The 72,089-nt window shown below is 34.8% G+C and overlaps 4 protein-coding genes across 12 annotated transcripts in view; 1 reads left to right on the top strand and 3 right to left on the bottom strand.

The window, feature by feature from the left end:
• The window catches only part of LOC144452347 (protein phosphatase 3 catalytic subunit alpha-like), a 49,886-nt gene extending 41,648 nt beyond the window's left edge, over positions 1-8,238 (bottom strand). For all 5 annotated transcript variants that reach the window (XM_078143431.1, XM_078143432.1, XM_078143434.1 and 2 more), the window contains exon 1: positions 8,066-8,238. In XM_078143431.1, coding sequence (XP_077999557.1) covers positions 8,066-8,114 — 49 coding nt within the window. In that variant the 5' untranslated portion in view covers positions 8,115-8,238. The remainder of the gene's footprint in view (positions 1-8,065) is intronic.
• A 14,299-nt stretch (positions 8,239-22,537) lies between these two features.
• Positions 22,538-24,063, bottom strand: LOC144452299 (ankyrin repeat and SOCS box protein 10-like). Its single transcript, XM_078143369.1, has one exon. The coding sequence runs from the start codon at positions 24,057-24,059 to the stop codon at positions 22,950-22,952; it is 1,110 nt and encodes a 369-aa protein (XP_077999495.1). The 5' UTR covers positions 24,060-24,063; the 3' UTR covers positions 22,538-22,949.
• Positions 24,064-29,073: 5,010 nt separating this feature from the next.
• Positions 29,074-61,728, bottom strand: LOC144452112 (polycystin-2-like protein 1). 5 transcript variants are annotated; one of them, XM_078143129.1, is made up of 19 exons: positions 61,211-61,728; positions 56,838-56,951; positions 52,031-52,161; positions 45,183-45,436; positions 44,448-44,672; positions 43,556-43,784; positions 42,741-42,911; positions 42,297-42,478; positions 41,825-41,945; positions 41,265-41,363; positions 40,485-40,618; positions 38,886-39,003; positions 37,993-38,040; positions 36,473-36,648; positions 35,867-36,014; positions 35,279-35,356; positions 33,082-33,282; positions 32,836-32,865; positions 29,074-30,355 (listed from the first exon to the last, which is right to left on the bottom strand). In XM_078143129.1, the coding sequence occupies exons 1-19, from the start codon at positions 61,566-61,568 to the stop codon at positions 30,323-30,325; spliced, it is 2,850 nt and encodes a 949-aa protein (XP_077999255.1). In that variant the 5' UTR covers positions 61,569-61,728; the 3' UTR covers positions 29,074-30,322. The 5 variants fall into 5 exon arrangements, with proteins under 5 accessions (XP_077999255.1, XP_077999256.1, XP_077999258.1 ...); XM_078143130.1 differs by lacking the exon at positions 32,836-32,865; XM_078143132.1 differs by lacking the exon at positions 35,279-35,356.
• Positions 61,729-71,828: 10,100 nt separating this feature from the next.
• LOC144452035 (kelch-like protein 3) overlaps positions 71,829-72,089 on the top strand; it is a 7,955-nt gene continuing 7,694 nt past the window's right edge. Inside the window, exon 1 of the mRNA XM_078143033.1 lies at positions 71,829-71,896. Within this exon, the coding sequence (XP_077999159.1) occupies positions 71,829-71,896 (68 nt within the window). The remainder of the gene's footprint in view (positions 71,897-72,089) is intronic.

Below are 72,089 nucleotides of genomic sequence, written 5' to 3'. Positions count from 1 at the left end.
CACTTTGATTAGTATTTAATTACCTATGTGTATGTATAGTTGTGTAGCAAGACACATACATTGTAGTTTGGTGAATATCAAAACAAATTGATTTTTGGGTCCACACCCAAAAATCAATCCCCAATCAGGACTACCAATTTCAGAAAGTATCATAGTCACCAAGAGATAGTAAATAGTAAATGTAGTCTTATAATCCTGAACTGAAAACAGAGTTCGCCTATTGGAAATATGTGTGTTATTAAAATACTTCCATGTCTGTAAATCTTTCATCCTTTAAATCATCACATAATCAGTGGTAGCCTGAGTGGGCTACTAGCTGGAAATTATGGTAGTCCCATGACAAGAATTGGTAGTATGTGGACACAGGACTACTGTTAATATCAAGCACTGGCAATGAATTACAATTTCAACTTATTTGTATACTATACGTATGGATAAAATCAACCTCCAATTAACATGTATAATGTCTAATTATTGGTATTTTACATGTAAGTAAATAAATTATTGGTTGTCTGTGGGCAAAAATAATACCCCAGTTACACAGCTAATGCAGGTTTAAAACAATGTATGTATGTTCAGTAATTTTGTACTTTTAGCTGTTATCATAGGAATTGGTTTATCATTATCAGGCAAAAAAAAAATAAAAAAAAATATTGTATGTTTCCAATAACATGGCATCAGAAAACAGGGTAAGTAGGGACTGGATTGTATTTTATCTTTTAATTGCTTTTATTTTTGAAAAATATTGCTTTGACCCAAAAAGAAACAAAATGTCTGTCAGAATACGCATGTACATACATCACTAGGGAAAGAAAATAGATGTGCATGAAGGTCAAGAAGACAAAAAATGTCTTATCTTTTTTATTAAACACAATATTTAGGGTTTGCGGCCGGCTTAAACTAGGGTCAGCTCGGGTTATTGGAAACACACTATTTTTTTTTGTTTGGCCTCACTATTGCTATGTAAACGCTGTCTTCAAATTTATGACATACTGATTGTGAATAACATGGTGATATCATTCCTTGCATAATTTTTTATCCAGCCAGATAATGGAGATTATACAAAGGCCTTGTCTGATGTCATGACATTCCTATGATCCACAAGACAAACCCATATCATACATTCCCATGGGTCAATGCAGAAACACTACTGGGTAAAGTACATAACTGTAATTTTTGTAAACGTTTTCATGTTGACATAAGATTTTAAAACCGACAATGGACACACCTGATATCTCAAACTTGTGTAGGTTAGTATTGAACAATATTTTGATGTAATCCCTCCAGTATAAAAAATATGTTTTTTCAGTCTGAAGGAACACATACCACGTAACACAACAACAGCTGCTCAGGGTACAACTCCTCTTAATCTTACACACTGACAAAACAACGACAGCAATATTTGTTATACAACAACGACCTTACTTTATAAAAACCACTGCCCTTATTTTGTAAACATCTTAATTTATAGGTAAGGTTTATGTAGTACCTGGCCACAGCTGGCAACACAATGGACAGCCACAGATGGATTGATAGCTCTAAGAAACTGTTGATTGAGGGGTTTTGTCTGTTTGCATTTTACTAAGGGTATTACTGATAGTCATAAATCAGGGATAGAGATAAAAAGACTGGTACATTTTAGGTAGCAAATACAGGCCACAAATCATCCTACACTGACAGCTCTTAACCTATTATTTCCAGATATATGCAATAAAACTGCATTATTTATTCCTATCTCCTTTCAAAAAAAAAAAATCTCACTTCATACTGAAATGATATCTTTTGGAAAATGACATAGAAGACAAACTTAAAACATGAACATTCAGAGAACCTATGGGCGTCATAATTTAATCTCATTTTTTTATTCAAAACATACTCATGCATTAAAGTAATTGGGAAATGTTATCCAATATTGTTGGCTAGCTCCTTCATTGCTTATTTGTTAGGGTGGGAAAGTCTATGATGCCAAGTGGATATGAAATGAGCTGCCATGAAAGTGAACGTTTGCTGCTAGGGGCTGTAGGTGGGTAAAATTACCCACAGGGGTACGTATTATTGCTTAGATTGCTGTTTTCTTAAGAAAAATATCATACAAATCCTGCTGCTACAAATGTATCAATTTCTATACAAGTAGATATAACACAGGTAGGAAATTGCAGTCAACATGTAAATATATTTAGCATGAACATGAATCTAAGAAACACTACACACCCTGTGAAATTACCTATGGTCAATGTTGACTTCATTTGTGTTCTCAGCCAAAATTATTGTCAAAGACATTGTATATCATAAAATCATCTGATTTAATGCTATCTGATTTAAATCTATCTGATGCTATCTTATTTAAATCTGATAACACCAGATTTCCTTCATTTACCTGTACTTCCTTTGTATATTGTCATTCGTTTTTTTATTTCTCATTCCGAGAGTGATCGCCTCATCCTACATGATGATGGAGGGGGTGCAGGAGAAGTGGACGGTGAAGATTTGCATTCAGAGCCCCTACCATTACATGTAACCCTAAGCCTACCCTTGGGGAACTTACAAGAAAAGTATCTTACAACATTATACACTTGATCAAATAACTGTTCAAGCTACTATTTTTTGAAATGACATTTATACAGTTTTAGCATCAACAAAGACTTATTATTATGGAATGATAAAATATTAAATTCCTTTAAAAAGAAAGGAAGAAAATCAACATAGAGTGTGAAATAGTGACCTAAATACCACACTTCCTTTTACTTTTCAAACTGCTTTATCATACATAGTAGAGTTCATTTATTTATTTGCAAATTGACACAGCTGTAATTGGCAAAGTACAACCAATCGTATCTATGTTATTAACTTTAACCTTCTCTTTCTTCTGACATAAATTGCATACAAAATGTTCAGATTTTATGTTCTATACTTTTGCTTCATTTTACAGCATTGTTATTGGTGGTGAGTAGATATCAAAATCTATCTTGAGTTCGCCAGGTATTTTACCAGGCGATATATTAAACTATGAGAATGAATGAACTTAGTAATGTACTACAACCCTGATGAGACGTCCACAAAAATGTGAGATTCACTCCAAGAATTGTTTGGACTCTATGAGTAGAAATTTTCATTACTTACTTAAAAATATTATATTATGTTTTGGAAACTATTGTCAGTTTTTACGGACTTCCTCCTGTTACCAAGGTACCCAACCTTAGCAAAAACACACAAGATGAATATTAATCTATAAATATCTGTATCACTTAATACCTCAAGGCTTACCCATCTTGTTTCGCTTCTTGTTTAAAGAATAAATACTGGTGACAAAGTAAGGACACAAACTTTTTGTCATGTTTAGTTTTGAAACCTGGCTGCCAGTATGCTATATGCCATCTCAAAGGATATTATGGAAAACAATCGGCCATAAAATCGAAATGCAACCAGGTTGCAACTAAAGAGCATGCAATGAGCGTGACCGGAAGAGGATTCCAGTAAGCTGTACTAGTGACAGTTTTGCACTTTTGTGAAAATGACCTACTGACAGATTACTGTTTATCGCTATCTACAACTGCTGACATCGAAGCATTGACGAACGAAACCTGTTACAAACAGGGAAAGTAAACAACTGAATTGGATTAATAACACTTGGTACAGCATATTGGAAGTACAGAGACTTGTATTACATTCCATGGTTTGATGAGAACAGTCTTTATCTTTGAAATATACACCACCATTTGGTTGTTGCTATGGGTGGGGTCTTGTTGCTAGGCATATTTACATATAATCGTTAATCTTTATTCACTTGACTACCCATCCCAGTTGTTATCTTTCTAATATACATCCTGATTAACTTTCAGTCCAATCTGCTCAGTAGTATTTGAATTATAGATTTTTAATGAAATGAAAACAAGGACGTATATGTATTTTGAGTACACAATTACTACTTGGTTAACTTACGTCAGATATTGAAATTGTGACATACTCTTCCTTGAGCAGCTATTCAGACCACAAAATTAATACAGAAGATATAATCAGATAAGCCGTTACCTTTCATTTTTATTGACAATAGATATATTTTCTACCTTGTCAAATACAACTCATACAGGTAATGCTACAACAGGTGATCCAGAATTTCAAAATCAGTCTTATGATGTTAGGGCATAGCAGGTGTCATATTCACACACATACACCTAAGCAGCGCCCTGTATGTTTCATAAACACCATTTGGAAGATTTCTTGAGGAGAAAATAATGTGTGATGTTCAAAAATAATATTGATACTGAGCAGGTCATACACTTACATAAAAAAGACAAAAAGAATTTGATAATTGTAGAATCATGATCATAATAGATATGAAATAATTTAAAGGTATCCATGGCATTTCAACTACAAAGAGGTTTAAAAAAAAAAAATATTTCTTGAAAACAACAACACTTACTTTCTCCTAGAAAGAGAAAGTGGCGACACCCATAGCATAATATCACAATGCTATGGCCAGAAATATATTACAAATGATTATTCAAAAACTATCAATTGTCACTCAAATTACGGAAATAAACAACAAAACATTTGTTTTCTTCTTTTCAGTCACGTCATTGTACTTATTGCAGGAAATAACAAAGGGCTTCACTGTATAGCAAGTGCAACACCTGCACCTGAATCAGACATAGTCTTCAATTGTGCCAAAGGTGTGAAATCTATACAATAAGCCATTTCATTTTACAAGTAGAACTACCCCTCAAAACAAAGCACATATTGTCAATAAGGGGTAACCCATATTCATGTTTATGATTCTCATAATACCCTAGAATATTGACAAGAGTGTGTGTAGATGTTAGTGGTGCTTTTAAGGCCTAACAATTACGCAATGAATATGCTAAATTTTAGAATAGGTGGGGTAAATGGATTTTTTATTTTATTTTTTTATGTATTTTTTTCATATGTGAGTGTCTAGTTCAGGTAGTTACATGTATGTTTTCCATATGATCTCTGTGTTATTGGTTTCTTCTCATCAGATGTACATCCACTACAGATTGGAAGAACAGTTTTAGATTGTCTTTTTAAGTTGTTGCCACTTTCCCCATCTCTTGCAAGACTTAACAATTTTCTAGATTTTTTTTTCTTCATTTTTTCTTGAATACATAAAAAAAGTTTAGGGTCAAAAAAAAGAAAAACTAGGTGGGGTAGGGTAACTGGAACCAAACAATTTTTTTATTAGGCCTAATTGAAAATTAAACTTAGAGATGACAAAGTCAAAAGGAATCTGTGAACCCTTGGCTTTTAAAATGATCCAACATTTTAATTCAGAATGAAACTATAAACAATTTGTTTCATAAATGTTTTCCATTTCAGCGAAAAAATGATAATTTTTATCCAGATACAAAACTGCAGTGCTGCCACCTTCCAATCAATGACTATAATTTTCTTTGTATCTGGTCAAAGAGTGTGACAATTATTTTTTATAATTTTGTTGAACCAGAAATACAGTGGCAATCAAGTCATGAGAAACGTGAAAATTAAAAAAGGGCAATCCTAATGGTCTTTCCTGTCAACTTGACAGTCTCATGAATCAGCGGAAACAATAAAAGACGAAAATCAATGCATACAGGCAAAGCCAAGAGAAATTCACTGAAGGCGCACCATGTTTACCTTTGACCTTTTGAATGATATCATGCCTACATATGTACTTTTTTTACCACCACCTGTCTGTCTTTCGTCCCAGGTGTAATCCAACACTAATCCTGACTCGGCACTGCTATCTGTCATCTCTAAGTTAGCACCTCATAATAATAATTACAATCATAATCACAGAATTAGAATTTGACAGCCACATCTATGGCACTCTTACCTACACACTATCACAATCACAGACTGCTTTCTCTCTGGTGGAGGAATGACTTATTTATTTGCTCCATTAACTACTTTACTTGTTGATACAAAGGGATTTCACCCAGGATATTTTGCAAATGAGCATAAAAAAAACACCCTTAGTCATTTTAATATGAAATAGCCCCACTACATATATTTACCTTAGAGATAATTGCATTGAAGATAAGACCTGTAACAATCACATATCTAGAGAGGCCATCCTAAAGGGAATCTCTACGATTTAATTACAATTCACAGGTACTCTTTTGATAATAATGACCTTCTCTTTCATCACCGTTTTTTTAATTACCACAATTGCAGTCCACATAACACTTTACTACCAGACTTTAAAACTCTGTGGTTGCGTCACATTTCTTTAGATTAAATACAATCTTTCCCAATGGTTTGATTTTTTCTCAGAAACTGATACGGCAGCCTCATTGATTCAGTATAACCAACGAAATCTGAATGTGTGGAGATCATCTCAAAGACTAAAATTACTTTACTGATGATTGCGATATTGCGCATCCTTACAATGAACCGAAATCTCACTTCTACACTGTAGCCTCTTCTAAACCATGTATTTTTAATATAACTCTGTAGCTTCTAGACCTTGTATTTTGTAATGTTATTTATCTAGCATGAATAGTATTGGGGCTGTCTAAATATCATCAATTAACAAATTGGAACCGCTTCTCCCGGGAGAATTCTATGGACCTGATGTTAAATGGTTTCCTTGTGATTGATGTTATGTGAAAGCAGACAGCAAACCCTATCACAAATTTCCAACACTTATTTTTTGGCTGCTAATATGTATCCCCAAGGTTACAATTGACTTTCTAATGTTTGGACACTGCTATTGCAAAATTTGTGGATTGACAAAAATGTTTGCAGTGCTGTGTGTGCAAATTTCAGCTTTTAATTATAATGAAGTGAATCACAAATGTGTCAGTGTTTGTTTAACCATAACTCACAAAACTAATCTTTATTAATAAATTCACACAGTAGTGGCTTGCCAGAATTTAAGAAGCTGTGTACAATTCTGCAAATAGCTGGAGATGGCAGGAATGTAGGGCCAGTGGTGGCCACACACTGATCTGTTACAAAGCTGTAATGTACATGTAAACAGTAGTTTTGTGTTGACTCCAAATTTAAAAGCCTCACTGAAGTTCATCATATGCAACTTGAAGACACAGATGAAAATCATTTTTACTCCCATAAATGCCAAGATCATTTTTCTTCTGAAATACCAAAGTTCAAATTGATTTATTCAGAAGCACAATAATATAAGCTACTGACAATTCCATGCATGTTACACTTGCAACCATGTCAGGACAAAGTTGAACTCTCGGTCTAACAGCAATAAAATGGCTGCAAATCAATCTGCAGAAAATGAGTCCTGACACATTCGAACGGGTCAAGAGCTAAAGAACACACTTGAAAATGGGTCAATTGCATATAGCTAAGTTTTCCCATAACTCACTCTGTTTCTATAAAGAAACAGCTGTTTTTTCTTCTGACAGGTGGATAATAAGATTTAGACACTGCAGAACACTTCCCAATATTGACAATAATGTCTTCATCAGGAATCATTTTGTATAATCATAATGTTAAAAAAGAAACCATTACATCAACAGGCTCCGACATGCCCAAACATTTCCTTTGTCACGCCTTCATTTTATAAGCATTTACATGCAGTACCTGTGTTTTGTTTTTTACCCAACGCTAGTTACAACTCGATCGTATTCTGTTTGTAATGAACAGTGACATTTCAAATTTGTCTCTCGCAAATGTTAGTCGACTGATATAATAATATCACGAAATATATCTAAGGACTGTGATCATGATTAAGACTTTAACGACAAGGACAATTTTTCGTGACAGTTATTGTATAGGCGTTTATTCAAAATAAAACATAACCGTTGTCAGTGTCGAATGATGGAAAATGCAAGCGTTGTCAAATGTCATCTTCTGGGATGACACCGAGACTGATCACACAGAACCAACCTTAAATTCATAATTTTTTTCGAATAACACTTTACAAGAAATTTACTAAATTACCAGGAAAAACGGCAGTGACATGAAATTTTGCGAGAAAATTTAATGACAACGTATTATAACAATACAATTATTGACAGGAATTACTAAGGATGCATTCAAGATGGCGGACTGTTTGAATCTGTAATGAGAAAGGATAGCTTACTCAGATACTCACTTTTCACTACCCGTTCCGGTGAAACTGTTTTGCCATCGGTCTGCGCCATGGCTGATGGCTTGAAGAATTAAATAAGAAGAAAGTAATAGTCCGATGACACTGCACTGGTTGTGATCTGACTGGATTCTTTCGTCTACACTAGGATGCTATGGACTGCATAACCTGTCAGGAATCCGTTCTCAAGATGGCGTCAACAACATCTCATTTGCATACTTATTGAACGCGCATGATCAGTTGTACGTTTTAGGTCAGTGGTGAAAGTAAGTTTTTATGGTCGCCAAGGGAAAAGGCTCTGATTTTAGAAAACGTTTCTAAAGAAACAGGTGATCTATTTACTTCAAGAAAGATTGTGTCTGGTAAGAGGGAAACAACCAAAAAACACTTTATTACACAATATTACTATGTTTGTATTTTTTTCATTTTCAAGTACATGTACCAAGAAAAGTGTTTGTTAAAAATTCTTTTTACATTCTTTGTAATGAAAGAATAGCAATGATTGTCATGACAACATGCAAATATAAACAAGAAAATTTATTTCAACGAATACATTGACTGAATAAACATTTGATTGGTAATTGAAGAATGTCACTTCTTTGATCTATTATAGTGATGCACTCAATTCATAAAATGAAATTAAATAAATAAATTGACGAACGGATAAATTAACAGGAATTTTTTTTATATAAACTTACACAATATAACACAACATACTATTTTTTTATATTAGAGTATACCTTTCTCATAAATTTATCATATTACAATGTTTTAACAATGTTTTAAAACCCTGATAGAGGGCAAAATCTGATAAATCATACACATTTCGTCATACTTTTGGGTCAAACTATAGATACTATTTTTTCAAATCAACAAATGCCTAAATATTTTTTTCCATCATTTTTTACTTCTTTATGTTGATGTTCTTCCTGAAACATGATTGCTTAATGGTCAATTTTAATTTTGTTACTGAACCAAACTTAATGTTTACATATGGACACAATGCCAGTGTATCATTAATGACAAGTACATTGCCATCTACCTAGTGTCTGTGTAATTCTCGGTACCGGAAATAGAATTCTACCTAAATTTGACAAAAATATAATGACCATTCAATTTCTTGGTTGATACTATAACTTCCGCTTCACACGCTGTACACATGTACTACTATATTTGCGTGCGTGAGAATAAGTCAACCTTCTTGTTCTATTTTGACCCTTTAGCATTAGATAAAAATGCTATTGCAGGTACTGAGAATAGGTCGACCTTCTTGTTCTATTTTTACCCTTTAGCATTAGATAAAAAATGCTATTGCAGGTACTAAGAATAAGTCAACCTTCTTGTTCTATTTTGACCCTGTTACGCTTTAGCACGAGGTAAAATGCTATTGCAGGTACTGAGAATTCAGATCCTAGATAGAATTTTACTATGGTGATATATCTACTCACTTTGCAGAGATAAGGCATGTATATTACAACCCCCTCTTCATTATCACCATTTCATGTAATTGAATTATTTTCTGTAAAGATTTCATGGAAATCAAGGGCAAAAACTAAAAAAATGTGCAAAAAAGTTGCAGGTCCTGCAACCCATTTCATCTTTAGAATACCAGCCACTATTCATATTGTTCAATATCACAATTTTCCGGTTTTACGGTATTTTGACAATCAATATTTATCAATTAAGACTTAAACCTACAATGTGACAAGATTTATAATTATCGTCTCCAGTTCAAAATTTGAAATCCTGTGACAAAAATAACATCTCCAGTTCAAAATTTGAAATGTGACAAAATTTGTAACTTTATCCACTCGCCCAAAATTAAAAATGTGACAAAATTTCTATTTTCCTTACCAGTTCAATATTCCATTCAATTCAACTAAATTCAATATAACTTTATTATCTGCATCAGAAATTTCTCTTCAGCTTCAAAATTTGATGTGTTGAAAGCAGCTAGATGTCTTTATTTACCTCCATTTACATTGTGTTGTGACATTTGTTTTGTTCTGGGTGATCACCGCCTTCCCACATCTGACCCTGTGTAATAGAAATCTTGAAAGGTTTCTTCAACCAATCAGTATGCTTCTTTCAAAATTGTTCGGACAGATGACACCATCTCCGATGGGTCATGTCGTCAACGCAATCCTCTGTGTATATGTTTGTTTGTTGTTTCAAATTCTCCAGTGTGTGCAGCTGCCAACGTAATGTTCTTCCTGATTGGCTACTCAAAAGCATAGAGCAAACCTATACACGCGATCAGATGTGGGAAGGTGACGATCACTTGGAACAAAACAAAGCACACAAAACAATGGAAATAGAGGTAAATAAAGACATCTAGCCGCTTTCAACACATCAGATTTTAATCAGATTGGCTTCACCCCAAAGAGATCAAAAAACAAACAATACATGCAAAAGAGATTCAAACACTAATATTTATACCCAAAGAAACAAAAAATAAATATAAATGACATCAAAATTCAGCACAATGAGATGTCAATACATTAAATCTGAAATACTAAATGCTGGTTACTAACCATCAGAATTCATTTTATTTAAAATATTCCTGACCAAAGGGTTTTGTCACTATACTCATCTCATTACTCATAGTGACAGGGCCCCTCAGGTCGATCATATTTACCTTGGCTGATTGAAGAAAAATATTGGGGAATAATATCTAATTGTCTAGGTGGTCAGATAATATATGCTGGACAATATAATCCTCCATTGTCTCCTAAGATAAAATGATAGTGGCAATAATCCATTAATCATTTCAAAAGTGTATGTTGACCTAAACATATCCTGTAGATGGAGACCTGGATATTGATCAACTAAAGTGAGAATGTGGTTATATGATATTACAAAGAGATTGTGTGTTTTTTTGGCAGTGTTCCAGAAAGTTGGATTGTTATATATAAAGACACATTTCTTAATCTTTTTCCCCAGGGTACTAGCTTGTGGGCAAAGCCTCGGGGAAAAAAAATTCTAATAATTCTGTCAGCTTGCATTTTTTGCAAAATAACCAATATTGATATTCAAGGGTGAAATAGTCAAGAAACTATTTATATGTGTGACATTTAGATGATTACATATCTATTTCATGTGGATTAATAAATACTAAATCAAAGTGTCCCACTTTCACGTTTATTAATTCTGTCGTGTATATCACTGATGTCATTGTGAACACTGTGTTTAAGTCATAATGTTGTGAAGACTTTCTGTTCAAAATTGCCATAATTTCCAAATCAGATAAAACATAATAGTAAAACTTATCTTTGTATCAATAATTTCTAAATGTGAGACTTAATATGTACGTACATATATTTACATAGATGCATGCATATCACACAGACACACATACATATACATACACACGCACAGACAGACAGACAGACACACACACACGCACACACACACACACACACACACACACACACACACACACATACATATGTAACATATACAGACATAGATGGACATATTATATTGCGGCAAAAATGATTTCTGGTATTAGCTTTTTATGCAGTAGCCATTGAAAATCTTAATGATAGTGGAATTATTATAATTCTACTAAATACGAAAGTACCTTATTGTATTCCTGCAGCTGAGCTCAATTTTTCAAAAGATAAACTCTGGCATGAATGCAAATACATGTCAAAAATATACCAAGTGAAGAAAAGCAACATTTGAGTAATTTGGAAGTCCTAAAACAAAGTAAAACTATGGAAAATCATGACACAGGTCAAAAGGAAATCAAGTAAAGTAGCAGGTAAAATATTGAAACGTGAAGAAAGTGAGATTCTTTTTGCCTTCTGGCTCTTATATAGAAGTTTGAGTTATTTTTGTGAGAGCCTTTTATCCTAATTATAGTTGTTTCTGTCTGTTAAGCAAACATAATCAGTACTAATGCTATAACTCATTAATCTTACTGTATGTTTTATCAAATATTAAAGTTTTCACAATTTTGTAAAAATTGTTGACTCCGAACTGTTATGACATAAATTTCAAGATATGTACATGAATGTTTGGATTTCTCCATACACAGTGTATACACACAAACAGCAAAGCACTGGGAAAACAAAACACATTTAATTATGAACACACACACACACACACACACACACACAGACAGGCACACACAGACAGGCACACACACACCTACATACATACCTACATACATACATATGTACGTACGTACGTACGCACGCATGCACACGTACACATGCGCACACACACACACACACACACGCAACACACACACGTACACACACGCATGCATGCACACACACATACATACATGCATACATACATACATACATACATACACACACAGACACACACACACATACACACACACACACACATACATACATACATACATACATACATACATACATACATACATACATACATACATACATACATACATACATACATACATAATAAATCAAATATTCTTTGCAAGCTTTTTTTTAAAAAATACCGCCAATGGCGTTGTAGCACAACTGTAGTTTTTAAAAATGTTTATCCATATGCTAGTCAATGCTAACAATAGGTGTTTATTTGCTGAATAACTATCCAGTTGCCTATCCAACCACGTTGCTATCTTTACGATAAATGCTATCATTTGGCTGTTGCTATGGGCATGGTCATGTTGTTAGATATATTTGCATACATTTGTGTATGTTTTTGTTCACTTGTGTATGAATTCCTGATATTGTCTTTGCAATATACGTGATCATTTGGCTGTTGCTTTGGGCGTGGTCTTGTTGCTAGGAAAATTTACATACATTTTTTGAATGTTTATTCAACTGTCTATTAAACCCTGTTGTTATCTTTGTGAAATACACTACCGTTTGGCTGTTGCTATGGGCGTGGTCATGGTTACTAGGGTATTTGCATACATTTTTTGAATGTTTATTCATCTGTCTTTCTATTCCTGTTGTTATCTTTGCAATATACATGATTATTTGGCTGTTGTTATGGGCGTGGTCTTGTTGCTATGCAAATTTACATACGGTTTTTGGATGTTTATTCAATTATCTATTAAACCCTGTTGTTATCTTTGTGAAATACACCACCGTTTGGCTGTTGCTATGGGCGTGGTCATGGTTGCTAGGGTATTTGCATACATTTTTTGAATGTTTACTCACTTGCTTACCAGATGATGTTGTTATTTGACCAAAATATACTGCCATTTGGTTGTTGCTAAACATGGTCATGGTCGCTAGGGCCAATTTTGTCAAAATGTTTTTAAGAAAATCTGCAGAATAACAGTTTCAGAAACATCTCGCCAAGTTTCAGACTAATTGACCAAGTACTTTTTGAGATATAAGTTTTTGACCAAAAATGAACATTTTTACACCTAATTTGCATATCACTCATGGAATCATGGTATGCTTAATATTTCTTCGTCCATACATCCCTAGATACATTCCCATTAAATTTCAGCCCAATCTGCTCAGTAGTTTTAGAATTATAGATTTTTAACCAAAAAGACACATTTTTAGCCCTAATTTGCATATCACTGATGGAATCATCCCGTCATGAACAAATCTTACTTTACACCCCCTTAATAATGTTCCCACCAAATTTCGCACCAATCTGCCCAGTAGTTTCTGAGTTTAAGTTTTTTGACCAAAAATCACATTTTTTTACCCAAATCACACACCTGTGATGCGATCATTTTGATTTGAACAATTTCCCAACTAGACACCCAAAGTAATGGACCCACCAAATATCGTGGCAATCGGTTCAGCGGTTTTTGACTTTAAGTTGTTTACACACACACACACACACACACATCCACACACACAGACAGACAGACGCCGGGCGATCCCTATAGCACTACTGAACAAGTTCAGTTGTGCTAAAAAATTGGGGCAATATCTTCTTTTTAAACATCAAGTGATTAATGTGAATACTAAAGTATCAATAACAACATATTCATATATGTTTTATCTGTGCCTATATCAGTAAGAAAAAAATATTGATATTTGCACTGCATTATATATATCATGTTCTGATATGATAATTTATGTCACGTCACATTGAATTTTGATAATCCCTTGCCATTCTATGATATTAATAGAAATTGATTAATTGGAAATACTTTGAATACATATCATAATTAGTTATGAATTTATGAATAGATAATGAGTTAATGGTCATCAAATATCAAAACAATACATTACAATACATCACTGGAATAATCACCCATCTTGTGTGTAGTAGTAGAATGTCGATTTTACTCAGTTTTTTATCTCAAAAACAAAATATTTCCAAATATTTTCCATTTTTTTAGTGATATATTTTAAATACATACATACAGGTTATATTATATCAGCTCAGGTTATTTCTTTAAAAAAAATGTTTTTGTTGACTTGACATTTGATTTATTATCTAGAAACAAGTGAAATATGTTCGATTTACATGAAATAACCTTCTGTGATAAATTGTTTGGTTTTTGTGTCACACAGATGAATGTTTATACTTAGTCCAAGAAATTAGGTTATACGCTTTCAGCAATCTTCAGGCAATTAATTCAGTTTGTCAAGGTGTGTGTCTGTGTCTGTGTATGTGTGTGTGTGTGTGTGGGGGGGGGGGGGTGTATGCGTATGTGTGTGTTTGTGTGTGTGTGTGAGTGTGTGTGTGTGTGTGTTTGTGTGTGTGTGTGTACAGATTATAATCAGTTGGTCATCATACAGTGAATCATAGCATATGATTGTAAAAGAGCTGTGTTAGAATATTAAAATAAAAAACCAAGTAGCTCTAAAAAAATTCTTTTTTTTCATAAATTTTGTTCTTGCCTCTTTCAGATTATTTGTTGTTGAAACCTGTATAATAATCAAGTCCTATTGGTATGTACTAGGTTAGAATTTGTTGACAATTCCAATTCCATATTGTTTACTTGTATTGTTTACATACAGCCATCAGGCCAGACATTGCTGTAAAACCACATCAGGCCCCTGTATGGCACCTTCCTAAATACACAGCTCAGCCTGAGGCTTCATATTTTGTTGCACTAGCAGAAATATGCTGTAACTTGTGAGTATGGAAGCCAGAGTGTAGTTAACATCAATGACTAGAAGATAATTAAAATGTAAGTCATCTCAAACAGTGTTTCCATGAAGATTTTGGTATATTTTCAAAATTAAGGAAATGATAGCATAAAAATGGGGTTTTAAAATCAAATAGTAACTTTAATCAAGGTATTATACGCCAGACGGAAAATAACATCGAAAAACGAGTATGTGTTTTCGCTGTTCAAAAGTGTGAACAGGACAATGGTGACTGATTGCAGTAGCTATAAGTGATAATGGACCCAAAAATACCATGTTTGGTTAGTTAGTTTGATTGTGTCTTGTCCTGTGTCAGTCAAACAAAATTAACTCTAAAATTACGAAAGCTAAATTGTATCTAATTATCTAAAATTTATCCGTCAATGCTCGTACACAAATTTATGTGTTTGTTGGAAATTTCCTCCAATTTGCATATTTGGATTTTAATTTCACACGAAAGTGTTCAAAATTATTTCATGAATTAAATGTTTTCTTCAAAAAATGATTTCATTCCAATACCAAGTTTCATATCATTTGCCTGAACATGCATAAATTAAAGAATATCACACTGATTAATCAATATGCAAATAAGGATGATTATGCATATATTAAAAGTTTATCAGATGGACTTGTGAGTCATGTCTCTACATATAGTGGTCTGTATACAGACACATGACAGAGATCTAGACACAGACACACACACACACATACACATACACAGACACACACACATACATACACACACACACACACACACACACACACACATAAATTACACATTAAATTCTTCTTCCTAGAAAAATGACTAGAACATAAAAATGATAATTGGAACTTGGTCAAAAAACAGACTACACAGTAATCCCTTTTCTACAATTCTGTACAACTTGCCTCATCAATACAATTCTGTTTACCAACATTCTAAATTCTTCAATGGAATTGAACTTTAATTATGACAAATAAACTTTATGATTTTTTGTTGAACATAAAAATAACAATAAAATATGGGTATACCTATGAATTTTTAGCTAAATCTTTAATAAATAACCTAAGTAACCATAGCAGGAAACTAAGTGCTACTGTATAGATATGGACCAGTAGTTTCTGTCATGTCAAACATGAATCTTTTAGAGTATATACAGTTAACACCACATTTCAGCCCACTTTTGCAGTACTTTAAAAGACTTGACAGGAGTCCTTAAAGTACTGAGGGATGCATTAGCAGTTACAGGTCAAGGATTCACACTTTTTGTCAAGTGGTCTACACAGTATACTATTTTACATTTATCTGCAGCCACTTCAGTAGTGCAGTACATATATTACTATTTTCCCGCTAAAATGTTTTGAACATAATTTTAGTTTCTCTGTAACTTTTTGAAATTCTTAAATTTATTTTAGCATTAATCAATTCTGTTACTAGTATGTTCCTACCAAAATCAGCCCTACACGTAGTTAGTTCCTCTGTAACTTTCTGAAATTCGTGTATTTATTTTAGAGTTTAATTCTGTCACTTAAACATTCCTGCTAAAATCAGTCCTACAAATACAAATACTTAGTTCCTCTGTAAATTTTTGAAATTCTCACATTTATTTTAGAATTCAGTACAATACCTACTAGTACATACTTTCCCACTAAAGTTCTAGTTTCTTGGTAATTTTTTGACATTCTCACATTTATTTTACAGTTCAGTACTACCAGGGTATCACTACAAATTAATTAACACTTTCCACTAAAAGTATTTTCAAAAAATTATATTTTCTCAGTAACTTTTTGCTATTCTCATTTATATCTAAGAATTCACTACTACTGTGGTATCATTAGAACATACTCTCCCACAAAACTCATTTCCCCTAATTCTAGTTTCTTTTTCAACTTTTTGAAATTCTCCTACATATTTTTGAGTTCAATACTATCACTACTTCTTTCCTGCCCAAAGTATTGTCATAAATTTCAAGTTCTCTGTAACCTTTTGATGTTCTCACATTTGTTTTCTTTATTTTAGTCACCGATTGGTTGGAGAGGAGCTATTACACTCAATTCTTGTCAAATATTGGCTGGTTAAGCTACCACATCCAATGTAATAATGGTTTCAGATTGGCTGGTAATGAGCCATTACATCCAATCCTAGTCACTGATTGGCTTGTGATCCAATGCTAGTCACTGATTGGCTGAAAATAAGCTAATTATGTTTATTTCTAGTCACTGATTGGCTGGTGATCCAATTCCAGTCACTTGATGATGAATCATTACATCCAATTCTAGTCACTGATTGGTAGATCATCCAATTCTAGTCACTGGCTAGTGATCCAATTCTAGTCACTGATTGGTTGGTGATCCAATTCTAGTCACTGATTGGTTGGTTATCCAATTCTAGTCACTGATTGGCAGGTGAGGAGCCATTTACATCCAATTCGTGTCACTGATTGGCTGGTAATTGATGATATCAAATCAATGAATTATTAGTGCACCATAATTCTGTTGCAAAAACAAGTTATTACTAGGGAAGTGACAATTCTAAAAATAAAGTAAATGGGTAAAATTAGCAGTGCTAATTCTTATCTGCAGCAACTAATCTAGCCTGTTCAGCACAATCAATCTTGATTGCTAAAATCCAAAACAAATACCAATCCTCATCTGTATGGCTACTTTAATGAGCACAGATAAAATTTTACAACTTTTAGTTGATATACTGCTTAGAAAATTCATGAAATTCTGTACAGGGGTGGTTGAATTATCATGTGGGGAGAAACAAAAGGTGTCAATGAAATAAGATAACGCATCAATATCACTTTTTACTTCCTCCCTACGGTGATATATTATGTCTAAAATGTCACCTGTAATATTTCAAATTGATAAACAATTATTTTTATTGGATTTCAAAGCAGTATCAGTTATATCCACACTGTATGGTCTGAAACAGTCCAGTCAACTCTCTCGGGACATTACAGGAAATTGCTAGGACACTACCATATACTTTAGACAGACCAGAGACTTGTAATTACATTGTACAGCTGTAACTTAAAAATACTGTGAAATATACTTGTGTGAAATATGTTTCATTTTCAGCTAAAAACTAAACCCTGAAGACTGTTTTCCTGTAGAGTTGCCTGCTGTAACAGGTAAAAACTGAGTCAAATAAGAAATAGAGCTGGGCAGTTTAGTTATCAAATTCTTTGTAGTATTGACACACCAAAGTATATGAATGTTTGGGACACACACTGAATACAGGAAACACTATTTTAAAGAAAAAAGTCATGACTTTGTAGACCTAATTTGCATATTGACAATCTAATTACTAGTATTCTAATCTCAACATACTAAAAGTAACATGTAACATATCCAGCCCACCTAATATCTTTGAAATCAATCCATTCAAATACACACAAATACTTGTTAACATCTATAACACTACTGGGGGAGGGGGGGGGGGTGAGATGGGGTATCACTCATATTTCCAGATGGGGTGTGCTCCAAGTATGTATAAACAAAAAAACAGACCATTGCCAGGAATTTTCAGTCACAATCATGCTATCGGTAATACCTTTATTCTGATGCTGTGATGGAATTTCTAAAGTGTGAAGACATTTCCCATGTTATCTACCCCGTGATTAGGGAATTTTTAGATTTGAGCCACGTTAATGGGGTTTTTTGTGTGACAATACCTTTCTATAGAAGTACGATGCTCCCCCTCCCATCCCCACAAACACATCAAGTCACTGTCTACTCCTCCCCACCTTCTATACCCACAAACGCATCACGTCACTGTCTACCCCTCCCCACCTCCTATCCCCACAAACACATCAAGTCACTGTCTCCTCCCCCATCTTCTATCCTCACAAACACATCAAGTCACCATCTATTCCCCACTCCATTCCCACAGTCACTTCGTGTCACTGTCTATTTCTCCTTCATGCATCCCTACAAACACTTCCACGTCACTGTCTATACTCCCCCTTCCATCCCTACAAACACTTAGTGTCAGTCTACTACCCCCCTTCCATCCCCACAAACAAATTATGTAGTCCTGTCTACTACCCCCTTCCATCCCTACAAACACTTAGTGTAAATCTACTACCCCCTCTCATCCCCACAAACAAATTATGTAGTCCTGTCTACTACCCCCTTCCATCCCTACAAACACTTAGTGTAAATCTACTACCCCCTCTCATCCCCACAAACAAATTATGTAGTCCTGTCTACTACCCCCTTCCATCCCTACAAACACTTAGTGTAAATCTACTACCCCCTCTCATCCCCACAAACAAATTATGTAGTCCTGTCTACTACCCCCTTCCATCCCTACAAACAAATTATGTAGTCCTGTCTACTACCCCCTTCCATCCCCACAAACAAATTATGTAGTCCTGTCTACTACCCCCTTCCATCCCTACAAACAAATTATGTAGTCCTGTCTACTACCCCCTTCCATCCCTACAAACACTTAGTGTAAATCTACTACCCCCTCTCATCCCCACAAACAAATTATGTAGTCCTGTCTACTGTGTCAGATGCCATTTTGATTAATTGACTTATAAAAGTCCTCTCCCAAAAGACTTGATTTCAGTATTTGCATGTTCACCATTTATGTGCACTCATGTGGATCTTCTTATCAGGATTTCTAGAACATAGCAGAATTGCCAGACATGTCTTCAGTTGACAGGGCAGACACCTCTTCATTCATTTATTTATCAGCATTGTGCAGTAACAGCTATGGAGACCCAGTCTGCAAGCAAGTATATACCAAACTCAGCTGTGAGGTACACATGTGTATACTAAGCAGAAAGAACTGAATATAAATCAGTACAGACTCCACATATATAGCATTCAGCAGTGAGGTATGGGGAAAGTGTTCATCCAAAATAGTTATTTAGTTAAACTTAGACTACATACAAGTCCATTAACAGTCTACAGGTAATATACTCAGCAGAGAAGTACAGGGTAATAGTAATAATATAAACGTACACATTTATAAAACACCTTCTATAATGAATGTCGTAATGACATTGGCTTTACCATTATTACCATGACACAGACCTATACAGGCACAACAGCCCAATATAACTTCAACTCCCTCAGATGTATACAATCCATTGCATCCACTGCCAGCATGCAGGATTAAATCATACACACAGCAAACCTTATCCTACCTACCAGGTGCCCATTTACACAGCTTGGATAACTAGAGTATGATTGCGGTTCAAATATTGCCCTAGGATTTGTGCCATTCAGAAACAAAATGGCAGGGACAAGGCTCAAATCAGCAACTTGCAGATTCTAAGCCGACCACTCTAACCATTCAATCATCATAACTCCAGTACAATATTGCCTCAATCTGATTAAAATCAGATGTAGGAATATGACTCAATTCTATATTCACCTCTACTTCCTTTGTATACTGTATTGTCATTTGATTTAATTTCCAAAGTGTAATCTTTCTAAATCTAAGACAATATCACTCTCAGAATAGTACAATAACAAACATTAGGGACAATACCAGTATACCAAGGAATACAGATAAATACTGGTATCAAGCTGTATTCCTACATCACATTTTAATCAGATTGTATTTGGCTCAGAATTTCTTCAAAGGAGGGGTTCAAAATTACACAGTCACTGAATATTGTCCCTTCTAGTCCTGCTTGCAAAACAAAGAAGAGAAGGGACAACCTCTGAATTAAGTCCTGACTTAGTCTGTCTGCATGCAGGATCCAGGCAGGATTAGGTCCTTTCCTGGTTTAGGTTATGAAAAAAGACTAAGAACTAAATTTCAAAAGAAAGAACTAAAATGAGCTAAAATAGTTTCTGGCAACTATGTCAATATCATTTTGACAGTAACTGAAGAGGAGATTTTGGAATAACAAGAAGTGTCATCAGCCCTGTTACTTTATGTTCAGGGACAACTACAACTTAGTCATGACACTTGAACTTTTATCCATCACTGTATACTAGTAACTCTACCACTAGAGGGTGCACTTTAACCTGTCACTTTTAAAACATGTATCAAACCAACATTTCCTGAATAGTCCCAAAAACACACATATTTTCAAAATTACAGTGACAAATTTCTTTTCTGTACATTCATAACACTATAGTCCAACATTAGGTGATAAAAACTCTGTAATACTCTCTAAAATGACAGTTTCATAGGCACTCTATGAGCTCTGTGTTACATAGCCAGTCATCTAGGCATGAGCTTCATATCAATGCAACCCCTATTTATATGCAGAGTTGGCCTTTAATACATTTTTTTCAAACTCCTTCTTCTGTACCTTTCATTGCAATAAGATTATTGGCAATCAGTCAAAAATACATGACGAGCTGTCATGGAATTTACAAGTAGAATACACAAACACATTGCTTTTCTTTTCTTTTGATAAATGCTCTTGGTATAAGTACTTGTGAGATACCCATTATCTGCCATTAGTCACACAGATCACAAAACAAATGATATTGCTTGCTAGCATCTTTTCCAAACAGATGTAATTTCATTTTTATCTCGTGGTCCCTAAATACATCAAACCAAACTAGAGATCTGTATCTAAGAAACAATGAAAGTACCAGTTGTAATAACATAATTGCAATGATGAGGAAGATTGATGATGTTGTCTTGACAACAAAGATGGAATTTTATGACTTGTCATTTGTAAGATGGTAGATGAGTGGACTGACTGCATAATGGATACACATTATTTTCAAGCTAAGGGGTTAGCTTAGAGATATGAATGGTAGATGACTCCCTAGCATAAATCTGATTTGTAACAAACAGACACTCTTCTGCAAGTCATTTTCATAAAATACACGATGACATTAATTATTAAAATGACTTAATTCAATCTTGAGTATGACATACATGTACATCAACATTTTTTTTAATGTTTCTTCTTTTTCAAAGTTTCTAAAATCCATTCTTCCTTCAGACCAGACATGGTCTGATACAAAAAACATGCAACTACACTGAAAATTATCATCACGTCATATACATAAAACTGAAAACTTTTATCTAACAAAATTTTGATTATTAAAAAGCAGAAAGAAAAATGTGAACATATGATGTAGCTGATGATGTAGCTGTTAACATGTCTTTTGTTGTACCTACACTACACATAAATAACCAAAAATATTCATCAGCTTGGTAGATCAAATGATTTACAAAGGTTATAACTCACAACCAATTCAAAGTTTGTTAGCATTGAGCTTTCGATATGTCTTAGTCGACGATCTTCATTAGAATGACAAATTGTACGCTATATTCAAAGCATCAGACTCACTGACAGACAAGACTTTGTTTCCACAAACAGCTAGTTCTAGATGAAATTTACAGAAATTTCTCATTGAGAAATACAAAGGTTTACTAGTACTGTAGTAAAACTAGAGATGAACATGCAGTTTTATCTAAAATAACATTCCATCAAAACCTAATAAGTACAAGTAATATGTATCAGGGTCCAGTTTATTTATAAGTAAAAGTTCCTATATGTATCAGGGTCCAGTTAATCTACAAGTAAAATTTCTAATATTTATCTGGGTCCAGTTCACTTAACTTAACTTACAAGTAAAATTTCTTATATTTACCTGGGTCCAGTTAATTTACAAGTAAAATTTCTGATATTTATCTGGGTCCAGTTCACTTAACTTAACTTACAAGTAAAATTTCTTACATTTACCTGGGTCCAGTTACAAGTAAAATTTCCAATATTTATCTGGGTCCAGTTCATTTACAAGTAAAATTTCTGATATTTATCAGGGTCCAGTTAATTTACAAGTAAACCTTCTTGTATTTATCTGGGGCCAGTTAATTTACAAGTACAGGTATATGTATCTGGTCCACACTTAAGTTACAAGTAAAAGTTCCTACATATATAAGGGTCCAGTAGAATATATAACTGAAGTCTATCTGGCAGTGGTAACTGTGTGGCTAATGTCTGACAACTTTTACCAAGCACACGTCTGATAACACAGCGACTAAGGTGTTGCAAAGACCTTGGATTCTTGGATAAATATGAACAGTTTTTGTAGAATTGTAAATAACGACACTGGATTTCCTTGGGTATTGTCTGTATCAACGGTTTGAGAAGAGCATCAATGTGATCATATCCACTGAGAAGTATACTCAAGTTGCTAAAATTATCCGGACACTGTCTCATTACAACTTGAAATATATTCTGACCAAGACAGATTTGTCTTATGTTGGCACCATAGTTAAGTAGAGCTTGTACACATAATGATGGATGATTGGCATAGATTTTGGTGGGTTCAATGTGAACTTTAGCAGCACAAAATAACGGAGTTTGGTGATAAATATCCAATGTGTTAGGATCAGCACCATGTTGAAGTAGAAGTTTGACAGCATGCAAATGCACTTGTTTAGTTGCAAGCTGCAGTGGTGTATTCCGGTATTTATCTCCAAGCTTTGGATTAGCTCCATGCTTCAACAACAGTTGAATCATTGGAAAATCCAGTGGGTAGGAGGCTGCTAGAAGTAATGGTGATTCATTTTCAAAGGCTGTTCTGTTTACTTCAGCCCCTGATTCCAACAGGAGCTGTGCAACTTCAAGTTTACCATGTGATACTGAAGTATGCAAGGGTGTGTAACCATCAGAGTTTGGAATATTTACAATGGCACCACAAGATAGCAATATCTCTGCACATATTCCACTGTTGAATGGACTCCGACTTGCCAATTGCAATGCAGTGTGATGGCTCTGACAAGGCAGCAAGTTCACAGCAGCACCATTCTCGATGAGTACTTTCAGACACTCAACATATCCGCAACATACTGCTAATAACAGAGGAGTAGTCTTGCCACAAGCGCAATGATAGTCTAATTGTATGGGTAGCTGGGGTTGTTCTAATGTTATATTGGCAGACTGTCCATACTTCAATGCTTGATCTAGGCCCTGGCTATCTCCATTCAGAAGGCAATCATAAAATTCTTCAAAGAACATCGTGTTGTTTTCTTTTTGTCAATGACTGCAAAAGAAAAAAGAAAAGAAACTAGAGGCAAAAATCACATACCCGTTATGTTAACACTTGCCATGGGTCCAACATTTAGTCAAGCCCCACACCATACTGATGTAGGTACGGGTCAAGAGCCACTGCACCGTGACAGCATCCATGGCCTCTGTAGTAACTAGTAATACTATGTACTAGTATGTACATATACTCAACTTATATAGAAACCCTCATCAAAACTCACTTAATTCACTACATGCTTGATAGAATTAGAAAACAATCAACATACTCTTGAACCGTTCTTGTTTCACGGTTTTAAAAAAGAAACACTCACCATTCAATGTTTAAATATTACCTAATTCATAACCCCATTGCTAGAATAGCGAAATGTATGTATCAGTGTGTCTTCGAATTTAAAGACAATTATTTTTGTTGTCGGTCAAAATGATTTTAAAAATTGAGTTTTCTTTTGAGTCATAGTATGGGATGGGGGAACACCACATTTGGAAATTGCTGTGTGTCAGTGTAGTGGCTATACTAGGGTACAGTCACACTGGTATGTACATGAAGTCATAAACATAGGCTACTTATGGAAATGAAAGTTCACTTCTCAAAGTGTGCATCTGAATACCTTGAGATGTAAGTTTTTTAGGCACTATAAAAATAATAGACTTTCATGACACAAAACTTTCTAGTGGTTACAAAATTTAATGAAAATTAGCCAACAACAAGATTTTGTCATTGTGGTGGCCATTTATTGTCATCAACAGCAATAACTTGAGCACCAACAACGGTGAATTGTTCATTCTTGTGCAAACTATGCTGTATTTTACTTTTGTGTGGGTTCATGTATTTGTTTCACAACACATCAATTTAGTAAATGATTATTGTCCTTCCGACTGTACAAATGTGTATTTTGAAATGGCCGAGTCTTTTGACAGATCCCTGTCATGAGCACAGTATGGTGCTGAGAGGCACCTGACAGCAACTTCCAATGCTGCTAACTGGTAAAACTCTTACAGTCACAATTGTGTATTTTGGTAAGTAAAGTAGAAGGCTCTCACCGCTTGCAACATCTAAATGCAACTACCCATCTGAAAACTACAAATCATATCACCATGAAGGACAAATGTAACTAGTGTTGGCTTGTGTCTCAGTGGAGTGTTGTACTGCATTCTTGTATGAGTGTTTCATAATAGCAAGTATGATGATAGCAAATATTGACCACTGACTAAATCAGTGTGTGTGTGTGTGTGTGTGTGTGTGTGTGTGTGTGTGTGTGTGTGTGTGTGTGTGTGTGTGTGTGTGTGTGTGTGTGTGTGTGTGTGTGGCCCTCCTCCATCGGAGTCCATGGGTAACATTACAGGGAGGTTCCTCACAAACATTGAAACCCAATGTGTGTCATACCAATTTTATACAAAAAGTATACCCTTTCTGATACCAAGTTGCATTTTATTCAGTCTAGCCAGGGCTCCCAGGGGAAGCTAGCCCTAGATCTAGTGTGGCATGAACAACGAGGGTACGATAGTTTTAAAGGTAGATACACTAGGTTGAAACACTTCTAGTGTTGAATGCATAGTCTCTGTTAATTAACACCAGTTTTGATTAACCCGACCCTTTCATACCACCACCTCATGAAAAGTATACCCTTTCTGATACCAACCAACATAAAAAAAAAAAAACCTTTCGCACGGATCTTCCCCGTATTGCCATCTATGGGAGTTGCCCCCTCCCCCCATCCCTGGGCCATTTACATCACCACAACAACACTCTTTCATGTGGTAGTGTATGGAAAAAGTCCTGTAAAGCCCCTAACTTTGAAAACAGTCACACATCATATCATGCACAAACGGAAAACCATAGATCCTTGTGTTTCCAAAGTCAGGGTGACCTGAGTCTACATGTATGGTGAAACAAACTGAAAGAAAATTTTTTTCTATAGCCATGGATCATAGGTTGTGAGATTTGGTTGTTAAAGGCCAAGGTTTCAATCACAGGTTCTCATATTAGTGTTATCTTATCAGTGGAGTCATCAGGATTACATAGGATTATTATTTTTAGTTCCAGAACAACTTTTTCTTATCTTCAAGAAGACTTTTTCAAATTTCACAAATAAATTTAATCTAATCTGAAATGGGAATTTGGGTTATTCTCAATATGTTTTGTTGTTGGTTTTTTGTGCAATTAGTACAAGCAATGTGTGAGGGAGCCTTTCTGGGGAGAAAGTTCTCTCAAAACACAACAACCAATAGTTTTGGTTACAAAAATATATCCCAGGTTCCTCCATTATTTCCTCAATATCTATGCAAATATGAACAAAACAGTATTGATGTACACCTCGTTGTAGTCCTGCTTGCAGACGGTGCACAGGTCTTATATTACTGACACAAATGGAGGGACAATTGTCAGAATCGAGTCCCGGATTACTCTGTATGCAAGCAGGACTAACCTCGTCAGTGTCTGTCTTTGAATGTAACGTTAATATACGAGAATATATCTTGAGTATGTAAAAGAGTACATAGTATTAGTACTCAATATGCTCTTCAGAGTGTATGCTTGCACCATGTTGCAGATACAGTGTACGGGTTTTGCTCAGGAACTTGAGGAAGTGACGACTTACTCTCCGTCTGCAACAGTGCAAGCAGGACTATATAATATGCTCTTACGTTAGACGGTTACATTCAAAGATAGACACTGCAGCAATAGAGGTGTACATTATACTGCTTTATCCATGTGTTCATAGATATCGGTTGAAGTGCCAGCCATAACAATAACATCTATCACAACCATGATTTTGACAATGATATGACCGACTGTCGACTGGAGTCGACTTGTCGTGCAGCAGTCTGTCACAATTTCTCCGATCAGTACGAACACTATGATACTTTAACTAGATCAGATATTGCAATACATGCTGATTAGAAATCTTTAGGCGGAATTTTTTTGTCGAATCACTAACTTTGTTCGTTCCTACCTTTTGTCAGAGCCTGCCGGAAGTTAAATAAGGCGCCCTCGCGCGAGTCCGCTCGAGCACAAAATCCAAACCCAGTTACGCCCCGTGGGGGCGCACGTCATTCGGATTCAAGGATTTCGCAGAATTTTGAGCATCTCATGCATCTGAGTGATCGATGTAGATCAGCATTTGTGGAACTCGGGGCACTACTGTTGAATTGTGTTTGGTGACCTTGGTCTCCTCAAAATACGTTGCCTTGACCTTGAGAAAGTTAATGTATTACTAATCCATCTTAACAATTTGTCTCTGAAAAGACTGTAATCTCCAACTTTCACGCCTGTACGCTTTTTGTCTGAGTTAGTTGACGTGTTAGTTGCTTTTCATATCCATGTCCATATTCATTAAATATACATTTAGAATTTCTTTGGGTTTTATGACCTAAATAGTTCAGATACGTATATTTTTTTTAGCCAAACCAAACAATCCGTGTAAAGACATTTCGATATATGTATCACTGGAAAAAACGAAAAAATATTTTACAGCTGTTGGGGGCGCTATACGCCCGCGTTGTGTGACAGGCTTTTCCTGAATTTCCTATTAAAATTTCTCATTGTAGTTGGAAACTCATTGTTTTGTCTGTATACTAAGGGGAGGGGTCGCAGGCATTTGAGCAAAACTTCTCTTAATCCTGGGAGAAGAGACCCCAGTGTAAATGAATCAAGTTGATTTCTGAAATATTTTGAAAAAGCAAAATAAATTGGTTTACATAGACTGGTAATAATATTGACAGTTTTGGTTTTCTTGCTGATTAAATGGGGAAAGTGAAGGCTGATCATACATGCCCTCCCACTGGGTCTACATGCTGACCACTACCAAAAAATTGCTCTGTCTGTTTCTCTTTCCCCCATATTGTAATACTCCCACTACCCTCTCCTCATATCATTCTGCATTGAACCGCTGCATGCATACCAGGTACCTTTACTTTCTCCCTTGCCCACAGTGTCTGCTGAAATGTGTTTGTTCATTGAAATATTGGCCGTTTTCCATTCCCACTGACCAAAACAATAAAATCTCCTTCTGAAAAATCAAGTACAAACAATTTTTGCATGAACAGCTTGATTGGCAGCACCAGCTGAATGTGAGGGATATGTACATTTTGGGGATTAGCCGTCATCGTAGGAGTTAATAACTTAAAATTGACCACCAAATTCATGTAACAGTATTAGTTTTTTGCATATAAATTAGTGTTTGTGTCTTGTTGGAAATTAACAATCAAGGAACTATTCATTTTCACACACTGAAATTTTGAAGCAAAATGACAATAAATTTGAGTCCATCTTGTTTTTTATTGAACTATATACGATAGGTGACACCAATCTCTTTTCATGCTTTTAGAATCTTCAAATGTTTTTGTCCAATCAAGTTATAAATAGCCGACATTTGGGATTAACTCTTCTACGAGTTAAAACCTGACACTACTGAAAGTGTAGGAAATCTACAACGTTAAACCAATTATACAGCTAAACTGACTGACTACAGCACAATCATGTTTCAAACCTTGTCCTCCAACTTTAGTTATCCACAAACTGCAGCGGCAAGGTACAACCTGCAACCTACAACCTACAGGTTCCACTCTTACCATTCAACCATCATGACTTCACATTTTCTTATCCCAAAATAAAGACAAGACCCATTTTTTTTTTTTATCTACAATATCGTTTTATTGTATACTGGAGAACATACAAAAAAATATCACAAAACATGAATAGTAACTTTATCTTCTCTGTAATGCCCATCTGACCAATATATCCAGAATATACAATAAAACAAACCAAAAACGCTACTTTATAATACTTAGGTTTATTTTACACACTGTAATATCAGAGAATGTAAATAGATAGACTCCTTTTTTTTTTTTACTCAACAACCAAGAGAAATGTCCAAATTATCCACAATGCTGGAATGTTTGTGTGTGATTTTTCTCATTCAACAATTACAGATATTTACATTGGCTTTATTAGTTTTAACTCCAAAAAATAAACGATTTCATTGCATTTGTTTTGTTTTGTATCCATTGCTCTTGCTTGTCAAGTATGAATAAAACTGTACATATAATCTTCACACTGTGAAACATATAATACATATAATTAAGATATACATGAAATGTGAAAAAATAGTGGCTTTACAAGATTTCACAAAAATACTTTTCCCAAACATGTTTGTAACACACTTAAAGTTTTCGTCTGAGGCAATCTTTCACTAAAGCCATGTAAAATGTTATCAAGACTTTTCTCAAACATGTTTGTGTTCCATTGTACGTTTTCGTCTGACGAAATCATTTGTTAAAGCGGTTTACAATAGAATCAAGACTTTTCCTACACAAGTTTGTCATACAATGTAACTGTTGTCTGATCAAGACTTTACCCAAACATGTTTATCAAACAATTTTGCCTTGTCAAGACTTTTCTCAAATACCTGTAAGTGATTCATTGTACATTTTGCCTAACGCAATCTTCCATTAAAGCTTGGTACCCTAAGACTGATTAACTTCCCTGCCACTTTATTAATGATGCGTTAGATGACTATATATAGATGTGAACTTGTGCACTTCTCCATTTTGAAGATTGTTAGGGGGGGGGGGGGGGAGGAAATGAAGAAAAAGAAAGATATATATATACACACAACCATCTGACAAAATCCCTTGGTTAGTATCATATTACCAGATTTGTCGATTAATTTTGGTTCAGTTACGACAACACATGAAACAGAACATGAAATTAAATTATTCATATTGCAACGTTTTAATTTTTTTTTGTTTTTTTTATATACTTATGTGATTACTGGCAGTTTGCGTTAATATTAAAACAATTGTCACTCAAAAACAATCATTAAAAGCAAGACTCTGAATTCTGTTTGTCTGGGGGGAAAAAACGACATTTCCAAGACTAATATGTCATGGCAACACAATAACATGTATTTCAGCACATTTTTTTGCAAACATACATACAGAAAAGATGTTATAATTCATACATACTCATTATTACTAGTATTCTATTACGGCAATCAACCAATCAAAAGTTTTTTTTAAAACATGATAAAACTTTGTAACTATGAGCAAACGTGATGCACATGACAACAATGTCTTCTTTTCTACTGTTATTGCTGAAATATTTTCCTACAGATTATTATTATAATATTTATTATTAATATTATTTTTAAGTAACATCAGTGAAACTGGATGGATTCAAAGATAAGGAAATTTGTCTTCTTTGCCAACAACTTCAACTGTAAGGCTTTTTATCTTCACACATTGCTTGATGTCATTCCGCTACCATCCTGTAAATTGGGGAAATGGAACTCATGTCAGCTGAGTAAAACATAACAACAACAACAACAACAACAACAATAATCAATCAATCAACCCATCAATCAATCAGAAAGAATTGTTATCATGCCAGACTCCAGTAGCATAATTCTGTTCAATTACTTAATCCAAACCAATCATTTATTTAACAGATAGGTCTTCAGTTTGTACTTCAACTGATTACATATTAAACTAGTGTCAATGAACTTTCAGCCCTCTGTCCTAATTTTGCTTCCTTGATGATCTGTGTGATGTTAATGCTGTCAAGGCCAAGGTCATTAAGTGTCAAGATTGTAAATTGGCAAAGAACATATTTATACCAGAACCAGTAATATCAAAGAAAAATTGGGGAAAGTGACTCATAGTTCAAACACAGCAGAATCAGTGACGTAGACATGCATTGTAGAATGATCAGGGTATATATTCCATATTTTTTGTTCAAATTAGCTCTTGCATGGTATAATCCTGGTTATGTTGTCGGTTTATAATTTGGGATAGGTTAACCTTAGAAACAACCATCAAGTTTAAGTGCATATACCAATGGAGCTACGGCAGAATTCACTATGTCTGTGATCAAAATTATTAAAATATCTCAAAACTTTGCAATTTGAAAGTCTTTTCCTGGGCCTTTGGAAATAAATAAAAGAAATTTGGGTGGTTTATCATCTTATTTTCAAAGCAATCAACAATTTTGAACAAAGTATTGGCAATAGGTTGAGACTTTTATCTCTTAGGTGCATACTACTAAGTTAAGAATGTAGTATTTGGATTGTGTACCAAAACTGATATACACCACTGCAAGTCTGCTAGTATATATACATACTTACAATGACTCTAGGAGTGATTTGCTCATACAGAAACAGTGTACGGAGTCTTACAACCAAACAGTCACTAAATATCAGACATGTTCATAGTATAGTATAGCTTACCAGTAGACTTGAGAACGACTATCGCTACACTACTCTGCTATCCTAACTGACATGATGTTGATAACAGAACAGCATAAGTAGCGATAGTTCTTGAAGTCTACAGGTAGGCTAAATATAGTAATGAGGCACACATGAAACTTGGCATAAACAGTAGAATATGCACTATGACATTTGTAGCCAGCAATGACCAGTGCACATTGAAGGCAAATTAAATCACACATGCATTACATAAAACTCAAACCTTTTAAGCTATTTGTTTATACTAAATAGCAGTCTGTGAGACACAGAGCAGCTAGATAATGCATTGCTAGCAGTTCCAACTTACTTCAAGTTCCATGCCCTGGAAGCTGGCAGCTGAGGAAGCCCTTGATTCCTATGTAATAGCATGCAGTTATAGCAACATGGTTAACATGCATAGGTAAGCAAACTGTAAGCATTACATGCAAAATATCACCAAGCAAAACACACAGGCAAGGCAACACACAAAAAAATGTTAGCTAGACACAGGACATTACATATTATGGGACATAGTTTCCCTACCCCTAACCCTTCACATTTCTCCCATCCCCTACCCGATCCTACCTATAGTCTGCCTGCATAGTTGATTTGATACACCACTGACACACAGTAATTTGGAGTTCCCCCATCCCTTATAATATGGTGAATTGAAAGAAAATCCTGTTTTTTTTTCATTTTAGCCAATTTTGTTTTTTGTTTTTAGAGGGTACGCTGCCAACAATGCTTACAAATATCACAACAGCAGGGTCTGCTGAATGTGAATGAGTTCTTATCCTCTTTCTACCTAAATAGTAAACACACAACAAGAGGAGGACCCCCCCCCCCCACCCCATATTTATAAAGTGCAGCAGTTGTGAGAATGAAAGCTACATGTATTGTCATTTCAGGGGGGAGCTGATATACTCTCAAAAAGAGCGGAAGTTTTCATCAAAGGCCTGGAAAACTGCAATATTGTGATCATGACTTTTATTTTCATCAAATACATTCATTGAGATTCTTCTAAAATGAGTACCAATTTAATGTCTGAAGACATGAATGCAGATTTTAGTGTCGTCATAGAAACCAAATCTTTACCCCAGATTTGAAGATCGCTGTCACAGAAGTGGTTAACTATAGATTTTTTTCTTTCAAAGATACAGGACAAATGACCCTTTCATTTGAGGCACAGTCTGAATTAGGGTTTGATTTAAGGCACAGTCTGAATTAGGGTTCAAATTTAGGTTGTTCGGTACAGCTATAGATAAAGTTGGTCTAAAACAAAAGAGTGATCCTATGTAATCCTTACGGCTCTACTGATAAGATCACACTAATGTGAGAACCTGGGATTGAACCATGGGCCTTTAAACACACCAAACAGACAACAATATAACAGTAGGTAAGAGAAACACAAACAATGTGTGGGTGGTGAGACAACACTTAGAGTGGGAAAGTGCTATACTATATCTATTTTTACACATCTACAAATGCTTGAATTTTCTGACAGTGAAATTCAAAAAAAAACTTACGGGTATGTGAGGGTCTAGATCATCCCGTGTCTAGTAAACAGGGAATGAAAAAAAGGAGACAAAAAAAGTACCAAATGAACACCATGCTAGTATGCAAATTATTAACATGCGGTTATACTGGAATATGTTAATTTTTTATAATCTCACTCATGAAAAAGGGTTAGGTAATTTTTTCTTCTTCAAATATTGAAAGGAAAAGATTAGGAAAAGCAAACGAAACTAAAGAAAATATATATTTCAACGTACCAAAGCCACGTTGCGGTTGGACGAAGAACTTCCAGGTCGTGAACTTCCACTGGATTTTCCTGGACCTTTGGTTGAACTTGCAGAACGGCCAGCTGCCTGGCTGATTGATGCCTCCGAGTCCCAGCGTTCTAGCTCCTCACGAACAAGACGTTCCATCTGTTCACGCTTTCCACTATCCTCAGTGTGGCCCTGGCGTTCATCCTAGAAAAACGATGAGATTGAACTTTCTTACATGGGATCGGCCGAGATGCTACTACATCAGGTTTGAACAACATATAATATCTACATGGTGTGGACCTTAGATACACTGGGTTTTCTGAGGCAGTGATACCACCAATATAAGCTTCCTACATCATATGTACACCTACCTGGTTGAGGTCATCATGTCCTAAGAACATTTTGTCTCAATCTATGTATATCAATCTATAGGGACATTTTGCAGAGTTTTCCTACCACTTACCAAAATTTGAATTGCAAATCAGGAATACGTGGAGGAAACTAATTAGAAATGGAAGGCATGATTTTGGACTCATAGGAGTTAGTAACCCACACCTTAAGATCTGAAAAAAGCCATGTTTATATTGTGCTAGAAGATAAACTTGTAAACCCAACAAGGGCGTCTGTGTATGTATGTATGTGTGTGTGTGTGTGTGTGTGTGTGTGTGTGTGTGTGTGTGTGTGTGTGTGTGTGTGCGCACGCGTGTGTGCGTGCGCATGTATTAGAAGACAAATTTCTTACAATTTGGCAATATTTTGATATCCCCTGCTGCTGCACATGACTCAATTTGAGAATACAAACACCAAATACAGTAAATATCTGGAGCAATGATAAACAGATTGTTCTAATTTCTGGTCAAACAACATGTTTTCCTTTGGACATGTGTAGTCTGGTTGCAGAGAGGTGAAAATCTAATGGCTAAATTCTGGTCAAATAGCATATTTTCCTACAGGGACATTTTCCAAAGGATGTTAAAGTGTTCAACAATCACTGCCCTTATTTCTGGTCCAAAAAGCTGCTTTAAAACAGCACCCCTAGTGACCAAACTCAAAAAGTCTTTTGTTTTTCTGGTTACTGGAATATGTCTACCATGATTTTTTGGAACAAAAAGTGATATCTAGGGAGGTTAATAATAAAAGTAAACTCCATCCAGTATATTAATAAGTTGAAATCACACTCAGTGCATACATGATACATGATGTACAACTGAATTAATTACAAAGATGCAGAGTAACAACCTTCCCATGCAGTTGGCATACACTGCTATGTGATGTAGTGATTGAAACAATACCTTGTTAGTACAGTCCAAACAAAACAGTCAGTAACATATACAAACTAATCTCCTTTGCAATAGACTTTTTGCATGACCATACAGGAAGTGACATCACGAAGGAATGTGCATCCTGAAAGTGAGGTTAGTGACCTCTGTATAGAACATCATTGATGTTGATAACTGTCCAATACCAATACTTTAGTTTTTGGGCCGAATGTTTGCAAATTTTGGTTGATATTAAAATGTTTTGAGGTCAAATGCCTCACTTTCAACTTAAAATGTCACTTCCATATTGATAATGCAAAACACCTATCAGATTATTACACACTCCATATTCTGTTAAACATAGTAGCATACAATGGTGATATCAAGAACAAGGCTGTGAGAAAAAAAATTGAAGAACAACAGCAATGAGAATGGTCATATTTTTTTCACAAAAAATAAATTTCTTTTTAACATTGTATGAACCTTGAAAATTCATACTTTGAATTAAGTTGTTCCAAAGACACCCAACCAACTATAACAGTAATGGGTCACTAAAGTAATAGCGCCCCCACATGTCAGACTTTGGCATTGCTCAGAGGTGCGTGCCCTTTTTTGGAACCTGTTCACAGTTGTAGAAAATGATATTGAGACAAACTTGGAAACCAATTCTTGTAATCTTTAATATCGACATCTATGTATGTAAACATTTTTGTTCATCCTTCTCTGGAATGAGTAATACACATAATTGGAACACTGGCTCTATAGTATAGCTGTGGAAACACTGGCTAACTGTTGCTGTGTTGTAATATCAAAGCAAAACCAAACAAAAGTTGATAAAACCGACCATTCTCATTGGCATCGTCCGAACGACGTAACAAACAGAGTGCAAATAAAGAGCAATACATTAGTAGTAGTACAATGAATGATATGACTAAGTCTACCTCCTCGTATATAGAGCTGACAGAAGATGGTGGTCTCAGCCCATCAATTGTTTTGCCCTCCCTCTTAGTTTGTTGTTCCTTTTAGTAAGCATGCATTACAGTGGGAAAATTAAGCATACAAAAATTCAATGCATGTATGCCAAAATGGAAATAAAAAACACTGGAAGAGGTTGGCATAGAGTAACACATTATTGGCATACCTAAAGAACACTGTGTTCCCAAAGTGACAACAACTTTGCATAAGATAACACCTCGAACATATGTAATATCAACATAGCCTGTATTCTAAAAATCCCTAACCCTAACGTTATTTGTCGCCTTCATCTTGTTTGGGTTTATATAAACAGGTTACTGAGTATTCTTCAGACTTGCCAAGACACTTACTAATTCCAAACATAATACAACCTAAATATGATATGATATGCATGAAAAGAAATTTCAATTTTTGTATTTGGTTTCAACAACTTTCTACAGAGAAATGTTCTTTTGGAATGATTACACAGTAAAGTGAATGTACTGTATTTCCTAGCCTTCTTGTTACGATGCAAATATTCATGTGCTGTCATTCCTAGTGCCATCTCTACATACCTCTGTGATGCTATCCAGCAGTTTACCCATAGTCTCACGACGTTTCAGTTTTGCTCTCTCCATTGCCTCCAGTTTCACCAGGACAGCATCAATCTTAGATACAATGCTACCAATGGAATGCTCCATGCGATCAACACGGCGACTCAGTCTATAAGAGATCACAGTTTCCATATTATCATTACCACATGATTTACACACTGGGTAAGACTAACATACAAGTCTGTCCCTGCAGTTATCTTTGTGCCAGGTTTGAAAGACACGACACTTGTATGTTATGACATTGTGCAAGGTTTGAAATAAATTTTGCATAATTTAATGACCCAGAACAGAACACATATAACTCCTGTGTTAAAGTATTGGAATTACATGCTGTATATGTCTTGTTCTGGGTCATCGGATATGTCTTCTGTCCAGTGTCACCCTTGTGCAAGGTTTAAAAGATATGCACTTTTGCATGACAGGAAAGTGTCTCATGTCACATACAAATTACTAAACCTGCCTATAAAAGCCCATTCCTAGGAACTGCTTGTTGTAACATTGGTGGTTTAATTTGGGCTCCAAAACATCACTGGCCATCCCCGGTGGGGCGATCTAGATAATACTTACACAGTGAATTCTTCATACGACACACCAGCAGCAGGACGGCCTCTGTTTCCATCATCCTCACCCTCACTGTCGCTTCCATCGTTGAAACTGACACGGCTCTTACTGCGAGCAGTTCCTGGGCGCACATTGTTGGCAGCAGCCTCCTCAACTTCAGCAATCTCATTGGTCAGCTCAGCCTTGAGGAAACAAAGCCATAAGTACACGTAAGTCTTCCATTGACTTCATTTGTAAGTATTTACATTTGTAAAATCACATTTTTATCAAGATTGATGGGAAATATTTTACTGCAAGGTGTATAATATTAAATATTATTCAAATGAGTCTTGAATATACATGAATATTAAGTTGTACTGTGATTGGTTGAAAAGGTCTGCTCCAAGGTGTATCACCACTTTAAAATATTTAGTAATACATCTCCTTTCCGTTTTGTCATTTCTGAATAATGGTTTCAAAACCAAGTTTAACATTTCAGTTCTAGCTGAATACAAAGCATGGATGCTCAAATACAAAAAAACACATTATAATGATGTAATCAGTTCAAGAAACAAACACTCTTTCCTCCAAAAATGCTTGCACAACATGAACATTATTGTCATTTGGTCAGAAATTTCACAATAATGTAGAAAATGTAAGAACAACTCTGACACATTTAAGTTACCGTCACTACAATGATGTATGTAACATGATAAATATTCAGTTCCACACAGACATTACACATGCGTGAGTCTTCTCAAATGCAATTTCCTTTTCGTGTGGAGAGAGCTAAAAAGGTCAGAGGTTTACATTTGCGAAGAGGATACAATAAAAGGTATCAGGTATGTGTCAATGCAAAGGTAAGCTTTCTTCATGTGAGGGAAAAAAAACGTGAGAAATGGTTACAAAGTATTTATTCTATTGAATTCTGTGATTCTTACAATATGACAGTGTTTTTGCCAAGATTGGAAAACCCCAAATACAGGATTGAAGTCAGGGGTAAAACTTACACAGATTTCCAAGTATTATGTTAGTGGGGGAACTTGAGGTAGATTTTGCCTACTTACCACTCTTAACAAAAACACTGTATTAAAGAAGACAGGTGTCACAAACCCAACTGTCTCGTGTACATCAATAATTTGTCTCAATATTTTTGTCCTTTTTCATTTTTACAAAATGCATGTTTGGTTAAAATAAATAACTCATATATTCTTTAAAAACTTCTATTACTATCAGTAATTTTACTTTATATGCACTTCATTTTTTGTCATTTTTCTAAAAGGTGTATTTTTTCTAAATGTACGACCATCAGGTTTTGAAAGATGTCCTCATATTTCAGACTGTGAATTCTGAAGAAGTTATTCATTTGATTTTGTGCATCAATATTTCCTCAAACAGACATGCTTCTGTTATGGATAATATGGTTTCTTGGAATAATTTCATGCACACGCAGTATCAACATGCAAAAGTTGTAAAAATTGTTTTACAGTCTGTACTTGGTGGGAAAACACACACACACAACAATTTGTTAGTAACAGTTAGTCTACCTGCTCTTGCTTACGCATCTCGGCATCAATTTGAGCGTTAAGACGATTCTAGGATAAGTACGAAATTTGGAGGAAAGGAACAACAACAACCACCACGAGGGGATACATGAAAAACAAAGTTAACAGTTAAATAAAAGTTTATAAAGTATCATAAAGTAGCTAACACAAAACACTTCCAACACACAAAACGTACAAATATTACAAAATTGTAACGTTTACTAAAATGAACAAATTCCAAAACACACATTACATGGGTTTGAAGGTTTACAAAAACAGGTGAAAACACAAAACATTGAACAGTGACAGCAGATACACAAACGAAGTTTCAGGCATCTCAGAACTGTTCCAGGATTGATCATTCTTTCAAGTCATTCTTAAATGTCAAAAGATTAATACTGTGACTATGATTCTTTGTAAATTTGTCAGCCAATCAGGATGAACTTTCATATTCACTAGCCAATCAAGAACAGGTTTCTGAACTTTCACATTCATAAGCCAATCAGGATCAGTTTTTTGAATTTTCATATTCATAAGTCAATCAGGATCTGGGTTTTGAGTCTTCAGCCAATCAGGAACAGGGTTCTGAATTTCGTTAACCAATCAGGATCAAAGTTCTGAAAGGTTAAGCCATCCCAAACTGACATGCTGGGATGTTTGAAATATAGCAACATATCGACAACAAAAACAGCTTTACATGCATACTCAACAATATGGGAATTGAAGTAATGGAGAAAGTCATCACCATACAGCGTGAGAAAGCTGAAGTCAGAAACTATGATCAGTGAATGAACAATATGAAATGAGTAGTTTAGTAAGAACATGTTGCAATGTCAATGTATGCAAATAGTCATGCAAGTACACCACACCGTTCCAAAGTTTCCCATAGTACATACCTTCTGTTCCTGTAAGTCAGCGGCCATTTTAGCCTGTTCTTCAGAGTCCAACACACGATCTCCATCAACATCATACTTAGCAAAGACAGCTTCAATCTCAGCATCAGCATGACCACGTCTGTTGGTAGAAAACAATTTCACAGTTGGTTCATATATATATATATATATATATATATATATATATACAGTTCTGTTGACTCCAACTTTTGACTGAACCGTAGAAACATTCTCAAATCCTTATTATTATAAAACATACACACACACATGCACACACAAATGCACACACACACACACACACACACACACACACACACACACACACACACACACACACACACATACACATTCTTATAATCACATTTCAGTTCTCCCAACAACTTGACAGAAGTATAAAATCTATCTACAATTGTTCAATCTGATTACACCATCCTTGATTTCAAGAGTTAGGTAACAGCCAAAAACTGACATAACCTCTCAAAATAAACCACCCTCAGCGTGCTTCATGGTTTTCAATTTCAATTACATTTCAGCATGAATGGTGACAGCCTAAAGGAAGGTATCTTCCTCTACCATTCAAATCAATGAAATTAGTTTCCACTGCCTTGGGGTTTTACAGTTCAAACAACATAAAGTGAACAGCTCTATAGAAGTCTACTTGAAATACCATTCCATGTTACGTCCCACAGAATTTCACAATCTTGACCACACAGACAATAACTGTTTAGTCTGGTGTTATGGAGACACTGTGGTTAATACATGTCCCACAAACTGAAATAAACGACTTACAAATGTACATCCATAAAAAATTCAAATACATTTCCTTTTTGATTTACACCCACCCCCACCCCACAAAAAAATTCAATTTTGCAAATTTAAGAGTATTAAATGTTATAACACTTTGCCTTCAGTTTACTTCAAAATACTTACAATCTTAAAACTTTACAGGAAAATAGGAGATAGTTAATTTTTCTCAAGACAGATAAATATCCCACCTCTTGATTTTACAAATACTCCTGTACAGTCCTACTAATTTTCAGTATGACTGAACTCTGAGTAGTGCTTTAGGTATAATGAAGTGTCTCTGTGTAATATGATGAATATTACAACATTCATCATAGTCCAGTCAAGTCCCCTGTGGCTAAGTCGGAGTGACTTTCCATTTGACATAAAAACCACTATCTAATCCCATCTTCTGGGTGTATTCTTCCCCACAAGGCCATTTTAGATATACCACTGACAAATCAAACAAAGCCACTTAAAGCTGTTGTTAGTTACCTAACAATTCTGACAATGCCTTCTTGACTAGGAACAATACCCATTGTTTTTATCTCATGAGATGAGCTGACATGGTATAATCTACCCAAGTTCTCCATGCTTTTTTGTCAAAGTTCCCTTCTGAACTCATTAGAAAGTACTAAAATACAAATTAAGTTTACATGGCTTTCACTATACGTTGGATTTCTTCAAATTATACCTATTTTTTACAGCTGTGTAAATTGTACTCAGTTTCTACAGTCTAGAACAAAAACATTAGTCTATTTTCCACTCTGTAACCATGGTTTCAAAACTTGTACAAAACACCACCAGTCTACTACTTACGCCTTCAGTTCATGTCTCCATTCATCATAGTCCAGTTGTTGGTCATTGTTGGAATCAGCTTGAGCCAAGGCCTTCTGGATATCCACTATCTTATCACGTTTGAAGTTCAGCTTACCAAGCATCTTTTCATATCCCTATAGGTACACAACAAAATAAATCAATAAAAATAATATTTAAACCCCCAATGTTTGAATCCCATGGTTTGATATCATCTTATCAGTGAAGCCATAAGTATTGAAAACAATGATTCATTTCTTTTGTACCAACTTTTTCAATACATTTGTCAGACAACTTTTTTTCACTTCTACATTCTAATCATTAGTCTTCATATAAAAATCTACTACAAGGAATCTATTTCCTGGAAACCTCTCATAAGTTGTGCAGTTCTGCTACTTTTTTGTTCACGACCACGTTTTTCTAGAACTTTGTCAGACATCTTTTTTCTCATCCAAATATAAAGAACCAAGTTTTTCTAGAATGCTGTCAGACATGTTTTTTCTCACCCAAATATTTCTCTGAACTTGGCCCTTGTTGTTAAAATTATACAATTATACAAATGTTTTCCCTCTCCAAGCTCTACAACTAAAACACTAGCCTGTTTTTATTTTTATTCATTTTTTATTTTTCACTTTTTTAAGTAATATTTTGTATATAGACTCCATTTCAGTGCTTTTCACATCTTTTTCCTCAGTATAAACAAAAATTTCCAGGTCTTTGCAAAAGTTAAATGTTTTTTTGTTTTGTACTCACACTAGTTGAGAGACATAGACAGATACTTACTCTCTTGAAGTAGTCAGTAATTTCAAACTCACTCTTCTGAGTGGCAATGTCAGCTTTGACTTCACTGTAGGTGTCGTTGATGATGGCCAAGAACATGTTCTGGGAAAAGATAAAACAGAGAAATAAGAATTTCATGTTGGTGAAGATTGGTATAAAGCATTAACAGCATTGCATATATGGTAACTGTATTCACATATTTGTAAATATAATTAGGTAAAATGTGTTAATATGTTTGTCAGAGTCAGTAAACATTTTTACGTTTGTCAAACGTGGTCACATTTATCACTTTCATTGTATTTGTCAATGAGTCAGGAAAACCACATAGATGACTAACACCTATAAACGTGGACCCCATAGTTACAGAGTTAATGAAGAGTGCCCAGGAAAAATCTGTGTTGTGTTCAAACTTAAGGACATCTTACTCACAGCATGCACATTTAATTAAACCCAGACTAGGTTTCAAACCCTAACCGGTAGTGGTAAAAGGCAAGAGGTTTATAAGTTCGACACTGACAACCTAAGATTTGAGTTTTGAGATTCAAGTTTTAAATTCGACTTACCAGCAGTACAAAGAACACAAAGAATACATAGGTACAGAAGAAAATTGGACCCATGATACGGTTAGCTTGTTCCAACTCATGGAAATCAAAGTCACCCAAGATGATACGGAACAGGGTGAAGCTGCAATGAAGGGAGAAAAATCTCAATGTAAGACACAACAGTTATATCTATATATCTAATACATGATGGCTAGGCACACTGAAAGAACGACAAAATATGTTTCATGTGACGACATGTACACCTGGCAAAAACATTCAGTCCACTGGAGATGTCAATTGAGTCTAGAGGAAATATTTAGACAAGGTAATATTTCCAGTTTGTGAGAAAATAAACTTCATTAATATTATGAAACCAAGCTGATGAATCTCTGCATATCTCTCTACAGACTATGAGTTGGGAAGATCAACCACTCTTTAGGCCCCCCTCTCACCCTCTCTGCTACCACCCCGTGCTAAAATACTGTCTACTTACATTGAGTCACCAAAGGACTTGAAATCATGGATCTGGGTGCCAAAGATGAGATAACCCAGCTGGGCATAAGCAAAGAAGACAATCAAGAACATGATGGAGAAACCCATCAAGTCTTTACCACAGCGAGACAGAGTACTGGACAGCTGGGTCATGGTCTTGTTGAAACTAATGTACTTGAACACCTGCAATAAATGAAACATATCACTATTTTAGACCAAAATATTCCATAGGTTATGACATTTTTGGGAGTGAATCCATTTTAGGTGATATTTCATCAACATCATCAGGGGTGTACCACAAAGAGATGTTGCCATGTATCTCACCAAACAATCTAATCTTCTGATCAACTCCCCAACCCCCCTCACAGTGATCAACTCCTCCAACCCCCTCTCACTGACTGTCAAGTATAGACTTGTAATATTATCATCCAAAAACAGTGCATACCTTGATCCAAGCAAAGAAGACCAAGACAGCCAACATACTGTTGGACATGGTCTGCCAGAAGCTGAGATATTCAAAGTCAGCATACTTATTGGGATCTTCCAACAGATCTTGCAGCATGCTATCTACTTCCCTGGTTCTATACACATTGAAGGCAATGCACACCATGGACAACTGTGAAAGGAAAAGTCAAAAAATGTCAGAATAAGTCTGTGAGAAGCTAATATGTTTTCATTCTATGTTTGGAACAAAGGCTGGGCTTAAGTTTACTAGAGAAGTCAATGTGTTCACTCTTTGTCTGCAACAAAGATCTGGGCTTACACAACATTTTGACAACAGCAGACATTTTTAATGCAGGAATTGATTGGAATACCACTACTATATACATAATATATGAAATGAAAGCAGTATACACACTTTATCAATCTGACATGCCACTGACGTACAACTAGTTCTAGTGACCAGTAACGGTGCCCTCTAAGTCAATCTGATGTGCCCCTGATTTATAATTCTTAGGATGCACCAAAATTTTGATTTCGCCCAGTATGTGGTGACTAAGCCACTGACACTGACCAGTTCCTGGGATTAACCATAATGTGGTGTTTCGCATCTTTTAGCATGTGGTGATCAAATTGCCTGTAAGTAAATTTGACCACTGGTACACAACCAGTTCTTTAGATACACCAATATTTCATGTCTTCCTATCCCTTACTATATGCTGACTCCAAACAACATCCATGTTTTTTATTTTGACCCACAACAAACTTTTTTTGTGAACTATTAAAGCATGAAAGTGTATGAAAGTGCAATACACTTACCCCAATGACCAACAAATCCAGACAATTCCACACGCTCTTGAAGTAGGAGCACTTGTTGAGCTTGATCTCCAAGATCTCTTCCACAACATAGTAGGCAATGAAGAGACAAAAGATACCCTCACATGCCATAATGAAGTAGTCAAACGCAGTTACATATCGCAACAACTTCACAGTTCGGAAATCCCATGATGGGATGGCACCTCCAGTAGCAGGAAACTCAGTCACCAATCTAGGAATAAGAACCATAACTATTATGACCTGTTCATACATTGTAAATGGTACCCTCTCACAAGTTGTACATATATGAATTTATACCATGGTTGTTGTACGAGTTTATTCAACAAACTTGTTGTTTTTTGCAATAACAATTCACATCTATATCATTAGATTTGCGATGCTCAAAATATGAGTCTAAACACTCAGAATCGTCATCTCATTTTATTAAACCTGCACTACCTAAACCTGGGACATTTTTTTCATCAAATAACCAAAGATATATTCCTCTAAAATTGGTCAATTATTTATATGAAGACACTGTGTTAATTAATGGTCAATATTATCTGTAGATAGTGTAGTGGCAAGTTTGAATCTTTAGTGAAAGATTGTTTTGAACCTGTCACGTGACCATGTTAAAACTGTACTGGAGTAACTGGAGTGTGAACAAATAAACTGTAGCAATGGTAGAAAGAATTTTCTCAAACCAGATCACAAAATGTTGTAATTTCAGTCACATCTGTTTCAGGTTAGTTGGTTTCTATAACAATAATGTAACTAGTTCTCTATCTCGTACTAAAGACTTTCTAGTATCAGAACACAACAAGAATTTGGTGATTTTTTGTTTCCACTGTACATCTAACTAACTAATTTACATTTGGCTTGGGAGAAGACTTACCTGACCACACAGAAGAGATTGATGTTGGCATTGTAGACGGTGAAATCTACAAATGTAGCCCGAGTGCCACGATCTAACCACAGATTGGATTTCAGTGTGTCTACATATCCAACTGAGGTTGCCTTGTCATGAGTGAGATCCTGATAGAAGCCACCACCCCCATAGGTTGTCAGCTTACCCCAGTGACCAGATCCATCCAACTCCTCCTCAGTGGAATATGTCCATCTATTTACATAAAAAAAAATATCATTTATTATTCACCATTAGAATGCACCTTAAGGGAATATAACATCACTGTCAAACTAATGGTCATTATAACACCATCTTTCATCTGGACACATCTCCATTTTTGATTATCTACAAAACATTTCACTATAAATTTCATGGTTGAATGAAAAAAACGAACAGACTTACAATAACTTATGTTTTGATCACTGTTAAAAAGGGTTTCTTTCCGTGAAGAGCTCTCTACTTTCTAAGACAACAATCTATTTTTAGAGAACATGCTAAACATATACTGCTTTGAATGATTCAACATCATGGAGAGATTATAAATTTGTGAATTATCTGAGATAATTTGATGGGGTGACCAAGCACATTATTTGGGTGCCATGATGGATTATGATCTGATTTTACAGTGGCCAATAATGAAATGAATAATGGATAGAATCTACAAAATGGAAAAGGGCAGAACATGACAAATAATATCACTATAAATGCACTCAGTTCACTTACGCTGTGCCATTCATCAAGCCAAACGGATTGCGTTCCTCCACGCTTTCAGAATACGCATCGTAACACTGCTTTATTTCTGATTCAAAGTCGGAATGCACTGTACAAGAGTCGTTGGTCACTTTCAGTTGTCGTACACGTGGTACTCCTAGCAGCTTGTTTTCATAGTATATGTAGCCCCTTTCTTCATCTGTTAAGTTCTCACCATTGTACCATGTCTCCCAGTATAGACCATCAACCATTGGACCTTCAGCAAACTAGAATCAAGAGAGATTAGCTTCGTTAGATAGTTCCATCTAAAAACAGTCACATGTACAAACCTACAACAACAAGTGTCAATAGCATCATAGCACAACTGACAATATTGAAATAACATTGATCTATGTTGTTATGAAGGAGACAGAGACAGACAAACAGACAGGTATACACACACAAACCCACATAAATGTGCACACAAACAACCTCTCCAAATACAAACCTATAGACACAACTTTTCCAAATACAAACCTATACACACAGACACAGACACAGACACAAACACAGACAGACATATACACAGACAGACACAAATGGACATAGACACATACACACAAGGACACAGACACACAGACATAGACACACACACACACACACACACACACACACACACACACACACACACACACACACACACACACACACACACACACACACACACATGATATCATATGCCCCCCTTTGTCGCTGGGCTTCCACATCAAATTCTACCACAAGGTACAAAAATATCTACAAACTTTACCAGATTCACCAAGTATCATCACCAGTGTTTCCAAAGTTAGAAATAACACTGTAAATGAATATTTTACTCAGTTTGAAGTGCATATCATTAATTACTCTCACCCTTTTTTTTCATCAAATTACTTTAACAGATATTTCAGCTGGGAGAAAATGTTATAATTGTAAGATATTCAACTAGTTCCCAATAACTAATGTATGCACATTATTAAGCCTAACACACACTGTATTACAAAGGACATTTTTTACCACTACATATTTCTGTATTTTTCATTATGAATGAAATTAGCCAAAATTTGTTTTTGGTGAAAAGTTCTACATGTACAGTAATATTATGTACTTGAACTCAGGACTAATTCCGTACATCATTTAGGGGGAGGGAACTACAGTAGGCTGAGCTCAGTCAATCTATCATCTTTTCCTACTTCATATACAGCCATCAATCATATACATCCATTCCCTAAGGCACTGATTATGAACTGTTCACATTTTAGAATATTTCAAATCATAAATTTTGATTGTGATGATTCTGAAATGAAAATGTAATACATAATCTTGCTGTCTTCACTCACAAAAACAATCTTTATTTTATTTGAGGACAGCAATTGTATTTTAAATCAGCTAATGCGTGGAAATATTGAAGTATTAATTCAATTTTAAAAGCTTGGTAACACAGACGAATAACCCTAAGTTTATACCACATGATCCAACCTGTATGCTTTCCAATAAAATATACACCATACATAGCCTGCTTGTTCTACATCACAACAATGTATTTTGCAGTGCTCATAATGTAACATTCAAACTTCTGCCATTTTTATCCTTTGGCAGGTACTATCCACCAAATATTTTATCTTCATTCATAAAAAAAAATACTCCACCTAGAGAACTACTGGTATAGCACACTCTATGATGAAAATAAATAGTAACTTACAAATTATGTTAGTAACAGTTCTTCATTTTACATTCACACCTTAAAAATTTCACAATTTACGATTTTATGGAAAAGACGGCTTCATCTTTATGTTTTGAAAAGAAATGGTCGTTGCACTTTGTACGATAATAATTTATTAAACAAATTTATTTTATATGTACATAGAAAAACACATTTTCAACAGATTACATAGAAAATAAATTGGTGATGAGAAGGATAAAGGATTGAAATGGCAGTTTTTATGATCTTTATTTTGAAATTTTATAGTTTATGAAAAATATAAAGATGAAATTACGAGAATTTGTCCACCTTTCTATTTCACCATAATGTAATCAGAAAATTCAATAAAATGCTGGTAGATTTATACCCAATTAATCACCTTCACTAAAACCCTGAACTAGATTGCTGATTACAGTTTATACATGTACAAGTACTATATCATGGTATCCTCTGCCATGCAGTAACTACACCCACATTTTAATCAATGGCTATACATTTTGTGTTGGCAAAATTTGGATTTTTTTTTCACCTGCTAATAGCTACATCAGTATTTATAGAAATGGGATTATTAAAATGTTTATGATGTAATGAGGTACTATCTTAAATTTGTTATTTTTACAACTTTTAATATGATTTGTTTGAATCAAAACGGAGGCAACATCAATTCAGTTTTATACATTGAAATATGCAGTTTATTTTCTTTGTTCTCCATCATTTTTTTAGGCAGTCTGTAACCTGTATGATGTTCTTGGTGGTTACTTTTGTTTGATATTGAAATACCCATATGTTATTCAGACAGACACGTTGAACCAATGTCATATGACTGGTAAAGCTCTCTCTAGTTATTCATATTCTGTATAAAACTGGCATGTGACATAATTTCTTTTTAATACTAAAATGTCAAATAACTATGGTCACGATTAGTAATCAGCTTAGTGTATACTACTAAAACCACTTCCATCACACTGTTTTGATTTGCTCCTAAATGAGTCTAACATATAATTTGTGAAATTAATCCAGACAAAAATGGGACCTCAGTTACTGAATGTTTCCATGGAAACCCTTCATACACAATCTTCCTCTGCCCTTTGATATTCATCCCATCACATTGGAGTATCACAGATTACCAGTATACAACACTATAAGATGCTAATAATAATAAAATTTAATATATTTTCTAGCACTAATTCAAATCCTGTAATGAAAGTTGAAACCCAGACATCAAGGTTTTGGTGAGCATGTATACATATACATGTATGTCAACAAGTATGTCTTGTTAGTTAAAGATGAAAAATGATTCCATATACATCCATCCATATGTCTCTTTTATAAATTTCAAGGTTCCCATTTCAGTCCATTCCTATAACAAATACTGTGTTGATGAACTATTAAAATCTAGCTGTCAACGCAATACATCAATTATACAGTGACATTTTTCCTAGTTCACAATGAAACTCCCCCACTGAGAACAGAGAATAGTAGTAATAAGTGTTCCTTGGGGCTGCTCAGACAACAACTGACAATTTACAGCGATAATTTATTGTATTGTACCATTTGTGTTAAAATGACTAGTAATAATGAAATCATATGATAATTACAATAACTCCACAGTTAGTAAAAGACTGTTTAGTAGTTTGGTGTACAAAATGACATAATAATACATGTTTTTTCTATAGTATTTTCCCCATATTGTACTGAATGTACTTTATAATTACCACCCCAGGCACAGATCTATGACAGTATACACTGGTCCTTTATACTTCCTAAACTCCCTGGAAAGCATACAATCTCTGCTACCTCTATAAGCGCATAGGATTAGATCCCTCACATAGCAACCTCTATCCTACCAGGTCCCCCAATTATAAAGCTGGTTTGACTGAGGCACAATCATGGTTCAAATCTTGCCCAAGGAATTTAGCCATTCAGAAACAAATGGCATCCGTAAGACTCAAACCAACAAACTTGTAGATTCTAAGTAAACCATTTTACTAGTTGAATGCACTGAGGGGGACATGAGGTGGGTGCCTATATATGAGTTTTTAGCTCGGATCACTTATCCCCATCATCTTGGGTGATGCAAGACTCAGTAATATCATCATACATTACACATAATATTGGATAGAATAGCATTGGGGAGTTAAGGTCATTACATCACAGGACTACTCTGTGAATCTGTTTCACAATTTGTACAGACTAAGTGTCTTTGAAAAAATGTATATTGATTGAACCAAATATACTACAATATTACATGTTTACAATTTAATATCGAACAACGTTTTCTAGCATTTAGTCAGCCTGGAACTCATACTCAATGCAGGAAATTTCATTTCCTTTTTGTGTAGCACAGGAAAGTGTAGATTCCTGGCTATATTTGAGAAGAAACAATATCACATTTAATACAGCAAACAGCTCATTCTTAACATTCATAAAACAAAGACAAGGCCATTAAAGTTATAACATGATCTTAATTGGGAAGGCGAAAAAAAAAAATAATAGTGTGTTCCAATAACATGGCCAAAGAAAATAGGGTAGGATTTGATTTGACCTGATTTGATTTGATGTTAACATCTTTATACTTTCAATTTTTTTTATCATGGCATCCTACTTGAAAAATCAATGTAAAACAACATAGATCGAAGTTCTTGTTTGTAACTCAATAAATTACAAAAAAAAGATTAATAAAATGTGTAAAATATTTGTTCTTGTATGTACAATAACAAACTTTTTCCACATTTTTTTAAATAACCTTTTGCTATGTACTGAGTTACAAACACACCTGGTCAATGTTGTTTCACATTGTTTTTTCAAGTAGGATGCCATGATAAAATTGTTTCATAAACCAAACATTGAAAGAAATACGCAATCCTCATCCATACAACCACTTTAACAACACATGCCTACTTGATCATATTTGTGTATGTTACTAATCACTTCACCAGGGTTTGTGTGATTTTGATCACTGTGTTCTTTGATATGCTGCCACATAATTTATTAGACTGTGGTGTATGGTTGTAAAGTTTACATAGGATTCATTCGTTACATTTACACGTAACAACCAAAATATGAATTCACGTCAACTTGTGTATTCCAACAATACTAAACAGCACAAGCTGAGCGTATATGTGGGAGTAGTTTTTACCATATATTCCAATGGTACTAACAGTATTGTAGTCTGTACGATACAGACATTCATGCCACGCTATCAGTCAGTACTCATCACTGGTTAAGAAGCTCTGATAGCACTGAACAACACGGTGTACCTTACAGTCTAACAGTGTTGTATAAAGGCATACTTAACCAACCACTTGCAAATGACAGAACTCAAACCTGGTATTAGGATTATAACCACAAACAATCCAATGACGTAATTCATCATTCATAGAAAAAATGTTCAGGAAATCCTTACTTTGCAATCAACCGTTCTAACAATGCCATGTCATAGAAGACATGCATAGACATTAACATTATACTAGAATAGTTTATATTAATTCTTTTGCAAGTATTTTTACCTGAGCAAAAAGCTTATAAACTCAGCTTGTGCCACTTTAATTCTTAGCTGACATCATTTTTTGCAGCCAAAATAAATGATATAATTATGAATCACTAGTCTGAATTCTGTGATGTCAGAAGGAAAATTTCCATTGTATGTTTTACAGACAGTTTATAAGTTTCAGTATTGTATTGCATCCATTGTGTTACTTTTTAAGTTTACGTGACTATGTACCATAGCTCCCTTAAAATCTACGACAAGAATGTCATTATATTAAAAAGATATATATTTGTTCTGAAATATATTATCTAATTCTATACATATATGGCCATAGTATGTTTTTAAATGAATCATTATGACATCCCACCCTGATTCCAAAGATAATTTATTTCTAGTTGTCAAGTACAATGTAGGCATATACACTGTACATCATCAGTTGCATGCTTTATATGGTGAAACTTTTACAGGTTTACTTCATTATTTTCAATGCTATCTCCTAGTTAGTATTCATTCCTAACTAAATAGTGCTAACAGAAACTTAGTAAGGACACATCACAGCTAATCAAATCCAAGCAGAATGGTTGTCACCACTGTAAATTAAACTAGTCTGTGAGTCATTACAAGAGATGAATTTCAGACGGTACTTTCGTAATCTTTCTTCTATGCAAGAAATTTCTATTATCAACATTCAACTGTTGATCTAAGACAGTTTTTAACCATTGCTTTGGGATGATTGGAAGATTGAATTACACGACCACAGAAAGGACTGTGTACTATAACCTCAATGTACATACTATATGTAAGTAATACACTGTTGTCATCATAATCGTGAATCAGTCTAGAGACATCAAAATTTGTAACACTAGCCAAGTCTTCATTTTAAAAGAGTTTTTCAGTGTGACTGAAAGCATGTGCCATCAGAAAAATACACATTCTGAGGGGAGAATGAACAGTTTGCTATTTTCCCCATTCCAAATAGAACATCAAATGTCGTTTTTAGCAAGTGTGTGTGATCACTTTTCATTATAGTTTTGAACAAAATTGTGGTCCTACTGGTACATCCCTTGTTGAACAAATATACAAGTGTACACAGCATACACTGGTATGTATATATGTATACTCACAAATGTGTGAATGCCACATACATATACACTTATGTGCATATTCACTCACTCATACATATATTTACAGTCACAGTAATGATAATCATTATCAGATAATGTATGTATGTATATAAGCACCAATGCATACGCATATGCATACTCACATCTATGCAAGCATGCCCACATATGTGTACACACATAAACACACACATACACACACACACACATACATACATATATACATACATGCATACATACATACATACACACATATATACATACATACATACATACATACATACACACATACATACATACATACATACATACACACACACACACACACACACACACATACACACACACACACACACACACACACATACATATTACATCTACATGTGAACACACATATGCATGTATACATCTGTTTATATTTACCATATTTATCAAATATCAAGAGACATGCTAATCTCAATACTAGTCAATCTTTCAAATGAGACTAGGAATTTTTGAATTCTATCCTACAAACTACAAACTAGATACCCACCCTCCACCAATCCATCATGTTGGTCATTCCACGGTATGTGTTCTTTGTATCAGGAAACTGACTGTCCAAGAACAGCTCCGACATCACCTTGGTGTAGTAATACATGGTGGAACTGGTCATACCAAATGTAACTGTCAATTAAACAAACACATTATATCAGATTCATTGTAATAACACTGGTTTTGCTACAAGTTGTCAACAGAGAAGGGGATATACGGTTAAACTGGTATAGTTTCCTGTACACTTAATTACAATAATTGTACTCATGATAATTCTGTGTGCTGTAAAACATCTGGTAAACACAGGTAGATTTGACCTACCTGCCTTCCTACCTACCTACCTACCTACCTACCTACCTACCTACCTACCTACTGCCTTTACCAAGAGCACTAACTATCTTTTTATTCATACTGGACAGTTCTGAGAGTTACTCTTACACTTAAAAGTTCCGAGAACGTCATTCACATTACAGATTCACGCTGGACGGGTCTGAAAGTCATCTAACTTTGTAGTTCAGAGAAGGCCATGCCTATTGGAATAGTGTCTGGAACAGTTACACATTTGTTTACTTCTTGTCTCTAAGGTTGAACTGAGAGCAACTGTTCTTGATGACAGACATAGCATGTTGTATCGTAAACTGAATCCAAACCAAGGAGGCTTGAACTCTAGCTGGAGTAAGAAAGAGTGAATGAATCAACCACTCTGCCACCAACAACCCATGGCCAGTCATGTCATGCTCACATTACATAGAGTCAGTATGTGTTCCACAGATACTATATTTCAAAGAAGTGTCATCTCATTTGATGCCATGCTCTTTCTAGTCTGTTGTAATTAGACTCTATTCTCTGTCCGTGTTTGATTCCATGTTCAAATGTCTGCATGTGTGTGGCATCCATCAATGAATGAATGGTACACAATAAATAGTCAAAGCTTCAAATGAATGGAGAATACTGACTCATTGTACCACAGCTATACATTTTTATTCAAGCTAGGGAGTATGGGCAATGGATAGGAATACGGTTAAACTCTCTAGCATACAGCTGATTTGTATCACCTTCACACATGTTCCATAGTGCTCAAAAACTTTGCGTACTTTGACATAATTACTAAACTATGTTTAGATCCAAATATGAGAATTTTTTAATTTCCTTTGCTTTCCAACTTACCCTATCGCATATGAAAAACAAAAGGAGCAAAAGGAATAAAATGTCTCCATAAACCTTATTTTGACCAGTCAAATAATTTGACTTGACAAGTCTGTGTGAGTGTGTGTGAGTGTAATTACTTCTTACATTTATACATAAGTTACTGCCAAGACTGACTGACTTTCTTTTCCAGCCCCATCATAATAAGTCTACAGGCTATCCAAGGGTTCAAATATCTCCTTGTGAAGTGAGATCTTGAGATTCAAAGCCACAGATAGCGTCTAGACTAACGGTACATCATTTACACTGTTATTTCATATAGATTGACTCTTTTAAGGCACAACTGGGCAGAACTGTGGTTTGGCAGCTAGCACAATATAAATTGTATTTGATTAATTAATCAATTGATTTATCACATGGAGATCAAAACTTGGTGTTTTTATTGAAATTATCGGTCACCTACAGGCAAAGCTTACAAGGGCAAGACAGTATCCTCTGTTCGTGTCTATTTATTCAGCTACACTGGTGGACACATTTGTCATTTCTGACAACATTTTGACTTTTGACACTTCCATTAAACCACAAACTATGGCAAAAGCTATAAAATTGTGTCCTTTGAAAGAGAAAATAACTATGAACACTGTGTACCATTATTATTTACAAGTTACTTTAACACACAAAGTACATGTACACAATGTATGTATTTTTTTTTTGTACTTCAGCACTCAGCCAAAGAAAAATACCTATTACTCAAACTGTTGAGGAAATTATGGCCAACAAAAGTGAAAATCACTTAATGTGATGTGAAACACAAAACTGAAGTCGATAAAAGCCTCAAGTGAACAGCCTAATTGACTAATGACAAATGAGAAATGAGAACATGGATACGTATATACCAAGAAAAACCTACATAAACACAACTGCATGAAAATACCTCATCAAATATATAGTTTGCATATGGTGTTACAAATCAGGGCTAAAACTTCAACTCGGCAAAAAAAAACCATTGTCTGCAGTTTGAAAACATTATTCAATCACTTGATGTCTTAAAGTTGTTACAGCAGTGTTTGTGTTGTGTGTATCTGGAAAGTCGGCAAATATCCAGTGGGTATTATGCATGGAAAACTCATGGTTGCCCATAGTTACTGACACCAGCTATGTAAATGATGTCATTTGTATTGCAAAGTGTGCCCCGTTTGTTATCCCTTGAAATGTGCAAGAATGTTGTGAAACCTGTTGCCGTTAATTTCTGATCACCTCCTATTTCTCCTAACACAACAAATGATGAAGCAAGCACCTAAAAACAGCCTAATCAATACTCTCTCAACCCCTTTTCACAACAATTACAAATTCATAAATTATTCAGACTGAAAACGTCCTTTAGTTTGCAAATAAGATTACAAAGTAAAATCAATGACAAAGTCTAATGTTGTGATCAAAAACATTGTACGTTTTTTCCCTTTATTCCACAAGTCACATGAAGAAACAATCTCCCATTGCATTAGTCCCTTGTCAGAAAAGTGAACAGCTCAGCCACAGTCATCAGGAAGAAGCAAAGTAATTTCGCTGCAATGAATGTCGTCATCACCTGTTGCCATGACGAGGCTAATTTACATAGGACAAGTCTTGTACATTAACAGGTGCGTTGTGAAATAGTGCCGGAAAGACGGTATTCAAAGAACTATTGATTGGCACTCACACGAACGTGTACGCTTGAAACATTCTACCTCTCCTCTTCATTAAACATTCATGCAATGTTCCATCTTAATTGTGTGTATAAATACAAAGGAAAAATATCATGGGAATAAATTCAAAGAGTCTATGTTGTTTTTTATGTGATATAAAATATATTTACTCTCACAATTCATTTATAAATTTCTCGATAAAACTCATCAACACCATTTGATGTAAATTCTTCAATTTTTTAAAACCATATTTTCGAAATGTAAAAATTTGTGAAATGCAAGAAATTTTCATTTTTTCTGAGCATTTGGGATAACCAAATAAATTTACAATATTTCTGATCATTTCCACATTTCTTTTACTCTAATTTCCATAATCCTATTCACTAACGAGAAAACATTCCTGACCCCCCCCCCCCCCCTAAAATAATATAATGCATTAATGATATTATCGGCCTATACAAGTGTGTGCATTGCTAAACACTATCTGAAGGTCATACACAAGAAAATTAACTATAATATAAAAATGAAAAATTTCCAGCTGAATGAGTAAATATAATGAACGCAATCAAGCAAGTCTGAACAACAAAGAAATACCAGTGTTATTGGATATTTCATTGCTAATATCAATTTAGTTAAGTACTTTTTTCCTCCAAAACGGTTGCTAGGAAACACTGAAAAAGTTCATCATTATTAGAAATACAACATCATGTTTATAATTATACAAACAATAGGTTGTCATCGGGGATGGCATTTATATTTCAATAATCTAATATTTTGATAATTGTCTGTTGGTTTCATGAATCTTGCAAGAGGGACAGAGATAGCAACACCTTTGGATAGATGTAGAAAGTTTTGGTTCAGTGATGATGAAGAATGATGATGATACATGCAAATTCATCAAAATTATCTAAATCATGCATGGTTTGGTAATTACTTACTTTTAATGAACCACACCACTTAGGGAAATGAAATCTAACAAGGACCAACCTTCCAACAATTGAAAACATTATAAAACAGTCTGCTGTATAGTAAATTGTTCCTGTGGGTACATTTTCCGTTACTTTTGTGCCAAAGACAACTCAATCAACAAATGTTTTCTTACTGGTAAAATCTGCCCAAGCCTTGAGTGCAGAATGCTGGGGGCAGATGTGTGTACAAGCCAGTCATTGCCTCCATTTGATTACACAACAAAAAAGAGATCTTAATACTGCCTGAATTACAAGAGATACCCTTAGGCAAAATAAAACTTGCACAATAGGGTAGAAAAGCTATATCACTCAAGTCCATGACAAAATAAATGTGTACAACATGTGTTATCTCATCTCCAAGCACACTGGTAAATAAATCAAATCAAATGGGACCAAGTTGACATCACTTTCAACAATTCAGAAGATCAACTTTGTCTGAATTCCATTCCATGTTTTATTGGATCTGGTGAGAATAGGTCATGATAGTTCAACTTTAAAAAAAGTGCAGCTGACTCAAGTTGCAAGACTAAAACGCCCAAGTGAAGTCAAGATAGCAAACTAGGTCTACATACATGTATGCTTGGGGCCCACACATCAAAATCCAGCACAGACAACTGAATGAAATGAAAACCTATCCCTCTGAACCAAAGACACCAAAAACTATTCAGAAACTTTCCAAGAAAAATTGTATCAACACAACTGTCTGTAAACTTTAAACGCATCTAATATTTCTCCTATATCAGAATAACATGAATATTTATTGAAATAATGATGTCAAAATTTTGATGGAAAAGTGAGTAAAAAGTCAATAATTATAGAAAGTTTTGACTTACCAATACATAAGACCACAATGAAGAGATAACTATAAACAGTTTTGACTTACCAATACACAAGACCACAAGAGATAAGTTGAAAGTTTTGACTTACCAATACACAAGACCACAATGAAGAGATAAGTATAAACCAATACATAAGACCACAAGAGATAAGTTGAAAGTTTTTGACTTACCAATACACAAGACCACGATGAAGAGGAAATAGATGATAAGTTCTCTCAGAGTGGTTCGTACGTGGAGTTCCCTGTCTGACTTGGTGTCTTCTGTTTGTCTTGTCCTCCATAGTGCTGTCAAAAACAGAAAATATTTCTTTAAATTCAAATACAGTTTATCAATAATGAACAAGAAATGTATGATCTAAATCTTTACAACAGATTGTGTCCTTAGTTTATACTGTAAAATGTATCTGTGCCAACTATAAGCAAAACTGTTTTATTCATATTATTATTTAATATTTGTTTTTAAAAAGACAACAATTTCTAACTTTTTGAGTTTATAATATTAAGACCATTTGATATGTCAAAAGTATATTTTTTTTCTCACTTTGATCAGCTCATAAAAACAGACTGCTTTCTTAAAAACACTCCAAAATCAATATAAAAATAAGGAGGTATGAATGGCTTGCATTTTTTCATATTTTTAGTTTCAGATTTAGGATATTGTTACACATTTAATCAAATTAAAAAAGTAGTCTGGTCTGTTTTTGCTCATACACATAGTAATCTTTGGTTATTCAAAGACAAAATCACTACAAAACCATAGCAAAGCCGGCCTTTGAATCTATTTTAGTGTCTTAATACACTTATGAAACAAAGACTGTGAACTGCTTACATTATTGGTTAATTAACAAAATCTAAATTTACAACAAGATAAATCCTAATTTGACAAAGTATGCGTGCGGATTAAAGTCCACCTTGCCCTCTAGGCTATTCTTTGTAACCACTGAAAGACAAAGATAACGCGAACCGTTATGTATTGTTGAAGCTCATTTGCATAAATGGTGAGGGGGAAAAACCAGATGATATTGATCTATTTGCCGAACACTTTCTTTCAAGGCTGTGGTACGATATTCTACATAGTTGGAAACATTGAGTATGTATTTCGTATTCATGAGATTAGTTCGTTGATCGATACCTCGTTGCGCAAACCTCGTTGCACAAACTAGAAGCTCACAATGTTTTGTCGAACACAAGAATTGACAAATGATTTGGAAAAGGAAATTAAACATCGAGATCTGGAATTACTCCTGTCATTTTCATTCTGACACGAAATCATTAGTGGATAGCATTATTTACTTGTATGTGTTATATGAAGTTCATCATAATATTGAAGGCTGTTACTAATATGAAATATCCGTTGACAAATTATCAACAATCAAACAACTTCCAACTGCAACTATTTCATAATTATATAGACAACAACATTCTAGAGGCAATATAATTACAGTTTACTACGTCATTATTTTCATCATGAAAATTAATCCATGGAATTCTTTGGTGAAAATTAAAGGTATTTTCAACTTCAAAATGTTAATGTCAAATTACACATAATGTTAAAAATTAATATTAACATAATTCAAGAATTTATAAGAAATAACAAGTCGACAACATCGATGAGCTTTTAGTAGGGAGACAATTTTTACTGTGTCCAAATGATTAAAAGTAAGTTTTCTCTACCACACAGTAAGAGATAGAGCAACACCAAATTTTGATGCATCATAAGAAATTTGTGTCAGTCAGTGTCAGCAAAGTGTAAGATTGGCTTACATGCAATTAAAGACATTAATTATGCAATAAATATAGTAAATTAAATAGTTTTGCCGAGCTATAATTTATAACTTCACTAAACCTTTTCACACAAAAAATTAATTCTGCAGATATTTTATGCCTATGTACAACACACTAAATGACATCACAATATATGCAGAGGATACAAGACAATTTAAATGTTAAAAATCCAGCTAAAATTTGGAATTTTTATTGAGTGTTATTTATCTCTCAGGTAATTCTTTTTCTAAGAAATTTCTTCATTTTTATTGATCAATACTACCTTGCATACATCTTTTAGTACACAAAAGCTTAGATCGAACGTGACTCAAAGCATTTACTTATTCACATGCAATGTGTATGCCTTTGAAGTAAACTCAATAATGTGTTTGGTTGAAATTATCATTATGAAATTCAATACATAAAATAGCTTACACTGGTTTTGTGCTGAATGACGCACTTGTGTCTTTCATTCCACAATCAATGTATCCTTCAGGGATATGCCATATTTAACAAAATCCATCGCTCTTGTTGCTTTTACGAAAGATTATTAACAAGGGAAGTGTCTTTGACAAGTACTGCATCCAAATTCTAATCAATCAGTTTATATGTATTATTACTATTAGTAACCAACTGTTGCACTGCTTCTGGTGTATACAAATGAAGATAGATGCTATTTTGTGATATTCTACGATATACATTTACCAATTGCATTATTTTGTTACTCTATTACACTTTTTAATGAGTTTCTTTTTAACAACTTCAAAATTTTTTTAAAGAAATAAAAAAAATTTCATTTGAAAATGTTTGCCTAGTCTTGAATTACATTCTCCATATCTTCCTCTTCCATCAAATTTCTTCATACTTTTGAAAATTTGTTGCCGATAAAATAGAGAAACAAAACACAATCACGGACAAAAGTTACCGTGTTTTCAAATTTTACTATTATCACTTCCTAATTACTTTTTTTTGATAGTTTAGTCATTGGTATTTACTTTATTTCTATCATAAATGATAATTGGTATGTGTTTGCTCATGTATAATTTATTTCATAGCTTAATTTCTAAAGAATATGAAGAGAAATAACAACAAGCTTACTTGATTAAATTGCATTTTATTTTTCTGCATGGCCTGTTTTCATTTGCCTATAAGATGGATAGGCCTAAAGTAATTGTGTAATTGGTTCCACCTTAACCAGAATATTAACCCACCACCACCACCACCACCACCACCACCACCACCACCCCCTTTTTTTTTGGAAAAAGGCAAATTTTCCAACACAAATTTAGGCTACTATTAGTATACTAATTGTTGGGGCTTCACTATTGAGCTTGAAGAATTTGTAAATTAACATAATCATATTACCATTAGGTGTTAACCAAAATACATATATGTTGTTCATATTTTCTAACATTAACATTTTTCTAGGCAATTTTGGGTACTGTGTGCAAATACCAAAATGAGTATGGAGTTGGCATCACTTTTCAGTATCATGTTAACTAAACACAACCTACATGCTGATAAAACACCATACCATGCAAAAACCTGTCCTATTTGAACCACGAATTTGCAAGAAAAAAGAAAAAAAATATCTAAAGATGTGTTGTCATCCATATGGTTTAGCTGACATTTTCAAACAGAATTTGATTATTTCCATATTAAAGTTGGTATTTTTGAAAAACACAATTATCTATATCTACTTAATGACTGAAGATTGGGAAACATGTCTACAAAACCCAGGTTTGAAATATCTGAGAGCAAATTGAGCATTTTAAACATTTACATTTAATTGCCATTTTTCAGATAGCTTCCAATATCATGACATATAGTTCTCTGTATTTCTGTAAGAAGTGGTTCATTTTAATGCTCACCAACACAGAAGTACATTCTGGAATATGAGTTCAGGAATCGCTTAGCTACCGATGTTTATATGTGTAATAAAATGTAGTGACTCGTATACAACTCCTCCTTTCTGTAGTCACGTCCTATTAGCATCGCGTGAAAGTGATACATTTAGTATTTCTGATCATTTGAGAGGAAAAAAAAGAAGTTCAATCTTTCAAACCTACCTTGTTTTTTTTAAATCATGCAAATCTGCAAATTACTCTGGTTGGCACTACCGTTATAATACCAACGGTCGTGCCAACAGAGATGACATTTGGGTAATTTTGTCCAACGGTTTTGGCATCGATGTATGTAGAACTTAGCTGACATTTTGTCATCAAGGAGTCAGATGTTCCAAAAAGAGTTTCCACATCGTGGAGTTACAAAAACTATTTTCATGGCCTTGAGTCAAATTCCTCCTCTCTTTTATTTCCTTTTCTTGATTAATTCGCGACAATCCAGAAAAAATCCCGAAGAATCTCCGCGTGTTCGGGAACGCTTCGATCTGATCGAAGTAGTTTCAGCGAGTAAAACTGTGAAAGTGCGCGAGCGTTTCTAGTTTCTGCGATCGTAACTTTAGAATTTCCCTTTCCACTAATTACCGAATATCTGTCTGTCGCCGCTTTTCCCCCCTTTGTCTTTAGATAGGATTGCAGCTTGGAATCTTTTGACACCTGCTATTCTGAGTCAAATTACTCTCACTTATCCCAGGACAATTGTGCCTTTTCATTGCTTCTTGGCTTGAGATACCATTGTAATTTGTACAAAGTTCGTCGTTAAAAATACTCTCTGGGTGGAATTGACAGCAATAAATTCGAAATTTTGTAACTAGATTATCAATTTTGTGACAATAATCCATTTATTTATATCAAACCTTGTAACAGTTTTATACTTACATCTGATACCACGTCCAACTTTACTACAACAGCCCTGTGGCTCTTCCAGTTTTGCTTTGGTTTGGGCATCCATTACCCTCATATGCCCGTCAACGTAAACTTCACTCTCCATGGCAGTTGGTGCTTCGTCGTCGGGATATTCTCCATGTCCGTAACTGTTGTCCAAGGGTCCATCATCCAATTCCATGCCATCGTTGTCATGCCAGGCTTGCCTGGATTGAGCACTACTTGGTCTGTTGTTAGACGATCTCCTGCCCAATTCTTCTTGCACAATTCTATCCATTTCCAGTTCGTCGTGAGCTGACAGTCCACCAGCACTAGTTGGACGATTTGAGGGACTTACGCGCGTTTGGCTCATTTTCAGTGGGCTAAATGCGGCCCCAAGGATTCCTTACACGGTTAAATCAACCTTATTTACAAATAACGATATTTGATCGCTTGTAACCCAAAAATGGGACGACGAAATGTCGCACTTGTTGTTGTCTTCTTGCGGAACTCGTGTGCTGGGCGCCCGTCTCTGAATATTCACAACACAGTATTCGACAGGATGGTTGACGTCACGTGATTGACATGCAAATTTGGTTAGGAGAATTTCGTAAGCAAATCAGCAGGAGCCGGAGCCTATCTCAGAAGAACCGCTGCGTCACCAAATTGTACAGATAATATTATATTATTTTCCCCATTTCATATCCGAATAAAATGAAAAAAATTCCGTTCGAGTCCTCAAAAATGCACACGGCGACAGTCACTTCAAGTACGCCAAGCGTGCGGTCGGCATGTCTAACGCTGCCGCCATGACAACGCTTGCAGAAACTGTTACCAAGGAGACAGGTTCAACATATCGATGTACCAATCATCCATCCACATTATGATTCATAAAACACATTAAAATGCAAATGGCTGCTATTGTTAGCGGGGTCGGTGCATACACAAAGTAACATTAACTAACATTCCCAAATAGATTAAATAAAGACAATAGAAAACAGAAATCATCTCTTATTAAATCTATAAATGTCAAACAAAATTTGTTGTGAAACTATAAACTATCCTTTTTTCTAAAACAAAGAAGAAATGTTACAACTTTCACGGATACCATTGTTCTCGTTTGCTTTTACAAATTCTACAGGTTATATTTAAAGTGATAGTAAAATAGTTGTAATTTCTACGAAATGTCGGTATGACTATGATCAACTCGAGTGGTTTTTGCAATCGAGTTCACTATTCCCATAGAACCATTGACGGTATGTACGTTGACTGATTAACGTCACAAAACATTTCAACTTAATGAATATATTTTTCTCTCATCCATCAGGGTGTATTATGACTCCGTAATTGGTACCTTTATGAGGAATTCGCGACAAAAGCAACATAAATTATGCAGCATCTGAGAATGACAAGCCAGTGAACGAGAACACTTTTCTACCTGTGTCTAGTCGGTCAGGAAATAGAGGCAGGTGGTTCACGCAATAATAATACAAAAAAAATAAAGATCAAAGTTAGTTTTACTAAAATTGTATTTTTTGTGAATAGTTGCCCAGAATTTAATGTTCATCAGATCGAGCTTGAGTTATAGTAATTTGGAGATCCATGTTGTAATTACAACCAATTCGTCATATTACTTATATGCCAAGTCAGCGAAATTCGGGACCAGAATAAGTCGCCGAGTCAGCAAACTATTGGACAAGACAATATATATATATATATATATATATATATATATATATATATATATATATATATATATATATATATATATAATATATATATATATTATAATATTATATTATATATATAAGCATAAGTGTCTGACTGGAAAGAACAGTGCTCGATGCAATATTAGTAGCATAGCATCATAGACTTAATTCAAAAGAATAAGGATGTAATAAGTCATTACTCAGATCAGAGTTTCACGCTGCCTCAGCGATCATTAGACGACCGAACGACTTATAACATCCTTATTCTTTTGAATTAAGTAGTGTGTGTATATATAATTATATATATATATATATATATATATATATATATATATATATATATATATATATATATAACTCGGTGAGTATCAATCTATCAATCTGCTAAGACAGTGCTCTATACCGCAGTGGCAGAGCGTATATATATATATATATGACATGCCCGTTTTAGCTGATAGACAAAGACAACTACTAGTAAACATCAAAGTGAAATACACAAGCAACTGTCTATAACCATAATAAGTATCTTGGTCTAATTATCTGCATTTTTGTTGTTGTTTATCTTACAAAAATGTAAAAATGTATCGCGCTAAACATCAAGGTAATTTGACATCTTAAAATCGCCTGAGATGTTGAAAATTATCTTGGATGGTACGGTGTGTTTTCCTTGTGAATTACCTTAATGTGTAAAAAGGGCAATGTGTGTGTCATGCAATACCATGAAATAATGGGGCTAATTGCAGGAAAGCGGTCTGTGTTAGAACATAATGCGTCCTAATAGTATGCAATGGTTACCAATATTGCAAATTTCAAGCACCTGCACGAGTGCGGTACGTCTGTGTTACCATGACAACAGAGATTAGTGAGTCATTCTGGAAACGAATGTCCGGTTGAAAATTGAGGCGAAGAACAACCAACTGAAGAAAACAACCAACCTTGTGAGAAAAAGGATTGAAACATTTCCTTTCGATGTTGAAAATGGAATGTCCTAATTTGTTTCAAAATCGATTACAATATGGTTCGTTTATGTGACGGAGGCGTCAAAAAATTAACACGTCAAGTAAATAACGTTTGAAATTAAATGAAAATACCTTCACGGCGAATTTACGTTGTGACGTTCTAATCCAAAATCCAATGAGGTATCGGTGTTATATGAGTATATATGTAGACATTTGAAATAAAAACACAAAATCCTGTAAGCTTGTGTAAAAATTTATATATGTATGTTACTCCTTGATAAATATCTTAGAATTGCTGGTGTTGGTAAATCTTATATTATTTTTTTTGCAAATATACACATAAATTATACATCACGATAGGGAAATGATCACGCCGATAACATTTTTCCCTGTGCGAGATCATAATTTGACCTCAATGTAACCACAAGTCAGGTAGTAACATTTATGTTGGTTTATACTATTTATTGATGTACAAACTGAGGCGATATTTACAACTCTAAAACAAAAGTTAACCGTAATTGCGTTTCTTGGTGTCTAGATATCTAAGCTTACATGTTGGCAATGTCCCACCGTCCGTTCACAACAATATTAGTTTTTCCACAGATATTCAAGGTTTCCTGAAGTATATTTCATAAATTGTTAAATACACCTTCACCACAAAATATATATGAAGTACAGTCGTGTGTCGATGAACTTGTATAACCTTAGTAATATATGGTAGACGATATAAAGGTGATACCGTCCATATGAATATATAAAATAATGGAATACGCCATCTTGAAAATAAACTGCTCAAACGTTACCCAATTTATCGAAACCATTTCTAACATAAGTTAAAATATTTACACACTTGTAATTGTCTCTTTTCAAATTGCCACCATTCATACATAAAAGTAGAATTTTATTGAGAACCTAGAATAATTCTCTGTATGGCCAAAGAATACCAATACAACCAAGATGTCCATCAGGTCATTGTGAAGTCTTGTCGATCACGTGACAACGATACACGCTTCTGTAGTCTAGATACAACAATATGCCACCATTTTTAATGGGAGCACTCCATTAAAGATTATCAAAATACAATATAAGACATTTAACTTGAAACAACGTCACACTGACTCGACGAAAATCTTAGCAACATTTTATCGTCTGCCTCGACAAAAGTTTACAAACATGACTAAATTTTGTCACAATTTTTTTTTAAATTGTTACATTTTTATTCCTACATGTAAGGGTGGGGCTCACATAGTAAGTAAAGATAGCTTAAAGAACGTGTAGCAATGTTGGTAAGATTTTTGTCACGCCAGACTACACTCTGTTTCAAGACTTAATATGTAAATGATTTCATTTTCTATTGCAAAGAAAGAGTCTGATGAATAAAACACATTCAGGGTACACCTTTACATGGAAGTTAATTCAACGAAAAACATTCATACTGTTGTGAACAAGGAAACTTACGTAGATTCTATTTTACAGCAAAAAACAAAGAAGTGACAACAATTAAGTTATTTCCCCTATAACTTTACTAAAAGTGTAAAACCTGTACATCTGTACAAACACATATAAGATATAATTTTTCGGATAGCTAAGATAAGGTCATCATGTAAATATTGTCAATAAAACAAATTAATCATCTCACGAATGTTCATCAAATTTTGCCACTTGGGAATAAATGACATTGTACGGTATACCAATAACTGTCACGTGACGTCCATCTTTAAGGATGAGTACAGAGAAACAAATGATAAAAAATATACTTGAAGTATATAAGGTTATTAAGTTAATTTTTGTCCCAAAACGTATCCCGTCTGCTATGGTGTAAATCATTTCATGGTCGACAGGGGGCAGTACAGTACAGTACAACTACAATCAGAATGTCACTTCTTTCATCGAATTCTGCCACGTCAGCACATTTGTACCCTCCTGTTAAATTATTAATATAATAATTTACTAATTGCCCACTAAGCAATAAACAAACTCATGAATCTCTCCTTAGAAAATTTGAAAGAGAAACGATCCGACGCAAACACTTTACGTGCGAAAAAAGATTCATATGTAGATAGGTGGATAGGTAGGTTGGTTGGCTGGCTGGTTGATAGATAGATAGATAGATAGATAGATAGATAGATAGATAGATAGATAGATAGATAGATAGATAGATAGATAGATAGATAGATAGATAGATAGATAGATAGACAGACAGACAGACAGACAGACAGACAGACAGACAGACAGACAGACAGACAGACAGACAGACAGACAGACAGACAGACAGACAGACAGACAGACAGACAGACAGACAGACAGACAGACAGACAGACAGATTGATGCATCAGTAGATGAAGCTAGTAACGAAAAGAGCTTTGATGGAAGAAAAAATACGTGAAAAATTGGAAGGAACACAGAAAAATAAATTGAAGGAGTTGGAAGGATGTGTAAGTCTAGTATGCATCCACTTGTTGAAATTATTGTGTATTTTATTTGAGTTCCTCCATGAATAAACATCAACAACAATTTAACGAATTTCATCAATTGTCTATTGAATAATTAAACATTTAGTTCACTAGCTTGACCTCGATCTAAAAATGAAATGGAATGAAACGAAGTGGTTTTCTAAGTGCCGGGACTTGTCACTTTGTAAAGGAGAGAATGTTCATCCGCGAGTAAAATGTTGAACTTTAATGATATATTTATATCTACACTGGCAAATGATATATTGATGGCGGAGTGTTTATCAACAAAAGACCTATGTATTGGTGATCTGATAAGGACACTCGGATGTAAATAGGTTCTGGGCCAGTTTTCTTAAGCAAACAAGTATCATGGCACCAAGCTACCTTCCGATAACGTATCAAGTATTAATTGATTTTCAATATGATCCCACCACTTCCCAATACCCCCCCCCCCACCATCTCATAACTTATGCAGTTGCCACACTTCCCCATCTCCAACATTATGAGGTTGTCCCCCTCCGAAACAAAGACGAAACACAGTCATGTAAATTTCAAATAGCCAAACTTGCATCACTTATATAAGTTACTGTTACTGTATGAATATATGGTTTCATCTGTTTTTATACCATACCTTAATTCGATTATGTTTTTAATTTATGTCTCATAATGTTCATGAAACATGACCCATTTGAATCTTTGTCACTAAAAAATGTCCAAAGGTCCCGTATGACGTCATTTTGGCCCATTTGCTCGTATACTAAGATGAATTATAGTAGAATCGAGATCTTTCCTTCTGGGACCACGCATCTGCCTGGCAAAGATAATATCTACATACATCTTTGTAAACGTCTTCTTTCTCACACAGACAGTAAATAATGTACAAATTTATTTCGCATCATAAAATTTTAGTTGTTTCTCAAATTCCGTCTTTTAAAGTGCACATTTTATTACATAGGGTGGCTATTTCTGATACTATAGTCATGTTAATGGGAACTTTTTTACGGCGTCTATACCCCGGTTTTGCTAAGTAGGACATTGAGATTTTCTTTCACATTTTCTTGGTGACACTAACAGGATAAGCAACAGGCGGGGTAACATCTAATTTACATAAGTACAAATAATCAGAGAAATATTGGTTTAAAGCAAACCGGAATCATTGGATTTTACACACAAAGCACGTGGTATTTAATACGTTTTATTAAAAAAAATACATGATCAGGAAAAATGGAAGAAAGTGCAATATATTGAACATTAACGATAATATGGCGTCTGAAAGAGACATGAACATGTAAATCAGCTCACACAAATAACATAGTAATGCTCAGTCGACTTGAAATACTGGTCTTGGCAAGAAAATGGCGGGAAATAGAGCAGACTCTTTTTGTTAATATCGGAGACAAACATTTGGAATTTTTGTTAATAAAATTGTCAATGGATATTTTTAATTCAGATATAGTTAACACATGGAAACGGACAACTTATGGATACTAGTATTTTGGCTGATGAAAGAAACTGACAACATGGTAAAACCATATCCAGACGACTATAGCAATATAGCGGTCTTAGTGGCTATATGTATGGGAATCATCAAATTCAAATATACCAAGGGGATATTATATGTAAATGGAAACACCACAAGCGTTTTCATCTGTTGCACTATTGAACTATTGTTGCGTAGAAACAGGAAACGAACACATCATTGGTGGTGAAAGAATATTGTACACGTGATACGTTCGTGTTGATTGGTGATGATCAATCTAACGCAACTCTATTCAGTGTTCATGATATTTTATTGCATTGTCAATAACATGGAACGAAATATACATACTGTACAAGTCTATATACTGATCTTCAAGTTTACCATCTACAAGACAATACCCTCGTTATTTTTATACTGTAACACTGTTTTGAGATGTGTTTTAGCATAGAAAGCATTCTTTTTTAAGTAATGAATATCAAATAGTATTCAATAATAATTTCAGAAAAATGATTATTTTTCTTTTTTAAAGCACCTTTTTTTTCAACGCATCAATACCCGTCTGTTGTAGTCATGGTGATCACGATGCTCTATTTAACCTGCACTAGCTGCAACTGGGATATTTGTTCATCAAATAACAAAAGGGATATTCGATTCACTAATGGTGAATTATTTATAGAAAGAGCTAAAGTTTGCTTTTAAATCTGTTACCATGTTGAAACTTAACTGTATTGGCGTAACTGGACTATAATTTTTCGATCAAACAAACAACCACAATCTTTTCACTGAAATTTGTTAAAATACCAATAATTAGACATTATACATGTTAATCATTGGTTGATATTACCCATAAGCAGTACAGAAAAAGGTCGAAATCATGATCGCCGTTGAGGGCGCTGAGTTTTGGGTGCGGACCTAAAAGTCAACTTGATTTGATCATGTACAAAGCTACAAAAATACATTATCAACAGGTGATGCGATATTATTTACGGTGTGTGCTATTACGAGTAAGCTATTGTACCTAACAAAACATTTCTAAAAACTGAAACGTTCCAGTAGGGCAGTCTCACTCCCAAAATATTTCCAGCCTCGTAAGTACAAAAATAGAGACAGGAAAATGACTAAAATAAAAAATACAAAATAAAATACAAAATTAAAGGAGGTGTTTTTCTTGCAACCCAACACGCGAACGATGGGAAAGATACGGGTGTAGAGAACGACCTTGCGGGAAACACGTCCAAAAAATCCAAGGACACGTCAAATGAGTGAGAAGGGCGCCATCATGCGCACAAGCTGGACGGATACGTGGATCTCGCTTATAACGAGAACTTCGCGATATCTGGGGATTTCTTGCTTATAAGCGGAGAAAACGCTATTTTTGCAAAGAAATTACAAAGGAAATAGCTTCACTGGGTATCTAGCCTCGAGAAGGGTGCTAGTACTCACAGTGATAAAGGTAAGATCCATAATTATACCTCATATGCCGTAGTTTAAATGAAAACTCCGCGAGATTAAATATCCGCCGACGCTGAAGACAGTGATCGGTGATGTCACTGTGTTGTCGTTCGGTGCGTGCACGGGTGAATATGTACATTGTGGTGTTATCTATATCTATCTTTATGTTACGCGATGTAAACACACAACACTACAGACACAGAATATTGTGTTTGATGGTTATAACAGCTGCATATAGGTGTCTAAAAAATGAATAAAATAAATGCTATAAATTGCTATTGGGGTGGAGTTGATACAATACAATACAATACATGTATGAAATTGAATGATTACATTTTTAATATCATGTACATATCACAAAATCTGACATGGCAGACAGAATCCATCAATCATTTAAAAAAAATCATGTTTAGTTCAATAAACATATGGATATTACATCCATGTGAAGTTAGTAAACCAATATTTCAGCATTAATAGCACTCAGTGTCTGTATACTACTGAAGTAGCATTGTATACTTTGCTGAGGTGTGGAGATTTTGATCGTTAACAGAAGGGTAAATCTGGTAAAATTTCACACTTCCATATCTTGAACAGTATCATAGCATACTTTTATATGGAAACCAGGTTTTTATACACTATGTGTGATTTGGTATTGCTTGATTGAGATGGTTAGTAATAGTATAACTGAATGAAATACTGATGTAATGTTGATTGCAAGGAGGCACTGACTTGAGTATGGAGTTAGATATATTTGGTTGGTGCGGCTCTCCTTCTCAATCAGAAATCTAAGTGGTCTCAATCTTGCCAACAATAAATGAATGAGATAGATATTTTACATGGAGAAAATCGGTGCCAACTTCAGAAGTGTTGGTGTCAGTGTTTCATTACAATTTGAGAGCACTCGGACCTCTGACTGAGACTGTACAGTCATACTAACAAAATATATCTGACTCAACCTGTCAGGTTTTTACACAATGCTAGTAAGACAGCCTTGGTGATGTTGCACCAGATGTTACACAGCCAAAGAACTGATCAACACATCTTGTAGTGGGTGTTGCCAGGCAAATGTCACAAATGTGTTTCTTCATGTGTTGCCTATGTAACTCAACGAAGGGTAGACACCAAGTGAAAAGTCTGGTAAGATCTCAACTACTGTAAGACAAGCCTTCAATCTCCAGATAAGCCAGATACCAGTGAAAAAGGCCCTCCTAGTAGTTTTAACATTGAAAGCAAGGACTTTTGTTAATTTTGGCTTGATACCAAATACTCAATAGTCGCCTTTAGTGCGGATCAGGCATGAAAAAAACAGATCCACCACGTCATATATAATACTTATTGAGATTTATTGGTAAATTTCTTGACTGTGTAAACCTTGGATTACAAGGTTTATCCTGTCAATGCATTACTGGTTTTGATAAGTCCTCCTGAGAGATGAGACATGAATGTCCTTAGATGACCCAAGTCTTTGGTATGGTATTTGAATCCTATCCAACCATGTACACAATATTAGATCCAGCGTTAATAGGCACACCAGTCTCTGTGATGAAAAGTTTTATTTGTACAAATTTCTGACTTTCTTGTATTCTCTGTGAACTTTATTTTTAAACGTATGCAGTCCAGATAGTCTGTAAGGTGTGCCGTGACGGAGCACCCTCGTGCATCAGTCAATCCCTTTCATAAGCATTGTGAGTGCTAGCTGATAGATGTAGTAAGACAAATCGTATCTTACAGACTACAATGAAAAGAGATGTGATTACAGTGTCTGGTACTGTGCATGTGATAATTATCTGTTTTTCCCTGGCTTTGTATACGGTTGTATTCAATCTTAGTAGACTTATATATTTGGGTTTATATGCACAGAAGTATGTTTTGCGGCATGACAAATGATGGTTATACACAGATTGAGTTACAAAAATGACAGCTGTGACTTGTAACTTTGTAATACTCAATATAAAATCAACAGAAGGCGAAATGACAACTGTTGAATGACCTTGCGACCTAAGAGCTTATCATTCCATCAGACAAAGTAGTGAAAGCTTTCCCATAGATTGCACGATTAGTATGGTTGCTTTACTTGTAATTTATTTTATATGAAGAAATTTAATGCAAGAAATATAAATATAAAGGTAGTCATGGAGCAATGATTCTGATTTGGAGAGAAATGAAAAGTCAGAAAGTGATTTGAAAATGACAATTTTTAGAAGACGCTTCCTCTACAAGGTCAAAGAAGATTTGCGTTGGTATTCCTAATTACTGGTAGGTTTAAGTCAGGATATAATACAATGACAGCTAGGTCATTCTGGGATCAAACTGTCCATAGTAAACATATATTTGATGATAGTATACATGTAAACGTGATGACAGTATAATTATTATTATTATTGTACACACAACCTCAATGTAAATATCTAACCTTGTAACACTGGTGATGAGGTAAATGCAAATTGTTTCCTGTGTGACAACATCTATAAATTGGAGAACTGTTTACTGCAATACTCAGAAGCAAACATTGAGTGATATTAAACATACATGATGCATCGTTTAAAAGTTAACAGTGATAGTGATACTGATAGTGATAGTATGAGGTCTTCGTACTACATCATTTGTGATGAGAAGTTACCTATGCTGGACACTGTCACATTGTCGAGGTAAGAAATCCATAGACTGTAGTGTACACTGTATGCTGTCATTATGGTGTTCGAATGCTTTGAGTGGCCGGCAGGTTGCAGGTTCGAGTCTTGCCATTCTTGTTTCTGAGTGACAAAGTGGCAAAATAAGTCCTTGGGCAAGTTTTGAACCATGATTATGCAGTCAACCCAGCTGTATAATTGGGGACCTGGT

Source organism: Glandiceps talaboti, chromosome 22 (assembly GCF_964340395.1).
Source record: "Glandiceps talaboti chromosome 22, keGlaTala1.1, whole genome shotgun sequence".
NCBI classification, from domain to species: domain Eukaryota; kingdom Metazoa; phylum Hemichordata; class Enteropneusta; family Spengelidae; genus Glandiceps; species Glandiceps talaboti.
The sequence above is the reverse complement of the archived record's forward strand: the minus strand, read 5'-3'. Positions and strand labels throughout refer to the sequence as shown.

Excerpts from the sequence above, each read along its gene's own strand:
- LOC144452299 (XM_078143369.1), bottom strand. The coding sequence starts at position 24,059 with ATGTTCTTTGAAGAATTTTATGATTGCCTTCTGAATGGAGATAGCCAG.
- LOC144452112 (XM_078143129.1), bottom strand. The coding sequence starts at position 61,568 with ATGAGCCAAACGCGCGTAAGTCCCTCAAATCGTCCAACTAGTGCTGGT. Across the intron at positions 42,912-43,555 it reads TGGATTTGTTGGTCATTGGG|TTGTCCATGGTGTGCATTGC; the intron begins GTAAGTGTATTG and ends TTCCTTTCACAG. Across the intron at positions 36,015-36,472 it reads TCGTATGAAGAATTCACTGT|ACTGAGTCGCCGTGTTGATC; the intron begins GTAAGTATTATC and ends GATCTCTTATAG.